The sequence below is a fragment of the Arachis hypogaea genome, chromosome 17 (assembly GCF_003086295.3).
Source record: "Arachis hypogaea cultivar Tifrunner chromosome 17, arahy.Tifrunner.gnm2.J5K5, whole genome shotgun sequence".
In the NCBI taxonomy this organism is placed as follows: Eukaryota; Viridiplantae; Streptophyta; class Magnoliopsida; order Fabales; family Fabaceae; genus Arachis; species Arachis hypogaea.
The window spans coordinates 18,763,966-18,836,054 of record NC_092052.1 but is presented as its reverse complement, the minus strand read 5'-3'; the positions used below and the strand labels follow the sequence as shown (position 1 = coordinate 18,836,054).

At 35.7% G+C, this 72,089-nt stretch overlaps 3 protein-coding genes across 3 annotated transcripts; all 3 read right to left on the bottom strand.

Moving 5' to 3' along the window:
• Positions 1 to 26,032: 26,032 nt before the first annotated feature.
• Positions 26,033 to 27,888, bottom strand: LOC140180517 (uncharacterized). Its single transcript, XM_072221736.1, has 3 exons — positions 27,397 to 27,888; positions 26,582 to 27,104; positions 26,033 to 26,343 (listed from the first exon to the last, which is right to left on the bottom strand). Exons 1-3 carry the CDS (start codon positions 27,886 to 27,888, stop codon positions 26,033 to 26,035), a joined length of 1,326 nt encoding a protein of 441 aa, XP_072077837.1.
• Positions 27,889 to 37,382: 9,494 nt separating this feature from the next.
• Positions 37,383 to 43,447, bottom strand: LOC112762944 (anthranilate N-methyltransferase-like). Its single transcript, XM_072221735.1, has 5 exons — positions 42,953 to 43,447; positions 40,172 to 40,489; positions 39,382 to 39,695; positions 39,211 to 39,275; positions 37,383 to 37,686 (listed from the first exon to the last, which is right to left on the bottom strand). The coding sequence occupies exons 1-5, from the start codon at positions 43,396 to 43,398 to the stop codon at positions 37,390 to 37,392; spliced, it is 1,440 nt and encodes a 479-aa protein (XP_072077836.1). The 5' UTR covers positions 43,399 to 43,447; the 3' UTR covers positions 37,383 to 37,389.
• A 5,580-nt stretch (positions 43,448 to 49,027) lies between these two features.
• LOC140180516 (serine/threonine-protein phosphatase 7 long form homolog) lies at positions 49,028 to 50,490 on the bottom strand. The gene is made up of 3 exons (XM_072221734.1): positions 50,425 to 50,490; positions 49,254 to 49,996; positions 49,028 to 49,172 (listed from the first exon to the last, which is right to left on the bottom strand). Exons 1-3 carry the CDS (start codon positions 50,488 to 50,490, stop codon positions 49,028 to 49,030), a joined length of 954 nt encoding a protein of 317 aa, XP_072077835.1.
• Between the last annotated feature and the right edge of the window lie 21,599 nt (positions 50,491 to 72,089).

The following is a 72,089-nucleotide window of genomic DNA, read 5'->3' as shown; positions in this document are numbered from 1 at the left end:
CAACTGAAACTCGAAGAGAACTATAATCTGGGGAGGTATGATAAAGACGCTCAAAGGGAGTAACATTACCAAGAACAGAAGAAGGGAGTCTATTGATAACATGAACAGCAGTAAGAACAGCTTCACCCCAAGTACGCTCAGGACACGAAGAAGAAAGGAGCATTGCACGTACGGAGTCAAGAATGTGACGATGTTTGCGTTCAGCTCTACCATTTTGTTGAGATGTACCAGGACAAGAAAACTCAGATAAAGTACCCTGTTCTGCAAGAAAGGCTAAGATTTTGGAATCACGGTATTCCATAGCATTATCACGACGGAAAACCTTAATGACCTTGGAAAACTGAGTTTTAATCATAGTAGCAAAGTTGATATAGATCCGAGGTAACTCATGGCGATTAGTCATCAAATAAATCCAAGTAAAACGGGAATAATCATCAATGAAAACGACAAAGTATCGAGCTCCCCCCATAGAGGGAGTGGGAGCGGGGCCCCAAACATCAGAGTGAATGAGATCAAAAGGAGAGCAAGCAAGAGATGAATTATTATGAAAAGATAAAGCAGGTTGTTTGGCAGTTTGACAAGAAATACAATCAAAAGATTCATTTAGAACCTGACCTAAAACACCCATAGAGACAAGAGGATGCAGTTTTCCTAGGGAGGTGTGGGCAAGACGCTGATGCCATAAGTGGAGGGTAGAGGGAGAAGAAGCAGCACAGAGATTTGGTACAGGAGGAATATGAAGATTCTCGAGTTCAAACAACCTTCCGACCTTACGTCCAATCCCGATGATTTGTCCCGTCCGAGGATCCTGTACACGACAACCAGAAACAGAAAAAGTGACTTCAAAATCCAGATCAACAAGTTGACCAACAGAAATAAGATTGAAGTTTAATTTGGGAATATAATAAGTATCAGGAAGATTAAGAGTTGACTGGGATATAGAACCCTTGTGTGTTGCGTGCAAGAGGGAGCCATTTGCAGTATTGACAGAAGGTCCATTTGCAGTGGTAGACATGGACGAGAAAATATTACGCAACGGAGACATGTGATTAAAATAACCTGAGTCAAAGTACCATTTAGAATTACCTAGAGAGGTAAAAAAAGCAGCAGGGGTATTACCAAAAATAGAGAGAAGACGCTGAAGAAGAGATGCAATATCAGAAAGAGAGACAGGAGACGAGTTGAGTGGACTAGGACGTGGCGGGCGAGTAGGACAGGCAGTAATTAAATGTCCCGAGAGCTTGCAGTAACGGCAGAACAGCTGTGAACAATGGTAGCTAAGATGACCCTTCTGGTGGCATGTGCGACATTCAATAGAAGGACAGTCGGGAAAGAGGTGCCCAGAATGGTTATAGTTTCGACAGAATTTATCCTTTCTGTCGGTGGCAGCAAAAACATCTGGCCTTTCCATGATAGCAGTCACAAAGATCAAAGAGAGGAGAGAAAATAGCAATTTCGAAGCAAAAAATGAGAAATCGGAGTGCAGAATCGGAAAGAGCTCACCAAAAAATCTTAGGGAGGGTCCCACTTGTCTGCCATGTCAGTGCCACGTCAGCAGCCACGTCAGCGAGACAAGGACACGTGGCGCCACCAGAGAGGAGCAAGAGAGACACGCTGGCAGCGAGGGGACGCGGGTCAACGTCGGGTCGGACCGGGTCGCGCGCGGGTCAACCAAGGAGCTTCGTGCGACACGTGGCAGAGGGAGGAGCGTCCGATCAGCGCCGAGATCTAACGGCTGCTGAAGCTTCTGGAAGGAGAACGATGGAGGTGGACAGTGAACTTCCGGCGGCGCGTGACGGCGCGTCCGGTGGTGGATGGCGGCGATCTTGGCAGCGTTGGAAAGCTGACGAAGAGGAGAACATGATGATGCCGGAGGTGACGAACCAAAGTGTCAAAAACAGATCGAAAAACGAGAGAGAAGAGGCACGGTCAGAGGAAAAAAACAAAAAGGGCTATGAACAAAAATTCATGAAAAAAAAAATTTAGGCTCTTGATACCATGTTAGAAACGAGAGACTGAGAGAGTAATCTGAAAAGTGTATTATTGAGTTGTGTTGAAGGTACAATATACAAGAGGTATTTATAGGTGCTAAATGAATCAAAGTAATAAAGACATAAAATCCTACAATTAATGTACAGATATACTATATAAATATAGACGATACTAATTGATCTAAATGGATTCTAATGATTCTCTAACAAAATTTTTGAAAATTTAAAAATATATTTAAGATCTTTTCATCTCTTTAAAATTTGGACATACCAATTATTAAGTCTAATTTGTCTAATTTTAAAAATTCTTTCACGTGTGTATCCATATTAATCAAGTCAGTATAACGAGAGTCACGTTTAATTTTTCTGTTAAGTCTGACAGACTTAAGTGAACATAAAAGATCAATATATCTAAATTTTAAAAGGTCAAAAACTTAAGAGAAAATCTCTACATACAAATGTTTTGTGTTTACAAGCTTTACAAGTCTGAAGAGAATTATGAAACCCACTAAACGCGCTGCTTATGTTACGTGCCTCTTTAACAGACTTCTAAATCAATTCAAATCAATTAACGCACAAATATATAACTTCCATTTTTCAAAAGATTTCGTTTCTTTTTCGAGTTTGTTGCCAAATTTGTTGGATCTCCTTCGTGTGTTCTCTCTTTGCTTAGTTTTTTTTTTTTTTCGATTTTCATGGTTTCTGAAATCAAGCTTTGAAATCGTTTTGAAGATAATGGAACTTCAGAAATACACCCAAACGATTACATAAATACACTCAACCGATTACAGTAATACACCAAACGGTTATAGAAATATACCCAAACGGTTACAGAAAGGATTACAGAAATACATCCAAACAATTACAGAAATATACCCAAAGGATTACAGAAATACACCCAAAGGATTTAAGAAATACACCCAAAACAGGAGGAGACAGTATATTTCTTCTTGAAATCTTTTAATATTTTGCTGGTTAAGGATGAGGCACATGGCAAAGACAATCTAAAAGAAAAACCTAGAAAAACAGTAAAACAGTACCTTGAATAATGTTTCTTCGTTTTTTCTGGTGATTTTTGACAGAGATTTGTATCTTTTCTTCTTGATTTCTTCGACTCTTCGCGAAGAGTTGGAACGTTTCTACAGAATTGTAGTTTGTTTCAAATGTCCCTTGAATCTTGACGGTTTGCGTTTTGATTGAGGAAGAAGAGGAAGATCGAGTAAACGTGTTGTGGACGCTTGACTCAAGAATCCACTGTCTCTACCTGTGCTCTAGCTTCGGGTTCACCTAGGTGGGAAACTAGCTCTCTTTATGTGTAGATATGGCTGGTGAAACTGTTGGACGAACAGGACTCGTCTTTAATGCGGGCTTTCTACATACCACAGGGATTCTAGAAGTGTACTCTGATTTAAACGACCTGGTATCTTGATTGCTGCTATTTTGATTTACCCCGAGCCGGTTCCGGGGCCAACGTCTATTAAGAAGGGGATAGCCGGCTTATTTCGCTCCTAAATACATTTAATTTAGCCTTTCCGGAACTACTTTGAATACCGATCCTTCCCAAATCAAATGCAACTGATTAAAGAGCAGCAGCTCACTCGGTCGTAGGGAAAAGACTAATATATTAGTCATTCATCGCCTTGAGTGGAGCCTGGTCTGGGATCGAACCCTTCTACCCTTCTGTTGGATCATATTAAGAATAGTGCGCGTATTTTTTTTTTTTTAGACTTGGAGCAACTTGTATAACTTATAAGCTAAAAAAACTAATATGTATAGCAGACCTGAAAATTTAAATATATTATTAAATTTTTAAAAATTTAAATATCTATAAATTAAAAGATAAATAACTTATTTATCCTTTTCGATAAACCATCCCTTAATGTATGGTTATATATATACTCCTCATTCTCAGACCTTCCGTTGTCCACAAAAGATGGTCTAATATTATCCAAGAAAGGATAACTAAAAACAAAGAAACATGACTCCTCTTCTAAGTCTGTTTCTCGCACAACACTTGTGAATGGTGAATCTGTGATTGACTATCTGTCAATGAAAGTTACGCATGTGCATCGTACTTCAATCAAATAGGAGGGTTTATGTCATTTTGTTGATGCACGGAAAAAATGTGTGCATGTATCTCGCTTTCCGGATTTTTTTTTATTTAAATTAAATAAATATAAAATTTGCCAAAATATATAAAATACAGAATAATTACGTAAACATTTAATCTGTTACATCTTATAAATTCTTCATTTTTTTTTACTTTTTTCAGTGAAACTAATTTCATACATTCTCTCACTTACAACATTAACACATGATTCCGTCTTTATCTATATCTATTAGCGTATTAATACACTTTAATATTTATATTAATCTATGATTTTATTTATTAAATATATAATTATAATATATATTAGAAAATTTTTAAAATAATATTTTTTTAATTTTTATTTCTATAAAAAATGTTAAATTTTTTATTAGATTTTAGGTCAAACCAAACTTAATAACAAATCAAATTTTAAGTAAGTTAAGTTCAGAATAGTTAACTATATGACACATTTAATCTATTTCTACTCCTAATGTAAATCTTCATTCCTTCAATCAAATAGGAGGGTTTATGGCATACACGCCGATGTTGGTATGTGCAATACTTTTTATTTTATTTTATTTTTGTTTTAATTGTCACTTTTATATATTATCTCTTTTATTAAGATCTTGATATACGGATTTTTTTTAAAGAAAAGATAGAAATAAATAAAAGCAATGGAAAGTATAATTGTACAATTTATATATGTTTGTGCTTATTTTACTTTGTCCAAAACAAAAATATATAATACACATGTTTCCCTCTTCTTTCTTTTTGTTTATTCAAAATATTTTACTAAACTATCAAAAGTATTCATTAAAAATGGATTCATTGACAAAAGTAAAAACAAAATATGAAAATTAACGTGATAATATGTTTATGCTTGCTTTACTTTGACCAAAAAAAAAAAAAAAACACATGCTTTTTTGTTAGATATAACTATTTATTTAATTCTTTTTATTAATTTAAGTTTTTTAAAAAATAAAATATTTTGGTATAGTATTAAAATTTTTATGACGAAAAAGTTTAGAATTGGATTCTTTTTATTCTAAAAAAAATGAACATATGACAAATAAAAAACATGTATACAAAAATTTTAATAAAACTCTTTTACAAAAAATGTATTAGATTTAACCATTTATGTGCCTCTGACAACTTAAATTTTTTTAAAAAATAATATCTCTCTTAACATTTCTCTTCTTGTTACGTTGATATTTAAAACTACTTTTGAAGTTTTGATTCAAGTCACTAGTCACTATTAAATGTTACCGTTTTAACCCTTTTTTTTTCAATGAAAAGTTGCCCAACTTTTTCAATCTAATATAAAACCCTACCCCAACCAAACCAAACCAATCCCCAATATTGCTCCCACAAAAAATTTGAACCACGCCAAATCATTCGCTGACAAGTGTGTTTGGAATGTCTAGGCAGTGTCTAGGAGATGAGTAACTCGTTCAAAGTTCAAACGAACGGAATTGCAGCTTTAATTTTTTGGAGGCTCAAATAATTCAAAGAAGAAGAAGGACAAACTTCTTGATGGAGGACGCAATTGTGGCCTTGACGATGCTATATAGTTGGAGTCTCGCACAATTGCAAATTCTGGCCTAACGTTTACTATTTTTTAAAAAAATATTCCTAAGGTTTAATTTTATTTTTAATATTTTTGATTTATTTAATTTTATTTTTAAAATTTTGTCTCAAACATTTAATTTTATTTTTAATATTTTATATAAAATTAACATTCAAAAATAATTTTAGCACGAAATTAAAAACGTTAGGGCAATATTAAATAAAACTAAATATTAAGAATATTTTAATTTAATTCTTTATTAGTTAGTCAATTTTTCTTTTTAATTTCCTAACCACATAATCATCATCAACGTCATGTCATTTTCTCTCATCAACCCTCGTTTCTGATCTCCAGCAAACAGAAACCTATATGAAAGAAAGGAATTATCAAGTCCAGTATATTTCACTCACTAAAATCTTATCTATTTTGTCGGTGAGAATTAAATATAACTTAAATTTTAATTTTTATATGTGATTGTCCGAAAAAGATCCTCTAAAGTGATAATGTTAGTAAAATAGTAAGTAGTAAAGTGTTACTTTAATCACCTTTAAATTTGTAACATTTATTATTTGTGAGCCCTATTATCTTAATCCAAGAATAATAAATGGTGTATTTTTTTCTCTAATGTGATAATATAAGTTTAGAGGAGTCAAATCCGTAATTGTTTTAGATACACCTTAGTTAGTCTTAGATTTGTTACAAAATTAACTTTTAAATTATTATAACTTATATATTTTTTAACTTTATATTTGTTAGTCTTAGATACACCTTTCTCACACTAATATCGTTGAATTATTCTCTCGATAAATTCAATGGTAGGTGATGTCAATTTTTTTAAAAAAAATATATTGTGATGCAATTTTTTTAAATTTTTTTCTTTTTAATATTAATTTTTTATTTAAACTTATTTTCACGCAACTAGTGGACAAATTATAAATAATAGAAACTAATTATTAAATATTAAATATCAAATATTCAAATAAATTAAAAGTTAAATAAATCAAATATAATGAAACAGTACAATAAAGCCTTAATCACCAAAAATTCTAGTAGTTGTCGTCGTCGTTATTCCCGTGGACCTGCTGAGGCGCCGGAAAAGGCTGTGATGTTCATTTGTGTCCCACCAGCAGCACTGCTGCCACCAACAGCGTCGCTTGTCACTGGCGTGTATTTGAGCCTGGTACACCGCCATCAGCTACTCCATCCGCTGAAGTCACTCCAGCTGCTCCCTCCACTCTAACATGAACTCATCTGTGTCCGTCACTCCTGTAAGGATCTCCTAATACCTCTCCCAAGTCTCGTTCAGCTGCTGAGTTTGTTCGTGAAGGCTCCGGATGAGTTCCTAGGGCCGTCAAAATGGGCCAAACCCATCGGGCCAGCCTGTTTACCCATTTAAATGGACGGGCTTTGCTTCTAAAATTAAGCCCGTTTAAATTTCGGGCTAAACGGGCTGAGCTCAATTAACCTGAAAAAAGATGGGTTAAACGGGCTAGCCCGCGGGCTAAACGGGTGGCCCGTTTATTTTTTTTTATATTTTTTCAAAAAAAAAGTACTTTAGCCGATATTTCTTTCGATCCAACCAGAAAATCTGACCCATTAAATAAAAAATATTATTTTTTAAAGATTTTTTATCTAAAAGTGATATTTTTTGTCAAAATATTTTTCAAAAAATAAAATAAAGGATAAACGGGCCAGCCCGTTTAACCCATCGGGCTGACCATAAATGGTACGGGCTGAAAAATTATGGCCCGCGAATAAAGCGGGCTTAAACGGTCTAGCCCATTTAACCCACGGGATTAACGGGCCGGGCCTAAATGGGTCGGAATAGCCCGTTTGATAGCCCTATGAGTTCCTGCACCTGCAGCCTCAAATCAATGCCTTCTTCGGGATTGATAGCTCGATTGGTGGCAGAGGCGGATGATGGTCTCAATGTGGAGGTACGGAGGCTGCTGGCAAAGAACGACTCCAGTCCGTATACGTGGTTCTTGTACGACTCTGAGGCGATCTCGAGATCGACAACTGAAACAGCAGAACCACTAGCGTCCTTCCTATTTTGCTGAGATTACTGAGTTGCGACCTCCAATCTCTGCGTGTAGGCCTCCTGTGTAACACATGTTATTATGATTAGGACGACAGCTGTACAGTTAATTGAAAATTTTATATTACAAGATCAAATGTTTTCTCACATAATGATCCGCAGACCGCTGATCAGCAAATCTCTCTTTGTTCTCCTTCAAAGTGTGGGTATAATTGAAGGTCTCCGCTAATATCGCATCGCAATCCAATGACTTCGACTACACATGTTGTATTAAAACAATATGTTAAGATCCCTACTAATGATATGTCAAAGAATATAACTATGTTAATAACAAAATTAGTGAAGCTACATACCAGTCTGGCCTTTGTCTTCATGAAGATCTCTGAGCCACCAGTATACTTGGACGATCTGGCCAATACCCTGTTAGCTCTGTTTGTGAGACGCCGATGCCTGAATCCCTCATCGGTCTCCCAGTGAACATACAGAGCCTTCTTGATTTCTAGGTGGAGCCAGGAAGTGAGGTAGTCGTGCCTCTCACGTACATCCTCCAACATCTGTTGCAACTGCCTACCCATTTGATGGTCGTAGATCTTCCCGATGAGGGCGTCGTGCTCCTTGTCCCATATAAAGTTCACCTGCACAAAGAAACTTTAAAATTAGTTAATCAAAATATATCGTATTAAACAAAATAGAAGATATAAACTAGCTAATAAGGTTTGATTATATTAAGTTTTTACTGCCCACTTCTGAAACCATCGCTCTCTAGTCTCAGAGAAGATCTTCTTATAGCTCGGCCATGGATGGTCGTACATTCGCTTGATGATATTGGTCATCTCCTAAGAATGTGCGTTGTTGTTCGGCACAAACCTATCGACAATTCACAAACAACCCAAGATGGCAATATAAATAAAACTTTAGAAGCAAATAATCAAAATTTATAGAGATTTTTTTAGAAGTTTTGGCAGAGTTTCATCTATAACTGGAATTCGCCATACTCTATCCATCAACAATAATCTTAAACAGCACCAACCGTCAACAATCAATGAACAACAATCAATAATCAAGAAGCAACATCTATAAATCTACTAAATTCACTAAACTATAATCAGTAATCAAGAATTAATAATCAGGAGATATATCAAACACTTTCAGCAGTTCAAACTTACAACCCTAAAACTAGAATCAATAATCAAGAATTACTAATCACGATGTATCAAACACTCTCAATAGTTCAAACCTACATCCCTAAATCCACTAAAACTAGAATCAATAATCAAGAATCACTAATCACGATATATCAAACACTTTCAGCATATAAAAGACTTAAAATAGTACTTACGATGTTCCGCCATCAGACCAAATCGTCATCCATACGATGGGAGGTGGTGGAGGGGCGTTAGCTGGCTGGCTTTCGTGAGAGGATTCCAGTGTCGCGGTGTCCATCGCTGGAGGTTGCATCGACAAGACAGTGGGAGCGGACGGAGGCCGCATCGTCGCTGTAGACGCATGGACGTAGTTGGGGTTAGGTTCCATGATGAACGGCTATTCCGATGCACCCGCAATCTGTAACGTCACCGGGGTACCTGGATTAGAGAGAGAGGATGCAGAATTCCCAGGGGTACCGGAGAAACCTTCCCTCTACCACGACCACGACCACTAGGCTGATCCAAAATACCTCTACCTATCATCATGTCTGTAAAGAGCATACTAATTAAAAATGTACTAAACATATTCAAAACATCATTCAAAATGATTAATCAAAATAAACTATGTTAAACTTAGTTAAAAAAATACATTATCCATTGAAATCAAATAAAACAAAAGAGGTAAGTGCATATTTCAACTTCACAAATATTTTTTGCAATATATATTAATACATGTATAATTTTGTCCAATGCAAATAAAAAGTCATCCATAAGTAATTTAAAATGATCTCATATTTGATTTTTTTTAATTTACTGTTATTTTCACTCTTAAAACATATTAAAAATTAATGTGACTTATTATTGGAGTCTTTAATCAACTTGTTGACTATTGCACTGACTATTTATAAAATAAAGAACTACTAGAATGATAGAGAATTAATTATTTAATTACACATAAAATTAGTTTAACCAAAAATTGACCCGTATAAAAATAAGCTTAACTAACCTTACAAACGTTTAGCAATACGTTCATTTGAACAAAATAACTTGAATATATGAAATATATGCATTAATTCACACAAATCAGCATCAATAGCACAATAATGAATAGCGTATTACAGAAATTCAACAGAAAATCAATCAATTTAATTCAAACTCAAAAAACGTAATAGCATGTTGAGCTAATTTTTATAAATTCTCTAACTGATTCTAAATTAAGAACAAATTAAATCAACAATAATAAAAAATATATAATAAAAACTTCACTAAACAACCTAAATAATCAACACAAATCAACAATAATCAACATAAATCCTATTTCACAATGACAAGTAAGCTCAGACCTTAATCCTATTTTAGAAGTTTAGAAGCATTACCTGAAATGAGCTTTAACAGGGGAAGGGTACGATTGAGCAGGAGTTTATGGCCTTCTTCCTCATGCAGCCGCCAAGAAGAATAGTAGCAGGAGAAGAAGAAGAGAAGACGCGGTGGCAGATGTAACACCCTATCATCCTAAACCTTACCTCTAGCCATAAAGCAAAGGACGACAAAACGCCACAACAATTCTAAAACTCATACGATCATATATAATCAAGGAATATAATACACTAGAAGTCCGATGAAAGAATAAAAGCTTAAAGACGCAGAAAACAGAGATACAAAAGCGCGAGATATTCACACACGATAACTAAAGCGCAAAGGTAAGAAGAAGAGATTATGGAAACAAGATAAAAAAGGTATATATATATATATATATATATATATATATATATATATATATATATATCCAAAGGAAAACCAATCACAGTCTACGGAGTTTAGGCTAACTAGTTAAAATAGATACAACAGAATTTTTGAAAGTTAAAACGGATACATCCTGACTCTCAAAATTTAAGCCTCTAAGGCAACAAGTACAATAATCAAAAGTGAGAGAATAACTATAGCAAAATAAACAAAAGACAAAAGCGAGCCATTCTCCGATCTATCACTATCTGCAAATTCACTGAGGTGGGTTGCGACCTGCATCTGAAAAATAATAACAACATATGGTATGAGAACCGGAGATTCTTAGTATAGTAACAGTGCCCAATAGATAAGATATAAGGTTCCGGAAAGCCAAAGGCAATCCTAGAACTTCAAACCAATATAAAGATTCAACTTATAATAAAAATTTAACCCATAAAAAGGTTATCTAACTTAGGGGATTCCTAAACTAACAGATCACCGCTGTCCCACAGCCTTCGCCAACCTATTCTCCATGCGATCCCATCACCATCGCCTACTAATCTTCTTCAATTCTAACAGAAAACACAAGTAGTACAAGCAGGTAAAACACAAGTAATATACATATATAGCAGGTAGTTCAATTAGCAATTAAACATGTTATATAAGTTGGCACAATGCAAGTAAAAAAAGCAAACAATCACATAAGAATGCATATGATGAATGCTTATCCTATTGGTCATGATATCACTTGTTGGTTCAACAGCCAACCCGACACATCCCCTTGGGATGTTGCCTTTCGGTCACAAATAATGAGGGTTCTAGGGATATAGTGCCTGACACACTATCCAGGGATATAGTGCCCGACACACTCTTATGACTCGAAAGGATGCGAGTGGGATACTCTGCCTCAGACCTCACATCTGAATATAAGTGGGATTAACCACCGTCATTACGCCGGCGTCGCAACCTCGACAAGTGAGATTAACCATCGTCCTAGCCAGGCGCATAGCGACTTACCAATCATGGCACATAAGAAATATATATCCAATTCAGTGAAGACTTCTCATTCTCATCAGTTTCATCAATCTCAATCTTTCATTTTCTCAGTTCATCATCAACGCAACACTCCGCCAACTCGCTCTAGTTATTCCATCCACAGAACTTCCCAAGCATAAGTCACCGTCTCTAACTCACAACAGAAAATACCCATTTAAATTCACTTATTGTGCTCTCCCTTGTTTCAAAGCCTAAATACTAGCTAGTGGATCTTAAACAAGTGTTACAAAAGTTTATAATCTTGTCGGGGTCTTTAAATAGTTAAAAATAGGATTTTTGGGAAAAACAGGGCTTGTGAGTACGCATCAAAGCTGTGCGTACGCACGCACTAGACAGCTTTTCCTAGCCTATGCTATGCAAAACTTGCAAAATTTTCAAGGTGTGCGTATGCACACCCCCTCGTGCATCACAACACACGCTCTAGTCTATGCGAGCGCACGATAGTGTGTGTGGGCACACAAACCAGAATTTTTAGTTTTTTGCGACATTATAGAGTTCAGTTTTTTATATTGAATTTTCGACGTTTATAATTTTCTCTACAAAAATCCAATTTCACTTATCTTTATACCGTTTTACAGCTCTCACAACTGTCTTTAATTTGAATAAAGTTCAATCAATTCCAAACTCCGAGGGTAAATTTATAGCCCGTCGAAGTTGGTTAAAAATAAGATTTTACCAAATTTGTCAAATCCTCAAAGTACCAAATCTCCCCAACCAAATCAATTTAATCACATCCCAACAATATCAAAACAACCCAAAAATCTATACCAAATATTCCTCAACCATTTCTCAATCATTCAACTATCTAAACCATTCAATTCTCACCTCATCAACTCATTCAAAGTTCTCAATTCAGCATAACTCATATCAATACTCATTAATTTCCCTAAATCCTCATCAACACTATTATCATCACAATCATCAACAAACATCATCCACCATTAGCCATATCCATCAAAATTATTATTCATCAATTCATCATCATCAAAACTCATAATCATCATCAATTGTTATCAACATCAATAATCATCATAACTCCTTATCAACATCAACAATTATAATAAATTATTATCAACATTAACTTCATGTCACCACAACAAATTCAACAAAAATTAACCAAACTCATGCAATTCATTCAATTCAATCATATCCTAAGGTCTACTAGCCTAAGTTGCTCACAACATTACATATTATTTAAAGAAAATCGAAACCATACCTTGGCCAATTTCTATACAAGCATAAAAATCACTGAAAATAGTCTCCTCCTCACAAGCCTTCAAGCTTAGCCACCAAAATCAACAAGAATTCCAAGCTAATTGATACAAATCACCAAGAATCAATCCTAGGATTTAACAGATTGACAAACCACAAGGATTAAGAGATTTCTTACCTTATCCACTGTGGATTGAGATAAAACCCAATAATTACTCATTGCTAGATAGCACCTAAATAACCAAAATCACAAAATTTTTTCAATAACCAAACCCAAAAATACAAAAATCTATAGTGCAGAGAACTAGAGCATGGATTTCAAGATTCTTATTACTTTGTTTAGATAGAATCGAAGAGCTCGGTAAGAGCTTCGCATAGCCACAAATGGCACGTAAATCGAAACTCTGTAGCTCAAGATATGAGCGATTGAAGATTGGGGTGAAAAGTAGTGTTAGGGTTCTCCTTTCCCTTCTAACTCAGCTGCCCCCCCTCTCTTTGTTTGATGAATATGGCTGAAATAGCCTCATTAAAAGGTATATATACATTAAGCTTGAGCCCAACTTAGGTCTGGTCCAACTGTTTATCATTTTAGGTTTGTTTGACCTAACTTCGGGCCAAAACCTTTAGAATAAGTGACCGATTTTCAATTCTAAATATTTTTCTAAGTTTTTTTGTAGTTTTGATTTCTCTTATACAGTACCAGAAAGACTTAAGCTAGTACTTCCGGCTAAGTTATTGGTACGCATTTTTACGTATTTTCACAGAAAATACATTTTTCCACTCAGAAAAATATGTTGAATTCAAATATCATCTTTAAATTTTATAATTAATATTTCTAAATTTTTGAACTTATTCTGGACAATTAAATTATTATTTTATTTTAATTAATTAGTTAATTAAACTTTCGGTACTTACAACAGAAGCAGCGACAGAAGCATTTGTAGCAGCAGTGGCAGCAGAATAGTGAGGTTGCTAACGGTGAGGTGTTGCCGGAGAGGAGAGGAGGTGGCTAACAGTGAGGTGTTAACGGAGAGGAAAGATGAGAGAGTTAAAGAGAGACTAGGAGGCAAGAGGTTAGAGAGAGAGAGAGAGAGAAATTCGAAATGATAGGAAAGAAGATTCACGGTTTGAATTTAGGACAAGATTACCGTCGAATTTTTCGGCGGTTAAATCCGACGGTAACACATTGTGGATCACCAAAACGCAGCGTTCCACTAAAGGTGTTTATTGTCGAAAAGATCCGACGGTAAATTCGATGCTAAATTTTTCTCCTATCTTTCTTGTCTTTCTGTCATTTATTACCGGCGAATTTACCATCGGAATTGAAACTCCACCAGTTATGCTTTCAGCTGATGAATTCAACACTGAAACCCCCCGGTAAATCTACCAGTGAAGCCGCCTCAAATGTCCGTCACTAAATCCGACAGTATTCAGCACCTTTCTTGTAATGTTGGTAGATGTTAATTGAATTGAGCTGGCGACTAATGTAAATATAAGTTTGGAGTGTTGCATTTCAGATGTCACCAAGAGTTTATTGATATATTTGGTTTGGCTCAGGTTAACATGAGTTGGTAAATAGTGTGTGGATTCAATGCCTCAGAAAAAATTTACATATCTCAAATCTTTAAGTAAGAAAGTAGAATGAAGCTGAGTAATTGTATTTTATACCCCATTTTTATTGCTACTCATGACCAACATATCATCCACATATATTAGAATATATGTGACATTAGAACCTAAAATCCTAGTAAAATAAAGAGGGACCTGAATGAGTGCATGAAAAAATAAATTTTGATAAAGTAGAAGTTAGAGTGAGATACCATGCATGCAGGGTTTGCTTCAAGTTATAAAGTGTTTTATTTAATTTACATACTAGATTAGGATTAGAGTATTGAAAGCCTGACGGTTGACTCATATATATTTTTTTATGTAGAGTGTCATTTGAGAAAGCATTATGAAAGTCATATTACTTGATGCGCCAACCCTTAGACAAAGTTAAAGTTAAGACAAGTCTAATTATTAAAGGTTTAATAATTGGTGAATATACTTAATCAAAATTAATACTAGCTACTTGCTTAATCCCTCTAGCAACCCAGCATGCCTTGTTTCTAATTATCCAACCCCTCAAGTTCTTTTCTACCTCAAACACCTTACTACAACTAATGGTATTGACATTGGGTGAAAGTTCAATAAGAGTTCATGTTTTGTGGTAAACCAAAGCTCTATATTCAAAAAACATAGCATATTTCTAATGTTTGGATTATAGAGCAGTCTTAATAGTTTTAGAAATTATAGAAGAAGACTTAAAATTGGAAGAGGAAGTGACAACATGGAATGCCTTGGGTTTCAAGTTATCCATTTTAGATCTAGTAAGCATAGGATGACTATTAGGAGCATTCAAATTAGGTGAGGATAAAGGTAATGAAATTTTAACAGTAAAAATAAGGATGGTTGGATCATTAATGGATGAAGGTGGGGCAAAATTTGATTGTATATGATGAGTTTGGAAAACTCTAAATTAAATTGATGATGATCAAACATTATTAACAGCAAAATTATTAATCTAATCTATATATGTTAATTAAATTAATTTTGCTGTGCAGGGTTTACTTGGGCCGAAAAAATAATTCTGGTGCAAGTCCAATCACATTCAGCCTTTAGTTTTGATAATATATGATGAATATGACTGAATTGATTTTGTTATGTTACTTGGGCCAACTTAATCAAACTGAAAATGCTTTCCTATGTGTTTTATGCATGATCCAAAAATTCATCAGGAAAGCAAATGTTACCAATTGGGCCAGATTAAATTTTGTTGCTACCAAGCCCAATATTATTTTTGATGAATGTTTCCAAGCTTGATCTGAAACCAAGTTAAAAAGAAAACAAGTTGGCTCCATGCTTTCAACGGATTCCATTTCCTTATTAGAGATGGATTTCAAAACTTAATTACTAGCATTGGAAACATGAGAGAGAATTTGACATTGATTTGATTGAAGGCATCATTGCTACACGCCACTCTAAGGGAAGTAAAAGCAAGTTATTTTCAATTAATTTGTTTAATCACTTTGAATTGCTTTTCTTCAGATTCTCTCTTCTCTCTCATTCTTTCTTCTTTTTCGGTCATTGTCCAGGAAATAATGGAAGCTATGTTCAGCTACCAAAAGAAAGAAGGAGCTGCATGCAACAAGACCATCAAGCTAATGATGGCAAGAAAATATACTAAAATAAAAATGAGCTGTGGCTGAGATTGTCATCAAATATGGATAGATTTGGTGAGGTAATCTTGGGTTCTTCATGCTCAAAAAGGAAGAAGAAGATCTCGGCCAGCAAGGTGAGATTCTTGGAGGCATGGCTTGTCTTTGATTCTACTCAACCACCACAGGAAGTAGCTAGAGTGGCGAAGTGATGGTAGAGGCAGAGATTGAAGCAGATGAAGTCATCATCATCATGAAGCATCAAGGGCCAAAAATCCATCTTGGAGAGCAAGCCAAGGATGGAGAGCTCGGATTGATGAAGAGTGATGACCAAGGAAGGACTAGAGGTAATTGCATGTTGGTTATTGCATGGTTATCTCTTCTCTCTCTGTGTGGCCGAACCGGTTTCTTGAAGGAAGAAGAAGTTGGCTTGGGTTTTTGGCTTCAAGTGTGGAGGCTTCTCTCTTCTATAAAAAGGGAGAACATCCATTGTTTGGAGTAAGGAGTTAGAAGTAAGCAGTGAGAGTGCAAGGCACAGGATTCTCAGAGCTACCTAAGCTTACAGTTTTTCTTCTCCTTCAATGTATTCTGTTTAGTATTTTTCTATTTAATTTTGTCATGTCTTGAGTCTCATGGAAAAAGGCAAACAGTGAGGTTTGTATAAAAAAGTCATAGAGCGGAAAAAGGCAGAGAGTGCAAAATTAAAAGAAAAAGCCATAGATGTCTTAGAGTTCCTTTGTTCATCTATGTTGTGTTTCATGATTCTGTGAGAATCCCCTTGTAAGTTGGGTTAGCACTTTACAGTTTGTAATCAGGTTGATTATAGTGAAATTCCATCATTGTTGTGATGGAGACTGGATGTAGGCAGCACTGCACTTAGCAGCTGAACCAGGATATATCTGGGTGTAATCTTCCTTCTCTCCTACTCCATTTCTGTTATCTACTGCACAGGAGCAAAAACCAAAAATGTCTCGTGCCAAGTGCCGAGACAAAATGAAAAAGTCTCGTGGCTAGGGACGAGCTAAAACAGAAAAGTCTCCTCTAAGTCCAGCAAGTATTAGCAAGCAAAAAGGGGGCTAAGATTCAACCCCCCTTCTTTTAGCCACTGAAACCATCAGTATAGTATGATCAGTGTGATGAGAAGGTTTAGAAGTAATGGAGGGAGGAGATTCATGTTCATCATTTACAATGTGATCTAAACAAGGTTAAGTAGAACAAGTAGGATTAGTTGGTTCAGTGTAGAAATGGAAATAGGGTGGGTAGGGCTGACAACACTTTTAGCCTATTCTGGACAAAATACAAGCCAAGTTGTCTAGCCATAGCAATAAGACATTTTCTCTAGTGAGTAGATGAACCCTTGTTCAGTTAGTTCTTTCCTCTATCCCAAGTTACACAATGCAAACCATGAAGATTCTAAAAGAATTTTACAATCAAATTGATAAAGTTTGTAGAAAATTTTTTTGGAGGGCTAATTTTGAAAAAAGATCCATCACATCAACTAGGATACTATTTGTAGCCTAAAGAACTTGGTGGACTAGGATTATGCAAGGTCATGAGGCCAAATACGACTGCGAGGATAACCCTATTCCTAAAGTGATAAAGAGAATGAACAGTTCAGATGCGTAGAGAGGAATTGCTAAAGTTTAGAATCAATTTCAGCAGAAAAAGAAAATGAACAGTTCAGATGCGTGGAGAGGAATTGTTAAAGTTTAAAATCAATTTCAACAGAATCTTATCTGGAAGATTTGGGGGAAAGAATCAAGATTTAGAAGGATCATTGGATCCCAGAAATAACTAACTTGAGTGAGCTTTTGTTAATTCAGATCAGTGAGGACAAAGAAAACAAGAGCTTAGGGAGTTATGCTACACCCAAGGGAGATTGGGACTGGGGTAAGTTATCTCAGTTTGTCCCAAAGAAGATAACGGACTTGATTCACACTCTAAAAGTCCCATACCCAGCTCTAGGACAAGATTTTATAACCTGACTGCCAGACTCTCAAAGTAAATTTTCAATCAAATCAGCATATGAAACATACTATGTGAAAGATAATGATCAAGAGCACAACTTTAAAATATGTTGACAAGTAAGAATTCCTCAAAGATTAAAATCCTTCTCTTGGCTTCTTAGTCATAATGCACTTTTAACAAATGCTAAAAGGAAGAGCAGAGGATTTACCAAAATGGTTGCTTCCCTAGATATCCGAATATTGAAGAGAGCTTGCTCCATGTGTTGAGGGATTACCCTTACATCTGAAGCTTTCGGAGTTGTGATGCATGAGAATCTTTAGTTGTTTTTAGTTATTATTTCTTTGAATAAAGTTGGTGATTTCCTTAACTATATTAAGATTCTTATGCTTTTAGTCAATATTTTTTGGAGTTTCTTTGAGCTTTGATTTATGTAGAAAAGTATTAAAAACTTAAAAAAAAAAAAAAGGATAAGGAGGAACCAAGAATTGAAGACAAGTACAAAGAGAATTTGTGGATACTATCAACCCTGACCTCCTTACACTCCAACGTGCATAATTTAAGCTATAGAGGTTCAAATGATGCGGTTCTAGCAGCATTAGAAAGTCAACTTCTAGAGCTTTCTAATGATATACAATAGTCTATAACTTCTCTCTGGCTTCACGGCGTTAAACGCCGTGACATCGGTGCTAAACACCAAACCGCGTCCCACTACTCATTCTTCTTGGGAGGAGCGGCACTGAACGCCAAGAAAATGGCGCTAAATGCCATACTCGCAGCCCAGAACCCAAAAAATCATTATTAATGATAAGATTTGATTGTCAAAAAAGGGAGATACGTTTGGATGCTGGGAATAAAAGATTTTGCTTTAAAAAGGGGAAGGAAGCAACACATAAGGGAGCTCCTCTCTTCTCTTCTTTGTTTTTTGTTTTAGGTTTTACATTAGAATTAGGATTTGAATTTGCTACACTATAAGCAACTAAACCTCCATTGTTAAGGTTAGGAGCTCTGTTCATCTTTTTATAGATTATTAATCTAAGTATTTTATTTTATATAAGGTTTATGCTTTGATTTATTTCATGATTGAGTTTTTATTTTTCATCCCTAAAGATTTAGAATTGTTGGGAAATATTCTAACTCCATCTTCAATTCTAAATATTGTTTTGAAAACAATTAATATTTGAATTAGCTTGAAAACTCTTTCTCACTACTTTTTTATTTAACTAGGAATAGTTTTAAAGAGTGCGCGACACTTTGTAAGTTTCAGTTATTTAGGACTAACTTGGATAAGTGACATATAATTCAACATAAGGACTATTCTTGAATCTTACTTGAAACTGAATCATAATTGTGCTTCACCTCTTTTTCTTAAGTAATTGACTAAGAAATTAGCGGTTAATTAGGTTAAAGAGAAATTGAATTGCCAAGGAATTGGAATTTGATTATTTTTTATTCGTCATGATTAATCTTTGCATACCTCATCTAAATAGACACAATGATTATTTTTCTTAAGAGTGAACATCTCTAATACCTTAACTATCTTTATCATATTACTTTCTTAACCAATTTTAGTGTGTTCTTGTTTAATTCTCTGTTTTCATGTTATTTACTATTGAAACCCTTATTTTTTATTGTCTGACTATAATAATCAATTGACCATTGCTTGCTGAATCTATTAATTCTCGTGGGAACGATAACCCACTCCCGCTACTTGATACGATTTGGTGCACTTGCCGGTAATTTGTGATTTGAAAATTCCGCATCAAATAGCAACTCGACTAGGGACCCTCAGGACCCCTTTTTTAGTCAAAACTTCCAGAATTGGCTCAAAGAGAACCTGAGCAAAGCCTCTTGCATAAACTATGGGACTCCATGGCCCACCTTCTTCCTCACTATATGCAACATCATTTGGAGAAAGTGGAATAAGTTAATCTTCAGACAAGAGAATAACCCATTTCAGCAAGTTACTGCGGAAGTAAAAGGATAGCAAAAAATTACAATGAAGTTCTTGACCTCGCCAAACAAAGCAGCTGGAAACTTAGACCAACAACGTCCATTCTGATAGAGTGGAAACTGCCGAAGAAAGGTTGTAACAATATTAATGTGGATGGGTCAATGCTCCAAGCCTCCAATTTGTGTTCCTATGGAGGAATCATCAAAAACTCAAATATCATGATACTGGCCGGGTTTATGATGAATATTGGGAAAGTAACGATTAAAGAAGCTGAGTTATGATCAATTTACCTGTGTTTAAAGATTGCTAGCGACATGGGTCTAAACTGGATCAAGCTCGAAACTAACTCCACTTACACTGTTAGGTTACTAGAGAATAATCCACCCCCCATTCATGGCAACATCTCTCTCATTTGAACAGTAAAGGATCTTCAAGCTAAACCAAGAGAGTTCAACATCAGCCATACTTTGTGAGAAGCAAACTTCAATGCTGATGCCTTGGCGAAGCCTGCACATGATCTCCAGGCAGGTCTTCACCTTTTTGCGGACCCTCCCCTTTCTTGTCTCCATTTCTAAAAGCAGATAGAAGAAATGTTACGTTTGGTAGAGTTATAAGAAAGTAGTATATTTTTTGTTTTTGGGCCATTTAGCCCCCTTCACCATAAAAAAAAAGTATATTGCCGAATGTATTTATTTATTTTAAATTCATTCATTATGATCATAAATCATTTTAAGATGTAATTTTTCATTTGTATTTTTATTTTATTTTTAAATTTAAATTTTTATTATAAATTATATATTTAGTTAGTTGTGACCAATTCAACTAGTGACTTTGTGATTGAACTATAGGTAACTATCCAATTATCTACGTTGACGATGTCTTAGTCATAAGAAATAATCAACAAGCCATTTCTTTTTTAATGTTTAAATTAAATGAAATTTTTGTTCTTAAAACTCTTGGAAATTTTAACTATTTTTTTGGTATTGAAGTAACAAAATTAGAATCTAGTTCTTATAATCTCTCTTAAGAAAAATATATTTGAGAATTATTTCATAGGATTGATATGGCAGATGTTAGACCTATTCCAATCCCAATGACCACTTCTGAGAAATTGTCCCAGCATGGCTCAGAGTCTCATTCTGATCCCTCACAATATCGATCCATTGTGGAAGTATTGTAGTATTGTATTTTAACTCGTCTTGAGATTGCTTTTTCAGTGAACAAAATGAGTCAATACATGCATAATTCCTTGGTAACTCATTGAAAATCAGTCAAGCGAATCCTTCGCTACTTATCAGGTAGTATTGACTAAGAAATTCTCTTTAATCCTTCTACTCATTCCGCATATTTGGTTTGCAAATGTAAACTATGGCTCGGATGTAGATGATCGACGTTTCACCTCTAGTTATTGTGTTGTTTTATCGATTTTTAGCAAATCAAAAGTGGTTCGATTCTAATGGTCTGGGAGCGAAACCTACTCCTCTTTTACAGGTACCAGTTTTTCTATAAGTGCATCAAAGACCTTCGAATTAGACAAGAATTAAAGGAAAAGACTAGAAAAGTGTAAAATAAAGGCTTTGAAAGTAAAATTGACTGGAACTGAAATGGTTTGCATTGAATTTAAACAAAGCGATAAAAATGCCTCTGATTAAATCAAAGGACTTTTGACTTGAAAATTAAAGGTACTGAAATGTAAATATGACAATAAAATTGAAAGATGCTTTAGAGATAAATTGAACAGAAAAAGTAGAGTTTGCTAAAATTGTAAATCGAAAAAAAAAAAGATGGAAGGAACCCTACAGAAATCGAACTCGAACGCAGACTTAGAAATTCGCTGGGATATGAGTGTGCTTGAGTGTATTTCTGAAGAAAAGTTCCAACCTTGGTTCCTTAGTACTTTCTAATATTTATAGCCTTTTTCCATAACCGACTATTAATGACATGATGCCCCCTTGTGTGCGAAAATTTGGGTAACTGTTCCCGCTCTTCTGCCCAAACGTGTGACAGTTACTGAAAATTCCTTTAACTCGAAAAAAACCTTCGATCTTCCTCATTCGAGTAGCTATTCGATTTACTATGTCCATCGAATCTTTGCCAAGTAGTTTTCCACTCGATGCCTTCACGTGGATCCCTTTTGATCTCAACTTCCATTTCGAAACTTTATTAACATCTGGAATCATCTCAACCTTCGAATATAATTATTTCTTAATAACAAATTTCCCCCTAGGATTAACGTATTTATTTTCGAAGTAACTCCTCGGAAGATGAAACACTTAATCCTAATTCAATCTTTAATCATGGTTTATTGGGAATTACCTTAATTGGCCATAATTACCGTTTACTTTCTCCATCAAATTTGACCCGTTTGACACGTCTCCCACGATTCATAGTCTCTCTCTTTACCACTTCGCCTTCTTCGCGAAGTTACCTCTTTTCTCTGAATATTCTCTATGACAATGGTTAGGAAGCAAACCCTATTTAAATTAAACTCCCCCTATTGTCTTTTTCTTTTCTTGAATCTTTGTTCCCTGAAACCTTGCATTCTATTCCATTCCACAACTGCCATTTTTATCTTTCACTTTTCTCCTTGTTCATTAATGGCTTTCTCATCTTCTCAAGCTACTGCTCAAGATAAGGGCAAGGGTCCAACAACCCAACAACTGGCTCCTTCGTCTTTTCACATCTTGAACCAAATCAATGATGAAATCATTGGAGACCCTCAACTTCAAATTGAAGACCCCAGAATCCTTATCCCCTTCATCATAAGTGACAAAACTCACCGTTTCGTTGGTCCTATTGACAACTTAGAAAGGGAAAACAGGTGGCTTCATCTCTTCTCAAATGCCCAAGGGGAAGATTTACTGATTAGTCAAGACCTCGACATCTCTTTCTTCACCAATCCTAAAACACTCTTTAGAAACAACTCTTTAGAAACAACCCTAAAGTCACCCAACGAGGAACTGATTTTATGGCTTGGCACAGACGTCTCACACTGGAGAAAAATGCTGCATGGGGTGCTCTTGGAATTCAAGATCTCCTTCGACTCTCTCATTTTGCACCCTCGACGCATCCTTGGATGATTGGGGCTGTGACTCATTTCTGGAACAGAACCACCAACAACTTTCACCTTCCCTGTTGGATGATTGGTATGTCACTCCTTGATGTAGCTGCTATCACAGGGCTTCCAATAAGCTCCCCTGAATTTACCTCTGATATGATTCCTGAGCGACAATACAAAATAGGTTCTATGACTTCTTACGGTGAATTTATTGCCCACCATATGGGTGCAGACAATGAACCTGTAACGGATGATGAACACGTGGCATTTTTATTTTATTGGCTAAACACCATAGTCTTCTCCTCTCGAAGTATCCAAATGCAGAAGCTTTTTTATCCCCTTTCCGCTCTTTTGCATGAGGGAAAAAACTTCAATTTAGCGAAGCTGCTTCTAGGATATATTTTCGAAGAACTTGGCTAGTTTGTCAATTGCTTTCGAAAAAACTTCCTGATTAGCACAGGTGGTCCTCTCTGACTTCTCCAACTCTGGTTGAATGCCGTTTTCAAAAAATTCATGATAAAACCTAGAGATGGTGCATCTGATAAGCAACACATTGAGGGTTTTCGATTGGCTACTTTCAAGCCACACTTCCCAACGGCTCAGTCGGATGAAGATCGATTCTGGGTTGTTTTCTCTCTTTTCCATTCCTGTAAAAACTTCAATAATGATGACCTCAATTTCACTCCCTTTTTATGTCGCAATTGTGGTCCTGCCTGGCTTGAACGTCTCCTCTTCCCCAATGATAATCAAGAGGACAAAATTGCCAAAAGGATTTAGGCAAACTTATTGGCTGTCCAAGAGATCCCAACAGGGCTGCCACAACACAAAAAGGAACATTTCAAGGCCACTATTTATGCTCCTCATTATGCAGCCAGACAACTAGATTTTTCTCAGGCTATTCCAACTCCACTCCCCAAAAATAGCAAGCGTCTTTGCCATGTCACCCTAGTTTTGAAGGAAGCACTCGACACTTGTCTCTCTTCGAACCAACAACAAAAATGGGCTACCAATATCTCATTTATGAACGTAGTTCATTTATTACCAAATCTTGCTTTGATTGGTGGACTACATACTACTCTAAGTATAGTCGCACCCTTGAGGAGATTAAGAATTCTGCCACTCGAATTGCATCTACTGCTGAAGGCTCTCCAAAAACTCTTTGAAAAGAAAAACTAAAACCACTACATCTTCGAGACAACCTCAGAGAAAGAGTCAACAGACTTCCGCAAGAACTTCTAGAAGGGTATATAGTCCAATTTGATTTCTTAGAAATTACATTTGTTTGAACTTGTCTTGATCTCAATTCTTTTCATTAGCTCTTCTGAAGCTAATGAATCTTCAATTAAAAATCTTACTGCTACCTTCATAGACTCGGATGATGATGATGAAGCTGATCCAGCTTCTCAATTGATTCAAAGAAAAAGACAACCCATTCTGGTAAACCTATTTTGTCTTTTCGAATATATTAAATCTATCAAACTATGCCCAACGATTTTATGTGCTTATTTCAGCTTGAGACCACTGCCCAATCAACTTCTTCTTCTATTGTCCCTGATCAATCCACACAATAAAATCAGCCAAGGCCAGAACAACAAGGATCTCATTCATCAGCCCAAACCATTGCATCTGCTGAACCCATTTAGGTGGTTCCCCCAATTTTGACTGAAACATAAGTGGTTGATTTATTAGAGGAACAACATTCACCATCTCAGACTGCAAACATCGAACACTTTCTTTCATCGGTTTAGGATGGGGCTTCTACTAGATCCCAAGTGGCTCCTGACTCTAACTCTCCTTCTTGAATTCTGGAATCCAATTCCGATTCACCTTCTCGAGTGCCAAAACCCATTGCTCCTGAATCCGATTCACCTACCTGAATTCCAAAAACTGTCCCTTCACCACAAAAATCATTCAGTCTGCCCAAGGATGCCGGACTTTCAACTCCTCATGACTTGGGACCACCTTATGGAACTCTTAGAATGATCCCCAACCAAATGACAATAATCTAATTAGGTTGGTTAATGCCTTAAACCAACTTGTTCAAGAAGACAAGGTGCCCATTTCCACTCCAACACCTACAGGACCTTCAGCATCCAGTCTCCCTCTCGAACTAGATGAAAGTGCTCGCAACCAATTGATCACTCTTCTTTGATTCCTATCACATTCTCTCCTTGAATGGACCAATCCATCAGGCTTGCAACCAATTCTTTCTGAGATTCTAGGTTCTTCCCTTGAGTTTCAAGTTCCAGCTCAGCATTCTGCCATAGTCAAGAAATTCATAAAGACTACCAATGATTATGTTGCTGCCCAAAATAAGTTACAAGAGATTAAGGAGAAAGCGACCACAATCATCTATAAAACAGAGGAATATAATGCAGCTCTTCAACCAATGAAAGATTCTTGCGAAGAATTTAGTCTAAGAATCTTTCAAGCCTTTACTGCTCGAGCCTATCATGTCAAAGAAGAAGAAAAACTTGAAGTAGAATTAACTCGGATCAACTAAAGGCTTGCCATGGTTGGAGAGAGTAAAGCTATTATAAATCTACCTCTGGCCACTGCTCAACGCAAGCAACAGCAACTTTTCAAGGAGATATATACCATTGAAGCCGAACAAGAGGAGTGCGCAAAGCAATTCAAAAAAATTCAACATGAAGAGTATGAGCAGACTGAAAAACTCTCAGCCCTAGACAGTGAGAGAATTCAACTGTATTCTGACTTGGCCAAGCTCCTAGCAGCTTTTATTTCTCCACCTTATGATATCAATATTTGTAATGACATCCTTTTTATCTCCAAACTTATGCATTTTAGTTTTGATTTATCAAACAATGGTATTGCTTCAAGTACTTTTCATTTATCGATTTGACTACATTTCCAGATTCGATATCTTTGATTCGATAATTTCCGGAGTATAATTCAATTATTTGAAAAGGCCCCTCCCAAGTATGGGACCATTTGCCAAGAACCCTCGATTTCTTTTCCATTGGCAAAATAACTTTCAAAACCAACTCTCCTATACTGAAGCATTTTTCTTTTACTCAACGGTTATAACTTCGAGCAATACTTTCTTTTTGCCGAATCATATTTTCAAGCGCCGATATACGCCCTGAGTCTAAATCATTTAACTCATCGAACATTGCATTCCAACAATCGTCAATAGAAAAATCATCTTGCTTTAATACTCTCAAAGTATTAAGATTGATCTCTAATGGTAACACAGCATCATGTCCATATACTAAATTATAAGGGGAGGTACCTATCTTGATCAAAATTTTATTTGCCGCCTCAACTTGTCCATTGGCCTGTGCATAATAAGGGGTTGAAGTAACCATATTAATATTTTTTGAAGCTGCAAAATTTTTAATTCGCTAACCAGTAAATATAGTTCCTTGGTCAGTACTCAATGTTTGAGGAATTCCAAATCGATGGATTATATGTTTCTCAATAAAATCTATTATTTCATTTTGCTGAGCCTCTATTAAAGGAACTGCTTCGACCTACTTCGTAAAATAATCTATTGCTACCAGAATAAATTTATGATGTTTCGATAAAGGGGTGTATCAATCCAATTAAGTCCAGAGCCAAACCTTTAAACGGCCATGGCTTAATGATCGAACGCAACTCAGACACTGGGATCTGTTGTATTGCCCCATGTCGTTGACATTCTTGACATGCTTTTGCATAATCAATATAGTCTTTGATCATGGAGGGCCAATAGACATGATTTCGACATAGTACCCATTTCATTTTAATCTCAACTTGATGAACACCACATATTTCTTCATGAACTTCTCCTAAAGCAGTATTTTTATCTACTTGACTTAAGCATCTCGAAAAGCTCCCGTCGATTCCTTTCTTATACAGCTCATCAGCCATCAAGACAAAATTCATTGCTCGTAATTTTGTCTTTCTATCAACTTGTATACTAGGATTTCTCAAATACTCAGTAATATGTTTCCTCCAATCATCATCTTCCCATTCATCCACACACAAAGCCTCTCTTTCATCCACAAGCACTAATATTTGACGAATATTTGCCAATTTTCTCAGTGTTTCTGGGCCTATTCTATATCTTGAAGCTATTTGGGTCAACTCGTTAGTAATTTCATTCTGGATCCTCAGGATATGGACCAATGAAACTTTTCGAAAGGACGTTAACAACTCCTAAGCCGTTGCCAAATATTTGCAACTTCTCACTGTTATACTTGAACTCTTTCGATAGCTGTTTCAAGACTAATTAAGAATCCCCTAAGATCTGGACTTCTAGAGCCCCTTTTCCAATCAAAATTTCAAGGCCTAAAATTAAAGCTTCATATTCTACCATATTATTTGAGCAAGGATATTTTAGCTTAAACATAAATTCCGATGGAATTCCTTCTGGTGAAATAATAAGAATTCCTACCCCTGCACCATCTTTGTGCTTCGATCCATCGAAATATAACTTGCAGTAATTGACTTTAATATCGAGCACCTTTTCCCCCTGGATATTCAAATTATTCGAATTATCAACTAAAAAATTTGCAATGACTTGACCTTTTACAGCCTTTGCTAGAACGTATTGTAAATCGAACTCTGTCAGAGCTAACATCCACTTCCCCAAACGACCTCGCAACATTGGAGAACTCAACATATATTTGACAAGGTCAGTTTGTGCAATAATTTTCACAGGCTTGGCCACCATATAACACTTTAATTTCGTGCACGCATAGTATAAAGACAAATACAATCTTTCTATTGATGAATACCTTGTCTCGATATTGGTCAATACTCGACTAAGGTAATAAATGGCCCATTCATATCCATTCTCATCATCTTGGACTAACATACACCCAATTGTGTTTGTAGAGGCAACAATGTACAATTTCAAAGGCTCATGTGGGCGAATATTCGCCATTATTGGAGCTTTGGACAAATAAGTCTATATTGACTCGAAAGTCTATTGATGCCCATTTGTCGATTCGAACTGCGAATCATTCTTTAATTTTACTAAAGGTGCAAACACTCGAGTTCGGCTAGAAAGATTCGATATGAACCTTCGAAGGTAATTCACTTTCCCCAGGAACGACTGTACTTCTTTTTTCGACTTAGGAGAAGTCAATGCTAAAATTGCATCAGCCTTATTCTTATTGATTGCAATCCCCGTTTTATGTACAACAAAACCTAGGAAGTTTCCTGCCGACACTCTAAAGGCGCATTTCAAAGGATTCATTTTTAACCCTTTCCTTCGCATAGTAATGAATGCCTTTCTCAAATGATCAATGTGCTGGTTCACCGAATTCGACTTGACCATGACATTGATGAGCGGATATTTTATACGCTTTTTGGGGTTAATTTCATATAGCTTTTAGTATGTTTTGGTTAGTTTTTAGTTTATTTTCATTAGTTTTTAGGAAAAATTCATATTTCTGGACTTTACTATGAGTTGTGTGTTTTTCTGTAATTTCAGGTATTTTTCTGGCTGAAATTGAGGGAGCTGAGCAAAAATTTGATTCAGGCTGAAAAAGGACTGCTGATGCTGTTGGATTCTGACCTCCCTGCACTCAAAGTGGATTTTCTGGAGCTACAGAACTCGAAATGGCGTGCTTCCAATTGCGTTGAAAAGTAGACATCCATGGCTTTCCAGAAATATATAATAGTCTACTTTGCTCAAGAATAGACGACGTAAACTGGCATTTAACGCCAGTTCTCTGCCCAATTCTGGCGTCCAGCGCCAGAAAAGGATTAAAAGTTGGAGTTCAACGCCAGAAATGGATCCAAACCTGGCGTTGAACGCCCAAAATGGCCTTATGCACGTGAATTGCTTAAGTCTCATCCCCAGCACACACCAAGTGGGCCCCAGAAGTGGATCTCTATACCATCTGCTATAGTTTACTCATTTTCTGTAAACCTAGGCTACTAGTTTAGTATTTAAACAACTTTTAGAGACTTATTTTGGATCTCATGACATTTTAGATCAAAACTTTGTACTCTTTGATGGCATGAGTCTCTAAACTCCATTGTTGGGTGTGAGGAGCTCTGCTGTGTCTCGATGAATTAATGCAAGTATTTCTGTTTTCCATTCAAACACGTTTGTTCCTACCTAAGATGTTCATTCGCGCTTAACTGTGATGAAGGTGATGATCCGTGACACTCATCACCTTCCTCAACCCATGAACGTGTGCCTGACAACCACCTCCGTTCTATATCCGATTGAATGAGTATCTCTTAGATCTCTTAATTAGAATCTTCATGGTATAAGCTAGAACTGATGGCGGCATTCATGAAAATCCGGAAAGTCTAAACCTTGTCTGTGGTATTCCGAGTAGGATTCAATGATCGAATGACTGTGACGAGCTTCAAACTCGCGAGTGCTGGGCGTTAGTGACAGGCGCAAAAGGATAAAGAATCCTATTCCAGTATGATCGAGAACCGACAGATGATTAGCCGTGCTGTGACAGACCATGTGAGCATATTCTTCACTGAGAGGATGGGATGTAGCCATTGACGACGGTGACCCCCTACATACAGCTTGCCATGGGAGGACGTGCATGCGTGAATCAGAAGACAGAGGAAAGCAGAGATTCAGAAGACAAAGCATCTCCAAAACTCCAACATATTCTCCATTACTGCATAACAAGTAACCTTTAATTTATGCTCTCTTGGTTATTCGCAATTCAACTGATAAATATAACTGACTTCCTGACTAAGATTTACAAGATAACCATAGATTGCTTCAAACCAACAATCTCCGTGGGATTCGACCCTTACTCACGTAAGGTATTACTTGGACGACCCAGTGCACTTGTTGGTAAGTGGTACGAGTTGTGAAAAGTGTGATTCACAATTTGTGCACCAAGTTTTTGGCGCCGTTGCCGGGGATTGTTCGTGTTTGGAGAACTAACGGTTTATTTTGTTGCTTAGATTAGGAAAAATTTCTCTTTTTGTTTAGAGTCTCATATTAGTGTCGTGTTAAAATTTTAGAATCCTTATTTTCTTTTTTTAAAAACTTTTTCAAAAATAATTTTTCTATTAAATCATGTGCCAAACTTTAAGTTTGGTGTTTTCTTGTTGATTTCTCTGTGTTTTTCGAAAATTTTAGTTTGGTTTTCTAAAAATTTTAAGTTTGGTGTTCTTCCTGCGTGTTCTTGTGTTCTTGTGAATCTTCAAAGTGTTCTTGAGTTTCCCTTGTGTCTTGATCTTAAAATTTTTAAGTTTGGTGTTCCTTAGTGTTTTTCCCTTAAAATTTTTCGAAAACAAGGAGCATCAGATCTAAAAATTTTAAATCTTGTGCTATCTTATTGTTTTCTCTCTCCTCTTTAAATTCAAAAATATCTTTTCTCTCTGTTTTAAAAGCAAATTTTCGAAATCTATTTCTAAAATTCAGATTTTTATTTCAAAATTTAAAAGCTTTTTCAAAAAAAAAATCATCATATCCTTTTCAAAACTTCCTAACCATTTTCTCTCTCCTCAGTTTTTCGAAATTCTTCACTCAAATTTTTTTATTTTATTTTAATTTATTTTATTTTTGAAATAAATAAATAAAAATATTTTCTCTATTTTACATCATCTCCCTTTCTCCATCATGGACATAAGCGGAAATGAACAGTCCAGGAGGACTCTGGGGTCATATTCTAACCCCTCTACTGCTTCATATGGGAGTAGTATCTGCATACCCTCCATTGGAGTCAGTAGCTTTGAGTTGAATCCTCAGCTCATTATCATGGTGCAGCAAAATTGCCAGTATTCCGGTCTTCCACAGGAAGAACCTACAGAGTTTCTGGCACAGTTTTTACAAATTGCTGACACAGTACATGATAAGGAAATAGATCAGGATGTCTACAGACTATTACTGTTTCCATTTGCTGTGAAAGATCAAGCTAAGAGGTGGTTAAATAACCAACCTAAGGCCAGCATAAGGACATGGAAACAGCTGACAGAAAAATTCCTGAATCAATACTTTCCCCAAAACGGATGACACAGCTAAGGCTAGACATCCAAGGCTTTAAACAAGGAGATAATGAATCTCTTTATGATGCCTGGGAGAGATACAGAGAGATGCTAAGAAAATGCCCCTCTGAAATGTTTTCAGAGTGGGTTCAGTTAGACATCTTCTATTATGGGCTTGCTGAAGGAGCTCAGATGTCTCTAGATTATTCAGCTGGTGGATCTATCCACATGAGAAAGACAATTGAAGAGGCTCAAGAGCTCATTGATACAGTTGCCAGGAATCAGCATCTGTACCTAAGCAGTGACCCTTCCATGAAAGAAGAGGTTAAAACAGCAACTGCTGAACTCAGTCCTGTAAAACAAGCTGCTGAATTCAATCAGCAATTGGACTTTCTAACAAAGCAGTTAGCCGAATTCAAAGATAGACTACAAGAGACAAGGATGGCTAATATACATATGGACGAACAGTTTAAGCAAACAAAGCAGCAGCTGTCAAGGCAAATAACAGAAGAATGCCAAGCAGTTCAACTAAGAAGTGGGAAAATATTAAATACCCCACCTCAAGGCAGCAAAAAGCCAAGAAATGAGCAAACCACCCAAGATTCACCTGAGGACAGTAAGAGCCCAGGGAAAAATAATTCTGGCGCTAAAATGCCAGAAAATTGGTGGAAGGCTGGCGCTGAACGCCCAGACCATGGCCAAAACTGGCGTTCAACGCCAGAAACAAAGCAGGATTGGCGTTCAACGCCAGAAATGGGCAAGGATCTGGCGTTGAATGCCCAAAATGGGCAGGATCTGGCGCTGAACGCCCAAAATGGGCACAATTCTGGCGTTCAGACGCCAGGAACAGAGAAGGAGTTGGCATCTAACGTTACTCCAGTCTCTAACTCTGGCATTCAATTGCCAGTGAGGGATCAGACACACACAAATGCTGAAAGCAACCCCTCTAAAAAGGCTTCTTCAACCACTTCTGTAGGCAATAAACCTACAACAACTAAGGTTGAAGAATATAAAGCCAAGATACCTTATCCTCAAAAACTCCGGAAAGAGGAGCAGGATAAGCAATTTGCTCGCTTTGCAGATTATCTCAAGACTCTTGAAATAAAGATTCCTTTTGCAGAAGCACTTGAGCAAATACCTTCTTATGCCAAGTTCATGAAAGAGATCTTGAGTCATAAAAAGGATTGGAGAGAAACAGAAAGAGTTCTCCTCACTGAAGAATGCAGTGCAGTCATTCTGAAGAGCTTTCCTGAAAAGCTTAAAGACCCTGGGAGTTTTCTGATACCATGCATATTAGAAGGTAATTGCACCAAGACAACTTTATGCGATCTTGGGGCAAGCATCAACCTAATACCTGCATCCACTATCAGAAAGCTTGGCTTAACTGAAGAAGTTAAACCAACCCGGATATGTCTCCAACTTGCTGATGGTTCCACTAAATACCCATCAGGCGTGATTGAAGACATGATTGTCAGAGTTGGGCCATTCGCCTTTCCCACTGACTTTGTTGTACTGGAAATGGAGGAGCGCAAGAGTGCTACTCTCATGGTTTGCCGAATGAGAGTAGCACTGGATTAAGAAGAAAACGTGAGTAATAATCTAGTTCCCGGGAGGACGTTAGAAACTAGCCACCAACAATGAAGGATCTTGTCATAGCCTAACTCCTTGTAATAATTCCTTATGAAGAAAACGTCCAAGGTATCCTCATCCAGATCACCTAGGCATGTTAAGTTATCAGGGGTATATCTCAAATTTCCTTAATCATCTTTCTCAAAGTTTCCTCCATGATGAAACATTATATCCAACAACACATCCATCTGCACCAACAAATCAAAACGATTAAATCTCACACAATCGTCCCAGAGGACTTCAACATCATATTAAAATCCTATACATTAATATCACAGTCACCAACATGCATTAACCCACTATTGAAAAAATCTCTGTTTCATTGCCAAAAAATAGAGCATATATACACCAAACCCTTTGCCCTAACAAAAATCCTTAAATATAATCCATTAAGGTAATGCAGCCATGAAACTCTAGGACAACCCAACACAGTAACAAGACAATTATACACCTTCATCATATATTGATTCATGAAATAAATTCGAAAATTATTTCAACCAACACATACCTTCAACGACGCAGAAGACAGAGAAACCACTTGCCTCCAAAGGAGCAGCAAACTATTCAAACGAAGTGTGACAGTGGAGGAGACGGGGAAGACGAGGCTAAGTCGCTGCCATTGATGAAAGAATGGGAAGACGAGGACTGAGCGGAGGAGAGGAGACGAAGTGTGAGACTGTTCAAACAAATATGCTGAAGGAAAACCGTTTTCAAGGGCTCCAACTTAGGAATGACGTCGTTTACTTTTTCATTGGGCGCCAAATTGATACTGCGTCGTTTCACTTGGCTCCAGCGTGGCATTGGAGGTGCCAGATCATCCCTCCGTTTGCTGACTTGGCACCAAAAAGGGTTGCAGGGCAACTATGGGTCCCAGAGCAAAATGTCAGGGATGCTTTTAGGGAATTTTGAAAGTCAAGGACAAGTATGGGTAACTCGCCCAATCTCAGGGACCACTTTGGGGTTTTAGTCCTTTATTTACTTTAATTCCACTCATAGTTGCAGTAATATGAAGTGGGCGGAGATGTGACTTTTGTGTTTTCAGAAGGCCTCATAAAATATCCCGGTTCATCCTCATATTGAATGAACGAAAAAGCCTCTTCATCATCCATATCATAATCATCTTCAGGATCACCTTCATACTCACCCAAATACTCAGTCGAGATAATTGAAATAGTCCCAATCATCTCATCATCTCCTTCTTCAAAATACTCCTCATTTAAGTCAGCATTCTTTTCTTTGTCAACACTTGAAGTGCTAACTACTGCTTTGCCTTTATCCGACTTTGCAGGGGAAGGAATACCCTTTGGATATATTTCTCCATCGGATGGAAAGACTATTCGAGAGTGCACCGAAGGCGTTGCCCCCTTGCCTTTATCAGTTTGAGGCTTCTTTGTTTGCTGTTGATTCCTTCTTCCTCTACCCCTTGGGTATCCCCTAGCTCGACCACGATAATAGGGATATTGGCCTTGAGGGAGTCCTCGATGTCCCCACTGTGGGTTCTGCTTATATTGAGCATCTCGATTCTGGAATTCTTAATAATTTCGAATCCATTGAACTTCCATAGCCTTAGAATGGCTTATTGGTGCACTAGCATTTTGATGAAGAGCCTTGGAGCTTTGTCCTTCAACTCGTCGAATTGGTTGCTTCTGACGAGCCTGCTCCTCTCTATGAGCCAGTTCTTTCTTCATTCTTTCTCTCAAATATCGCTGCGGCTTCAGCGTCAAACACCGCATTGCATCGAGACACAGAGATACGTCCCGATCATTAAGCTTTTACTGCATCAAAAAATCCAACAAACCGTCTCCCACACGAGGGTATACAGATCGGACTTGTGATTCAAAATCACCCAAAGCTGCATCGGAATCATACGACATTCCAACCATATTCACACCAAAATATGGCTCCGCAAAACTGGCTTCAGCATCAAAAGGATCAGAATCAATCTTCATTTCCTTTTTCCCATCATCAAACTTCAAACACCCTTCCATAATAGCCTCCTGTATAAGATCCCTGAAACGAACACAGTTGTTAGTCGAATGACTAGTTTCTTGGTGAAATTTACAATAAGGTTTCCCTTTTAAATCTTTCACCAAAAGTAAAGTTCTGCCTTCAGGCAAAATTAACTATTTATCTTTCAGCAACACATCAAAAATCTTGTCAGATTTCAAGATATCAAAACTATATCTCTTTCCACTCTTCAGTTTTGAATTATTCGTTTCATTACTAGGGAGCTTTTTAAGCAAATAACAAACATATGGAGGACCCTTATTAAGTTCGGCTATATCAACCTCTGCTTCTAAATCAGACTCCTCCTCCTAGGATTCCATGGCCACATAAGCAACCTTTTCCTTTTGAGTAAAAGGTCTATTCTTTAGCCTTTTTTCATTCTCATATTTCTCCTTTTCCTTCTTCAGAAGTTTGACTTGACGAACCCTTTCTGCCAAATTGGCTAAGTTAGGAATATGCACATTAAACAAATTTCGATGCATATAAAATCCTAACCCCATAACTGCTATTTTCACTACTTCACTCTCAGGCAATGACATATAACATCTACTTCTAGCATTTTTGAAACGTATCATATAATCATCTATGGTTTCACTATCTTCTCGTTTCAAAGCTACTAGATCAGTAACTGCTACGTTCAATTCCCCTCGATAAAATTGGGCATAAAAAGCAGTTTCCAACTGAGCCCAAGTCATTATCGAATTTGGTCTAAGATTCAAAAACCAAGTAAACGCATTCTTCGTTAACGAAGAAGGAAAAAACTTCATTTTAAAATTCTCATCATTAGCTGGATTCCCAATCTCGACTAAATATCGAGCGACATGTTCAGTAGTCGATTCTCCAACTTTTCCTACAAATTTTGTAATTATTTTCGGGATTTTCACACCTCTTGGCACTTCGGCCATTTGAATAACTTGAGGAAAAACAGATACAAAATGGGGTCGATTCATGAACCCGACATTCAAACCGACTCTATTGAGCACATCTTCCACAATTCTCGTAACTTGATAATGTTCACCACCCTGATTAGCGCGTAATCGGGCCAGAACGTTATCTGTATTTTGACCACGGGGATTTAACTGAGGATTCTCTCTGTTTCTTAAAATATTATTTTAATTTTGAAATATATTTTCGAAACCCTCATTATTCCCCCTGGCATCATGCCTTTCTCCTTCATCATAATCAACGATTCGAGCAACCCGTTCGACTTGCCTTGCAAGACAGTCGAATTTCAATTTGTAATCAGCCATCATAGGATTTAGAATTGTGGTCATTTGCTGAGTCAATAAGATAACCAAATCATGATGACTTTCCTCTACCTGTTGTCGAAACGCTGCCATCGAATTGGAGGCGTTCGACGTAGAGTCCACATTATAATCACGAGAATACTCAGAATGTTGTTGTGGGTTTTGAGAATTATTTACTCCAATTACACTCCCAACAAGGATAGGAGGAACAAAACCGCTCACTGGCGGAGTATAACCAGGAGGAAGGCCATAAGGAGGCCAACCAGTAGTTACCGGAGGCTGTATTGGTGGTAAGTTACTACGTGGACGAATATTACGTCCATTTTTTCCAGTCTGAACATTAGTAACCACTATACTTTCACTCACAATTATGCCTTCTGAACATGAAGTAACGTCCGAAGGTTGTACAGTTACTAGTATGCTGTCATTGGTGGACAAACCACCATTCACATTCGACATTTCATCCGCCATGTGAATAATTCTTCCACTTCTTAATTGCATACACCAAATGAAACCAAAATCATTTGACAGACTTCAGTTTAAAACTGTCCCACCGGGTGTGCCAATTTGTTTTGTCGATTTTTAGCAAATTGAAGGTGGTTCAATTCTAATGGTTTGGGAGCGAAACCTACTCCTCTCTTGCAGGTACCAGTTTTTCTATAAGTGCATCAAAGACCTTCGAATTAGACGAGAATTAAAGGAAAAGACTGGAAAAGTGTAAAATAAAGGCTTTGAAAGTAAAAATGACTGGAACTGAAATGGTTTGCGTTGAATTTAAACAAAGAGATAAAAATGCCTCCGATTGAATCAAAGGACTTTTGACTTGAAAATTAAAGGTACTGAAATGTAATTATGACAATGAAATTAAAAGATGCTTTAAAGATAAATTGAACAGGAAAAGTAGAATTTGCTAAAATTGTAAATTGAAAAGAAAAAGAGATGGAAGGAACCCTACAGAAATCGAACTCGAATACAGAATCAGAAATTTGCTGGGATATGAGTGTGCTCGAGTGTATTTCTGAAGAAAAGTTCCAACCTCGGTTCCTTATTACTTTCTAATATTTATAGCCCTTTTTCCATAACCGACCATTAATGACATGATGCCCCCTTGTGTGCGAAAATTTGGGTAACTGTTCCCGCTCTTCTGCCCAAACGTGTGACAGTTACTGAAAATCCCTTTAACTCGAAAAAACCTTCGATCTTCCTCATTCAAGTAGCTATTCAATTTACTATGTCCATCGAATCCGTGCCAAATAGCTTTCCATTCGATGCCTTCACGTGCATCTCTTTTGATCTCAACTTCCATTTCGAAACTTTATTAACATCTCAAACCATCTCAACCTTCGAATATAATTATTTTTTACTAACATGTGTCTATTTTGAATTCATATTTCTCTATTAAAATGTATTTTTGAAACGTGCTTTAAATATATAAAATTATATTTTAAAAAAATTATTTCTTAAAAAAGATATGCTATCCAAACAATCACAAACACTTGTTCAATTGAAACAACTAGAAAGAAACATCGTAAACATTTCAAAATACAAATATAGTCTAAAATGCAGTAACATACGCGTGTGTAGAATTACTTGTAGAACTCCATGACCCAGACGCTAGAAACACAACACACAAATCTTATGCCACTAAATCCAGATCCATGTGCTAACTCCATGAAATCTTGTTTTGTTCTCTCAATCCCTCCGGGCATTTGAGTCATCATGATAACATCATTTCCAAAAGCATTCTTGGCAAAAGATGTTGGCTCAGGAACAATGAAAACCATTGTTTCCACCACAATAACCTTCCCATCATTCGGAATAGCCTTGAGGCAATTTTTCAATATCTTCAAGCATTTTTCATCTCCCCAATCATAAAGTATTCTCTACAAAATTTTCGGTTCGACAATTCTATGACATCAAATATGTGATATGATAATTATATAATTAATGTTTATGGGAATTGCAATTTTTTTTTATAAAAATATTATATGCACTATCTTTGTATACGGTTCTATTTTTTGTATAGTGGAATTTTTTATTTTTTGATATTAAAACTATTGATAACAAGTGAAAAAAGATAAAATGTTCGTCTTTTATATAAAAAAAAACGATAAAGTATTGCTTTGTCCCTAATATTTAGGTTGGATCTTAATTTGGTCTTTAATGTTTCAAATGTTTTATTTCAATTCCAAAAACTTTTAAATAGTTTTAATGTGGTCCTACTACTAAAATTGGCGCTAATAGTTAACAGAATATATAAGGGACGTAGACATTATAACGTTATTAGTTAAGTCATATATTTTTTTACGTGTATAACCAAAATCTTCTTGTAATACTTTTTTTGCCTTCAATTTTCTCTATATACAAAACCTCAAATCCTAAAAATTAATTATTAATATTTTAAAATTAAAAAAAAAATTTATATTAATGATCGTTGGTAGATTGATTTTACTAACATACTGAAATCGAATGCTATTTATTTTTCAAAATGCGAATTATTTGTATCAAATCTAATGGTTGGACAATATTAAATCTGTTTAAAACTTTTTTAGAATTAAAATAAGACGTTTGAAAAATTTTAAGGCTAAAATAAAATATTTAAAACGTTAGAGACTAAATTAAAATTGACCCAAATATTAAGGGCTAAAATAATATTTTATCCAAAAAAAAAGTATATAAGAAAAATATACAAATAACAATAGTGCAGATATTTTTTTTATTTTATTAGCGAATGTTATGTTTTATATATCCTATGATAATGAAATAATGAGATTTAAAATTTAAAGTATATGTACCCCCGAAAAGAAAAATCATTTTATCATTTCTCTTATAATGAACCTCAAATGCATGATTGATCGATAGTCTTTTTCTTATCCTTGATTAAAGAAACATTTAGAAGAATTATGTCACATCATTTTTGTTAGTTATTCATTTAAAAAAAAATAGAGCCTAATAAAAAATGATATATGGTTAACAAATCAGACTCTCTTTCTACAATAGATTTTTAAGTTCTTAAGGCTAATTATCTCAGCTAAGTAAATTAAAATAACACTATTTAGTAGAAGGTTGAAATTTGACAATATATTTTCTGTATGTGTCATGATTGATAATATGTTATCTGTGAATTATGTTTTTATGAATATTTTTTTTTTCATAATACGCATTTGGCAGATTAACACAATGCGTCTTTCACAAATTGTATTTTTTTTTAATAAAAAAATATTCTTTTTTATAATACATCTCTGACAAATTATTTTTATCACAGACGCCCTTAAAAAATTGTTAAATATTAAATCATCCAATATTTAAATTTAAGGTGATTCACTAATATTTAAGTGATTCACCATCACTAAAACAATATATAAAAAAAATTTAGTCCGAAAAAGCATAATATATATTCCTCCCACCTTCATGAAAATGGCGTCTCCATTAGGAACACTCTCAAACATATCTCCTCCCACATGCTCCACGCCTGCAACATTATTAGAAAATACAATTGTCATTTGTCATATTTCCTTTAAAAGGAAAAATCTATATATAATAATAAAATCAAACAAATAATAAAGTATCACACATACCATCATCATAGGCTGAGGCACATTCTATGACATGAGGCAAATCAAAATTGATACCAAGAATATGAGGGTGTTTGGAAGTGATTAATTTGATAGTTGCCCCAACACCACCACCAACATCCACTAGTTTATTGATGTGGTCGAAACCTTTGTAGACATCAAGAATCCTCTTCATTAATAAAGTGGAGGAGTTGTGCATTGCTTTGTTGAAGACCTCGTTGAACCTACCATCAATTTTTGCATACTCGAAAACATGCATGCCATGAGCCCTATTGAATGGTATACCTCCTTCAAGGATCGCTCCTTTCAATTCATTCCTAATGATACAAAACACATATAAACAATTAGAAAAGTTTAGCATTATCATGAAGAAAAGTTTAACCATTAATATTTAAAAATATATGATAAAGTATATTATTAGATTATTAATCTAAAAGAATTAAAGTATATATATATATATACACACGAGGAATGCTAGGGGCAGCAACTTTTGTGATTTGTAGCCATCAAATAGTCATCAATGATGATTTTAATGGTGTAAGATTGGTGTGAAGTTTCATCCAATGGTTCACTTTTCTTTACTGATTATATACTGGCCAGAATTTAACAAAGTTGCTGACCCCTAGACTTTTCCTATATTATATATATACTTCGTTCTGTTTTGCTTTATCTCTATTGTTTATCTTAAAAACAATATATCTAAAGGATTATTGAACCTTTAACGAAAGAATAAATGGTGAAAAAAAAAAGTGAAAACGCGGGCTAAAATCAAACAAATAATAAATTATCACACATACCATCATCATAGGCTGAGGCACATTCTATGACATGAGGCAAATCAAAATTGATACCAAGAATATGAGGGTGTTTGGAAGTGATTAATTTGATAGTTGCCCCAACACCACCACCAACATCCACTAGTTTATTGATGTGGTCGAAGCCTTTGTAGACATCAAGAATCCTCTTCATTAATAAAGTGGAGGAGTTGTGCATTGCTTTGTTGAAGACCTCGTTGAACCTACCATCAATTTTTGCATACTCGAAAACATGCATGCCATGAGCCCTATTGAATGGTATACCTCCTTCAAGGATTGCTCCTTTCAATTCATTCCTAATGATACAAAACACATAAACAATACAATAAGCATTAGTGTCGAAAAGTTTAGCATTACGATTATTATTAGTGTATAAAAAATAACTATTTTAAAATATTATTTTTTATTTTTACTAAATTATCCAGAAAAAAAAGTGTCTACTGTCTAGTATTTCAAACGGCCGTTCGAAATAAAAAAAAAAAAAAAAAAAAAAAAAAAAAAAAAAAACTGGCAACAAGTTGTAATGCAGAGATATGCAACAACATTATTTTTTGTTGCAAAATATGTTCTATTGCAGCAAAAATTATGTTTTACAGTAATTTTTTTCTAAAGAATATTATATATAGTGAGAGATATATATACATACATAGAGCTCAAAAATATACATAAAAAAATGTTTAAATTTTTTGACATTCACTTAATTGTAAAAACATCTATGTTAAAATACTTAATATTCGGTTATTATTAATAGTAAAAGATAACATTCAATAAAAATATTATCAATATTTTTTTTATAATTAAATCCTTGTTAAATGTTTTTAAAAATAATTATTTTTAATAATCATTGACAATTAAAAATACTAAATTATTTTTATGACAATTAAGTGATGAACGTCAGAAATACATTTGAAAATCTTTTAATATAATTATTAAATTTTACATTGTTTAAAATTAAAAGTCTGATAATTCTTGTAAGTGTGAGAAAACTCTTATTTTTTGAGTTAATTTTTAGAATAAGTTAAGTCTACTTAATTTTTTATAATAATTATTAATTATTCCTATTAATACATTTTTTAAAAGAATTAACATTTATCAAAATAATTATTTTAATTAGAAATAGATTCAATGATCAATATAAACTGGTAGAAAAAGATAATATAAATAGTTATATTTTTAACATTTTCTTTTAAGTAAGAATTTTTTTTAGGTTTATTTGAATTATTTTGCATGGACCTTTTTTTTTATTTGTCTTGTGTTCTTTTATACTTTTGGAATTTATTAAAAATCGAATTCCCCATCTTTCGAACCTAAAACTCTAATACTATATTATAATATCATTCTTTCTAAAAATTTATGCTAATAAAAAGAAGCAACATATTATAACAGAATTTAATAAATATAAAAAGTTTACAAAAACATGTAATTAATTATTAATTAGCAAAAATGTATGACTAATCAGGTGTTTACTATCTTAACAATAATCATTGAAAACAAACAAGTGATGCTAAAAGCTTGTATACTAGTATTTTAACATATATAAACGTTTTTTTATTATTTAGCAACACTTTTTAAAAAGGATTGCTAAAAAAGTGTAACTAAAATAGAAAAAAATGTGACTTTAATTTTTAAAACACTTGTATAATTACCATAGCCACCATAAACATAGATATAATAGAATTTCTCTCTCTCTCTCTCTGAAGATCAAGGTTGAGATTGTTGATATTTCTCTTGAGTTTATCGTACTTACTAATATGACCTAATTTTTTGTAATTAAAATAGAAAATCTGATTTTTATGAGGTTCTTTTTCTTTGTCTTTTCTTTATTTAGGAGAGAGCTTGTAATGTTTCTTGAGTTTCTATATATATATATATATATATATATATATATATATATACACGGTTAAATTAAAGTAACAGTTTTATTATTTAACAATGCTTTTAAATAGAATTTAATTTTAATGCACTATCAATGTAAATACGTAACACCATATCATAAAAACAACTATTATTTAATTTTTATTGACCGCATGAATGATCATCTTAACAGATGGATGTGATTGTACGACTATATAAAATATTTTACACTGTTAGTGCATCAAAATTAAACTCAATATGTGTGTATGTATATGTGTGTTATGATGTCTATTATAATAATGAGGTTTAATTATTTTATTGGTTCCTATAATTTTATCAAATTTGTAATTAGTTTCTATACTTTTTTTCCTTTTAATAATTAGATTCCAATACTATTTTTAATTTTGTAATCAGATTTTTTCTATATCAAAAATGTTAAAGTTAACGAAATATTCTTCCAAAAAAAATATATAGTCAAAGATCTAATTATATTTTTAATTGCAGATACCTTCAATTTTTAGAGAAATATTCTGTTAATTCTAATATTTTTTACACTAGCAAAAACCTAATTACAACGTTAAAAGCAATGTAGTGATCCAATAAAAAAATATAAAAACTTAATTACAAATTTTGTAAAACTATAAACAACAACAAAGTAATTAAACCTTTTAATGACTATGATGACCCTAATAAAAGTATTGCAAAAACTAAAGTAATATTTTTTTTTTTCTATTTCACAACATTTTTAATTTAAAAAATAAAACTAAAAAATATTGTTTAAATATAAAAAAAAAATATGATTTTAATTTTAATGTTTTTAAATATTGTTAATTTGATCGGTCATGGTAGCTATTATCAGGCTCCACATTATATCTATGCATCTATCTATAATTCTATATACTAACCAACTTTGGGTGAAGACTTTATCTAGATGCAGCCACAACGAGGGTCCCAAAGATACACCATCAGCATCACCCAAAAAATATTTGGAAACAGGGGAGAGACTATACAGCCTCTGATGCAAGTTATTAGAGCTTTGTGGATCTTCAACAACAGAACAAGACAGTAATGAGTGACTTGCAAGAAGCCTAAGAACACGATCCAACATTGATGCTGCTTCAGGGTTTTTGGTTCCAATGTCATCCACAATGTCTTTTGCTGAGAGCTTTGCACCTTCGCCTTCTTTTGCTATGATGTCAAATACACCAAGCTCTATTGTGGTTCTCAAAGCCATTGGAACCACAATTGACCATGCCATTTGAGAAAACAAGAAGCCATCTACTTCTTCTTCATCTTGTGGTAGCTTGAGGAGCTCAAGTAGTTTTGCATCGGATTCTGATGCGGGAGCCATTTGTGAATTGGGACGAAATTAAAGCAGGATGGGGTGCAAGTAATGTAATGTATATGTAGTTGTATTTTGAAGTGAACTTATAATACATTCCTCTCATGAGACTAAATATATATACTGTTTCTCGGAATTGTAGGCACAACTAAAAACGACATAATATCTTTTGAAATAAAGTTGTATAACAAAATAAAATACTTAATCAAGTTGTTATAACTGTTACCATACATTATGCATTTTTTTTTCTCCTTCTCTTTGCATTTCTTTTCATTTTTTTTTTCGCAGTCGCTTCTCTTTCTTCTACTCATGTCACTATTTCTTCCTCTTTTTCTCTTTCTTTTTTTTTTCTCATATTTCTTTTTTGTTGTCGTCGTCACCACTACTACACCACCACCTCCATCTCCATCTCCTCATCCTCTTCTTCTTCCTCCTCCTCTTTCTTTTTTTAATTTGAATTTCTTTGATCTTTTCCTTCATTTTTCTCCTACTCTTATTCTATCATCATTATTATCATCATCGTTATCGTTATTGTCATCATCATCATCATCTTCTTCTTATATGTATAACAATTTAAATTCAAAATGCATCAAAATTTTTTAACGATAAGTTTAGACCAGAATGAACAAAATTAAATCCAAAATGCACCGAAATTAAATCTAGAATGCACTGAAATTACTTAATGATAACTCAAAACTCCTCCTCATCCTTTTTCTTCTTCATTATCATCATCATCATCTTCTCCTCCTCCTCCTCCTCCTCCTCCTCTTTTTTTTTTCTCATCTTTCTATTTTGTTATTGTCATCACCACCACCACCTCCATCTCCTCTTTTTCCTACTCATCTTCCTTCCTTTTTTATTTGAATTTTCTCGATCTGCTCCTTCCTTTTCCTCATCATCATCCTCTATCGTCATTATTATCATCATCATTATCATTATTTTCATCATCGTTATCCTCTTTTTATATGTATAACCGTTCAAATTCAGAATGCAGTAAATTTTTTTAATGATGACGACACACAAACAAACTCAGTTTAAAACAAGTTTAAACTAAAAGTGTACCTTATTTAAATCCAGAATGCACCGAACTCAAAATTTCTCCTCCTTCTTCTTCTTTTTCTTCATCATTATCATCATCTTCTTCTTTTTTTTCTTGTTCTTCTTCTTCTTGTTATTTTACCTTCTCATTATTCGTCTGGTTTACTCTCTTAACAAGAATAAAAAGAAGAAAAAATCAAACAAAGAAAAAGAAGAAACGCATAATGTTGCAAAATCACTAAAAAGATGAGGAAGAAAAGAAAAAATACAACAACAGCAATAAAAGACCGATGATAAGAAGAAAACATGCGAAAAAGAAGAAAAAACGCAAAGAAGGAAGATGAGGAGAGAAACGCGAGAACGTTCATGTAGTTGGAGCGTATATTTCAGTAATGAAATTTGATTTTTGTTGGGTTTGGACCAACTTAATTGGACTTGGTTATCAGAAAGATTTGAATGTGTAGCATGACTCTATTTTTTGTATATTCTTTTTAGGGTTTTGCTAACATGTGTCTTAAGGGCACATGATAAACTTATCATTAGGGCTGTCAAACGGGCTAGCCCGGCCCATTTAGACCCGGTCCGTTAAGCTCGCGGGTTCGCGGGCCAGAATTTTCTAACCCGGATCGTTTATGGCCAGCCCAATGGATTAAACGGGCTAGCCCGTTTATCATTTTATTTTTTTTTTGAAAAATATTTTGACAAAAAAATGAAAAATACTACTTTTAGGTCAAAAACCATTAAAAATAATTTTTTTTCGTTGATGGGTCGGATATTGGGGTCGGATCGGGAGAAATATTAGCTAAAAGTGATACTTTTTTTAAAAAATATAAAAAAAAAATAAACGGGCCACCCGTTTAGCCCGCGGGCTAGCCCGTTTAACCCGTCATTTTTTTCGGGTTAGTGAGGCTTAGCCCGTTTAGCCCGAAATTTAAACGGGTTTAATTTTAGAGGCAAAGCCCGCCCATTTAAATGGGTAAACGGGCTGTCCCGATGGGTTTAGCCCATTTTGACGGCCCTACTTATCATTAGTAAAAAGTTTTAAATATTTTCAATTAATAAATGTAAAATAAATGCATTAAAATTTAAATTTTTTATATTTTTAATAAAAATTTTCTTAATTTATAAATTTAATATGTGTCCTTAGAAAATAAGATAGATAAATCCCTTTTTTTATAGTATCAAATATATTTTTTTCATTTTTTATCAATGAATTTTTAAAATATATATATATATATATATATATATATATATATATATATATGACAAAAAAGGAGAATTTATTTAAATCGATACATTGCAATCTTATTATTAGGATAAAACAAATAAATAATTTTTTAATAATAAAGGAACGAATTTAAAAATTTTAATATGCAGTGATTGAATTTATACGACTTTTTTAATTATTTTTTTGTGTTTTTTTTATTACATAAAAATAAGGGCAATTTACGCATCTAAATTGTTTGACCCCCAATATTACGCAAATACATTGTTTTCAAATTCAATACGCAAATGCATTGTTTCACTATTTTATGTAAACCGCTACTGGCAGTAGCGGTTTACGTGTGTGAGTGTGTGAGTGTAAACCGCTGCTGCCAGCAGCGGTTTACGTGCATGTGTGTGTGTGTGTGTAAACCGCTACTGGCAGTAGCAGTTTACGTGTGTGTGTGTGTGTGTAAACCGCTACTGCCAGTAGCGGTTTACGTGTGATGGGCTGAATGGGGCTGCCTATATAAACCATAGAGGGGCCAAATGTGGAGAGGTAGAGTGTTATTCACAAATGGAGGGGGAGGATAGTTTTGTAGCTCTGGTTCACTGCTCTGGAAAAATTCAAAAGAGCAAAAGGCACGGTGTAAAATTCACAGATAGAGAACCGCTTAGTATTTTTATCCGATCGTCGAATACGTTGGCCGAGATTAAGCAAAGCATATTACGAAAGCTCGGTACGTGTGGGATGAAGTGGGTAAAAAAATTATTTTACAAGATTCCCATTGATGTTGTCTCAACTGCTGTGCGATATGAGACCTTCGTGATCGGATCGGATGAAGACTTGCAGGTCTTGTTTCACTGCAGGCGCAGTTTTCCGGAGGTGAGGATAACTGAGCTGTTTGCGAAGTTAGAAGATGGTGTGGATAGCTCGGGAGTATCAGCACCTAATCCTCAGTCGACCCCAGCTGGTGGTGCATCAACATCGATGCCTGTGGTAGCAGTGGCCGTTCCGAATGCGGAGCCCGAACGTGCTGGGGCTGTTCATGCATATATTGGTCATGTTGTTCCTGATTTTGAATGCGATGCCGGACCGGATCGAGTTGAGAATACACTGTTTGACGATGATTTAGATGCGGAGCCTGTCGATATTGGTGGGGATAGTGATGATGATATTCCAAGAGGTGGACCTTCAGCTCATGGAGGTTCCGGTTCTGCAACACAAGAGTACCCTCCCCACCTCTCTTCTTTGAACTTGAAAGTCGTCGGCCAACAGCAGAATGTAGATGCAACATTCGATGGGCAGGGCATGCATGATGGGACACCTATGACTGAATTTCAGATTGGCCAATCTTTCCAGAGTAAAGAGGAAGCCGTGTTGAGTGTAAAAGATTACAATATTCGGCGTGGAGTTGAGTACAAGGTTATGGAGTCCGACAATCTGAAATACCAAGGGAGATGCAAAGAGTTTGGTAACGGGTGCACGTGGTTGATTCGGATAGTCATGCGGAAAAGGAAGAGCACATGGAAAGTTAGGAGGTACAACGGTCCGCACACGTGTATGGCCACATCGATATCAAGCGACCACAAGCAGCTTGATTATCATGTGATTTGTGCGAGAATCTATCCGTTGGTTCGAGCTGATGCGTCGGTGTCGATCAAGGTGTTGCAAGAGGCAACGGAGGCGACTTATGGATTCCGGCCTAGTTATCAGAAGGTGTGGTTGGCGAAACAGAAGGCAGTAGCGCAAATATATGGCGATTGGGAGGAGTCATATGCTGATCTGCCTCGGTGGATCCTTGGGGTCTCATGCACGATGGAAGGTTCCGTTGCTCTACTCAAGACGTCCCCGATTAGGGTGGGTGGCCAAGTTGATGAAGATAGAGTCTACTTTCATCGGATGTTTTGGACATTCCCTCCGTGTATTGAGGCATTCCGCCACTGTAAGTCGCTCGTTAGCATCGATGGAACACACCTCTATGGCAAGTATGGCGGGACATTGTTGTTGGCGATCGCTCAGGATGGTAACTCGAATATTTTGCCTGTTGCGTTTGCACTCGTGGAGGGGGAGAATGCAGAGTCTTGGTCGTACTTTCTTTCGAACCTTAGAAGGCATGTCACTCCACAGGAAGGTATTCTCGTGATATCTGATAGACACAACGGCATCAAGGCTGCACTAGAGTCTCCCGATAGTGGTTGGCAACCTCCACATGCTTATCGGGCATTTTGTATTCGGCATGTTGCTGCAAATTTTGCCCTCACTTTCAAGGGACAGGATGCGAGGAGGTGGCTGGTGAATGCCGCGTATGCGAAGATAGAAGCAGAATTCGACTATTGGTTTGATATAATGAGGACGGAGAACCCGGCCATGTGCGACTGGGCAAACAGAACGGAGTATGAGAGGTGGACACAACACAAGGATGGGGGGAGAAGATATGGTCACATGACCACCAACATTTCTGAGTGTGTGAACTCTGTCTTGAAGGGCACAAGAAACCTACCAGTGACGTCTCTGGTTAAGTCGACATATCTCCAATTGGCGGAGTTGTTTGTTGTCAGGGGTCAGACGGCAGAGGCACAGTTAGGGTCCGGGCACCGGTTTTCACAGGCAGTAGTTAAGGCCATTGAGCGTAACCTGAAGGATTCGAGGTGCTTCACCGTGACTGTGTTTGATAGACATCACCTTGACTATACAGTGGCTGAGACGACGCCCACCGGCAAATTCTCTTTGGGTAGCTATCAGGTTTCTCTTAGGGATCGCACCTGCGATTGTGGATACTTCCAGGCGCTGCATTATCCCTGTTGCCATGCCCTCGTATGCTGTGCGCAGTCACGGCGAGATTGGGCCACTTATGTCGATGAGGTTTACACCATATCTGAGGTCTTTAAGGTGTATCAAATGTCCTTTTCACCTTGTATTCCAGAGGGGCTTTGGCCACCATATGACGGGCCGACAGTGATCCCCGACCCAGGCATGAGAAGGGCAAGAGAAGGACGACCACGTTCCACCCGCATCCGCAACAACATGGATGAAGCTGACACCAGCCGACCTAAGAGGGAACCACCTATCCCCTCCCCAGTGCAAATGCCAGACCTGATAGTAATGGGGGAACCACCTATCCCCTCCCTTCCTGTCCTTAGCATGCAGCCAGTCTACGTTCAAAGCGTCCTCAGGGATATGCTGTACTCCACCCAGCTGTGGAACAACCCTGTCAACCTGATGCCACTCAATGACCGCAAAGTATATCAAACTGGTCACCGCTCGCCATAGGCGACTATGCTCCTCTGTAAGTATCTCTGGATGGACAACGGCAAGTACATCAAGTGCGGAGTAGGGCTCCCATACAATCTGAAATTTCAAAACTCATCATACATTACAAGAACAAGTATATATCTAGTCACATTTAGATAGCGAAGCAAAAATAAAAACTCTAACTGCTATAAAACTTACATCACAAGCGGTCAATCGATCCAATGCAAGCCGATACCTTATGACTCTCTGCTCCTTTCCATCGTTAGGAGGTAAGTAGGCAGACCACCTAAATTTAAGTCATATGAGACACAAACTACCATAAAAACGCCAAAGAAATTTGTTAACAGTAATAAAATATAACACATACCTGGATGCCAGTGGGAAAGAGAAAGCCTCAAACCCTTCCGGCCTCAAAGACGGAAACCGCCAGAATATCCAACTCTGTAGCAACTGGAGCGGGCCCGTAAGATTAGTCACATTTCTGTTCGCTACCCGACACATGCATCGGTACAGCCATGCCAGAGCGGCCGACCCCCAGCTATACCTCCCCATGTCATCAAGGTTTGCCACAAATGGCAACCACCGTATATGTACCCGGTTCGCACTCTTGTCCCCAAATAACTGAGTCGATAACATCATCATGATGTAGGCCCGTGTGTAGATGCGGACAGTCTCCTCGCTCGCATCTACTGGTAGCACCCTAAACCTATCGCGAAACCATGTAAAGTGTACTGTCATCTGCTTGACCTTATTCGGTGGAGGGCGCTCACCAAATAGGTCCTCAAACCACTCCCAAGCTGGTCGGCCACCCTCCATGTATGTCTCAAACTCACCAAGGCAACCACTCACAGCCTCACCATCCACAGGCAGCCCTAGCTGGAATGCCACGTCCTGCAATGTCACTGTGCATTCTCCGAAAGGCAGGTGGAACGTATGCGTCTCAGGACGCCACCTCTCAACGAACGCACTAACCAGTGGCTCATCCAACCAGAACCATTCGCTATTTAGCCTGGCCAAATGGTACAATCCAACCCTCTCTAAATACGGGATGATCCTATCATGCAAGGGCATATTCTGTTGCCGTCTCACACTGTATATACACCTAGTGGGCTGCACAGAACAAGAAAGATATACAGAGTCCAATTAAATTCTCCTATCCTTAAAAAATTTGCCATAACTAACTGGATACAAATATATTAAACCATCAACAGATTCTCCTAGGTAAAAAATAAAAAAAATTCCCTAGTCACGATAGGAAAAATAACAACATCCATACTTTAATAAATAACAGCCAGAAATGTTAAAATACTATAAAGCTTTAAAATTTAAAACTTCATATCATACAAATGCCCTAACCAAACTAAAATAATTCACTAACGTCAGCTATCCCTTTCCTTAACCAGTGAAGTAACATCCTAGCATGCGAAGCCTAATTTCAAACTAGAGGGAATAATCTATAAATTCTAGTTCGTCTACCTAACCTACCATTTTTCTGACTAACATATGCAAAGCCTAGAAAAAAATAAATGTTAACTAACCTCGTCACCAATAGAACCGGCAATATGCGCAACACCGTTCAGTCGGTACAGAGTCCTGCCTGCCATGATAACTGGCCAGATGTCACCGCTGAGATACCTCGGACCCGCTCACAACTTGCTCTGACCTCTCTCTAGAATTTTCTCTCTCTAAAAAACTCCACAAACCATCTAAATGCATAATCCGCGGCTACAACCACGGTTTATATAGGCAACGCAACACACGTAAACCGCTACTGGCAGTAGCGGTTTACACACACACACACACACGTAAACCGCTACTGGCAGTAGCGGTTTACACACACACACACACGTAAACCGCTACTGCCAGTAGCGGTTTACACTTACACACACGCACGTAAACCGCTGCTGGCACACTCACACACTCACACACATAAATCGCGGCTGGTTGTAGCGGTTTATGCACTCCTGTAAACCGCTACTGCCAGTAGCGGTTTACATAAATTAGTGAAACAACGCATTTGCGTATTGAATTTGGAAACAATGCATTTGCGTAATATTGGGGATCAAACAATTTACTAACGTAAATTGCCCTAAAAATAATTTACGCATGATATATAATTAATGAATTTTTTTAAGATTTATCAATATATAAAAAAATATATAATTTTTATAATAATTTTATTTTTGACATAAAAATTACATAAAAGAAACATAACAATATCAACAATAATTTTTAATAAAACCACATAATATTAATATTTTTATAATATATTTAGTTAAAAAGTTATACATCTTTTTAATTAAAATTAATTTTTTAAAAGTTTTAAAATTTAAAGATAAATCATAAATTATTAATTATCTGAAAGATACCAATACTTTTATAAAATACAAGGTACAACACTAAAAATAAAATGATAGTTAAAATAAATTATCTTAAAAAAGTAAGTTGAAAGTTTTTCCTTCTACCAATATAAATTTAGAAGAAAAATTTGTATTTTTTATAAAAAAATATCTAAAATAAATAATATAATTATCAAAACATAATAATATAAACTCTATAAAAATAAATATATAAAAATTAATCTTAAAAAAAATTTGTATATATAATATTAAATTAATTAAATAATAATATTAATAAAACAAATAATTAAAACTTAAATTTATTATATTATTAAAAGTAATTATATATAAAATTACTAAGTTATATATATACTTTTTCAAAATTTTGAGGGACCAAAACCAGTACTTAATTGCCCTCTCTTTAGATCCGCCCCTACGGCCCTACCTTAATGTGTATGGTTATATGTACTCCTCATTCCCCGTTGTCTACAAAAGATGGTTTAATATTATCCCCAAAAAAATTTCCAGAAACAAGGAAATCACTCTTCTTCTAATTAAAGTGGAGCATAACTTCTTTTTCAATATGCGCCAACCATCCAATAAGTCTGTTTCGGCAAACACTCATGATTGACTATCTGTCAAGGAAAGTCACGCATGTGCATCATCGCACTTCAATCAAATAGGAGGGTCTATGTCATGCTGATGCACGGAAAGTCCCGTCATAATATCACTAACTTTTTTGAAAATTTAAACTAATTAATTAGCAAAGTTGGCTAGGTGATATCATATAGGAAGCATTTTAAGTGTGGCATTGTATTTTACTGGAATTTTAAACTTTCGCTCTTTTTCACCAACTAAATTTAATGTAAAATATACCAAGGGTTCAGAATGAGAAAAACATGTTTGTTGTAGATATGAACCTAAAAAAATGCACGGAGAAAATGCAATCGGTTCTTTCGTTGCGAGAGTGTTTAAATATTGAAGATGTCGATTTTGTCTAAGGGGATGAGTTGTCTCTCTGTTGCAATGCAAAGCAGCAGTTCGATTAAGAATGTCATCAAATTAACACTCGTACAGCAGTACAAGCGAAATGATGTGCAAACCAATACAACGGGAGAGTCAGAGCAAATCATAGTATATTAGATGAAGGTGATGAATCCGCTAAGGGTTTTCGGATCTCTACAATGACAACGCCAACCCAACTAAATATTACTTGAACTATGAGGCACACTGGCACGACGGATTATGTGCATCAACTTAGCTCGAGGAGCTGAGTTGAAACTGTTGAAGCAACAGGGTCACAACGAATAGTCCACAAAACAGGGTTCTAATAAAGAGGGGTGGCACAGATTTGTCTTAGTGTTGAGCTTTTCAAAAAAATATCTTTTAAATCTTTATATTGTTAGGTATTCTGACCATTTTTCTTCTTTTTTTTTTCTTTTCTTTTTAATTGTAAATTTAGAATTATCAGAAAACTTAGTCCTCAAATACAATCAAGAGATGAGGCAAAATTGATCACGCAACAAGTTGGGATCAATTTACAGTTGTGATTGTATTCCTTTGTTAAAAGAATATTTACTGTTTCTCCTGAAGTGATTTATAGCTCAAATATAGTAAAAACTTCTTTCTAAGAAATTTTGATAAAAATTACTTTTATCACCTCAGGAATTATACCAAGAGTTACATGCTTTATATATATTTGAACATGATTATCAACGTAAGCGTGAAGAGAAGGATAACTCAGTGCGACTCATGCATTTGATTATCTCATCTCTTGTCTCCTAATTTAAAAGGAGAATGTGTGGAAATTGTGGTAAAATTCACATTCTAGCTAGTTACAGTGAGAAACTTATAGATATTATAAATTTTTTGCATCCGGAGATAAATAACATCTTTGGCAGTTCAGGTGTTTATCCATTTAAAGGCATTAAGACCATAATAATACTCTGACAAAAAATTTAAAATTTGACAAAAAATTTATCATAAATCTTACAAATTACACAACAAAGATCCACCACAAACATATCTATCATAATAATTTATTCTGACTTTTTAATCCATCAGTTATTAGATGCTTTGTGACTTTTCTTTACACAAATATTCACATTATATCTAATAATAATACTTAGAATTAACTACTAAATAATCTACTTCAACAATGTCAAATCATCAAATAAAACTAAAAACCATCATAAACAATTTTTACCAACCTACTAACAGCTACATAAATTGTTAGTTATGACACTGTAAACTTGTAATTGGCCCAGCAATAATTTAAAATAAAAAATTACATCAATTGTGAAACTGACTAGCTCAAACATAATGGCAAATATTAAAAAAATAAACTATAAAATTGTAGCAGCTCGATGCAGATCTGTATAAGCACCAAGTAGAAGCAGGGGGTCACAAGTCACCACAACTCAAAGGCACAATGCAGCAGGGTCAGAAGCACAAAGAAGCTAGGGTTAAAGCAGGAATCAGAAGAGGTGCATCGACGACAGGAACCAACAATAGCAAATGTAGAGCAGAACTAGAATTGCAAGATGTTGAAAGTTGAAACAGATGGAAAGGAGAAGGCCAAGAACCCCGAAGCAGCTAGAGTAGGGGATCACAATAAAGCTTCAAAGTTGCAACGCGGCAGTGGCAGGCAGCAGAGGAGAAGAGGGGAGATTAAATTCTAATGAATATGGATTAGCAACTCCTTAATTTAGTTGACCAATCAAGTAATTTGGAAGCTATTTCGAAGGCTAATATGGTCATTCAACACCTCACTAAAGGACAAATATAATACTGAAAACTTATTCGTACGTAGTATACTGCTCTTCCAGTGTTGTACACTAGCTCACCGGAAACGCTTCCTATCATATATATTCAAAACAAGCATCGCAGCCGTCCAAAGAAGCAACCACTCCGATCCGGCTAGTTTCACACTTTGACCGATCACAATCGTAGACTCAGAGTGAGTCGATAATATAAAAAGGTTATTAAATATTTTTTAAAATATTAGTATTTGATAATTTTAATTATTTATTTTTATTATAAAATATATCATTAAAATTAACAGATAAAATTACTCTTTTAAAGAAGGTCCGAATGTTTGTCATGGAATCATTGTAGAAAACAAAATCAAATTGAGCAACCATGTTAAAAAACTACCACCAATTATCAAAAGTAAATTGGAGAAAGTGAAGAAGGAAATCCAAGAACTGATACCCTATATGAACAGGAGATGATGCACTACAACATTTTGGGTCCATGATCACAGTTTTTTTTGTCACGATTTTTTACCGTGACAAAAAAAAGCTATAATCACGGTTTTTAGAAAAATGGTGACCATAGAATACTTATGGTCACGATTTTTTAAAAAAGGGTGGCCTAAAGGGATTTATGGTCACGGTTTTGGGGGTGACCTAAAGGGGTCTATGATCACAGTTTTTACATTTTTTTATAATTTTAAATATTTTATATATTTAAAATTAAAAATTTTAATAATTAAAAACTAATAAAAAATTTATATGATTTAGTTTAAATATTAAAATTTTAAATCTAATTTTATAAATAAAAAATTAAGTTGAATATTATTAATTTTAAATTAAAAATTATTTAAAACTTAAATCTAATTAGTAAATTGACAAATAAATATTATATTTTAAAATAATTTAAATAAATTATGGTTGATTTTTAATTACTATTCTACTTTCTAATTTTATTAAAATTTCTAAAATACTCTGGTCCTAACCCTAACCCTAACTCTAATTACTATTCAAAAATATTTTTGTAACTAAATCAGATTTTGATCATCTAAATATAAATTAATTAAGACTCTTATATATTTTTATAATTTTAGTTATTTCATATATTTAAAATTTAAAAATTTTAATAACTAAAAATTAATGATAATTTATATGATTTATTTTAAATATTAAAATTTTAAATTTAATTTTATAAATAAAAAATTAAGTAAAATACTATTAACTTTAAATTAAAAAATTATTTAAAACTTAAAACTATTTAATGAGTTAATAATTAAAAATGAATAAAAAATTATATAATTTAATTTAAATATTACAATTTTAAATTAAAATACTTAATTAAAAATCAAGAAGAAATTAATAATTCAATAATATTTTTAAAATAATTTTTAAAGGATTAAATTAAATCTTAAATTATTCTATATCCTAATTTAATAAAAATTATCAAATCTTAAAATAAGTTTTAAAGAATTAAATTAAATCTTAAATTATTCTATATTCTAATTTAATTAAAATTATCAAATATTGACCCTAAAATTCAAATTACACACTAACCCTCACAACCCTATCCACTCACCCTTACCCCTCACCCCCCACCCACGGTTAGAAAGAAAGAAAGGAAGGAAGGAAGAAAGGAAGGAAAGAGAAAGAGAGGGAGCAGGGAGAAGAAGAGAGGGAGGTGACAGTGTCGGCAAGGCTGGATATCGCCGTCGCCGTCGTCATTGTCAGAATCGAGAAGGAGAGGGAGGAGACGTTGAGAGAGAGGAACGTCGTTTAGCCAAACGCGAGAGAGAGAGGGGGCCATCGCAATCCACGCCGCCGTTGAAGGGATTGTCGCACATCGCTCTGTCGTCAAGATTGCCGCTGTCGTCGTCCAGTGTCGCCATCGCGTCGCCGTTGACGAAGAGAGGGAGAAGAAAATGCAGGCCAGTGGCCCAGGGGGAGGAGTTGCCGCCGTTCATGCCTCCCGTCGCCGTTGCCGCTTTTTGTGTAGTTACCGGAGGTAGCTGTGGCTGTCTACGCCACCGTCAGAGCTGCTGCTCCATTCCGTCGCTGTCTACGTGCTCAGGTATATTTGTACCCTCTTCCTCTGACCCCTTCACCCAACAATGTACCAAATTCCTAAGCTAAAAAGTAAATTGAGCTATAGGGTTTTATTAGGTTGTAATGTGATAATTTTAAATCTGATAGCTTTAAAGCTCTCAAAGCCCTGCTCTGCCACTCTTCGTCCGTGGTCATCGCCAAGTATTATTTTTCCAGATTGAATCGTATGCAATGCATAACAAAGATTGAATCGTTACTTGAAGTATCATTGTAAAGCTTTATTAATTTGCTTTTATATATATATATATATATATACCTTAATTTTGGCTAATTGAGTTGGTTTCTGAAATATGCTTAGCTTACTAGCATTAGAATTTATTTAACTCTCAGTTATAGCAATTTATTTTCTAGATCCTAGGCTGAAAAAATTGCGCGTATCATTCAAGTTAAATTAAATTCAACTCAAAGTTTGCTGCAATTTACATATCATAATTAGATGTAATAATATATGTTTGTATACTTATTATACAGATTGACAGAAGGAAGAGGAGAATAACGGAGCCATGAGGGAAGTGGAAGACAAAGAAGAACAAAAACCCAATGGTTCCACTAGAGAAGAAGAAGATGATAAGAAGAATTTCAGCAAAGAAAGAAGAACAATTTTCAGTTTGAGTTGGAATTCCCTTTTTGACCCTGACCCAAACAACGTGGTTGCGCTTAGGTTGACTGGATTCTGATATGGGCGAGTGTTCAAGTTCTCTGGCAGCTGTTGTTCATCTCCTTCGCCATTCTTGTCGCTGCAATCAAGTACTCTTTCATTGCTGCTCTTCTTCTCTTCATTCTCATCACTCTTCTCTAAATTTACCTGCTTTAATTTGTTCTTTGATCCTATCATGTTCATATGCTACAGAGAATTGATTAATTAATTAATTAATTGTGTATAGTTAATATTAATCTTGTTGTTAATGAAGAGTAGATTAATTGATCATTTCTATTATTGATATTGTACCAGGTAGGGGTAGAGTAAGGTGAAATTTTTGTCTTTTAATTCTGTAATTATTATTATTATTATTATTATTATTATTATTATTATTATTATTGTTCCTTTCTTAACGAAACGATCATGTTAACATTTGTTGTAATGCTAAGGACGATTTTTTTTTCAAATATGAATGTCAGGGCATTGTGTGCATTATTATTATTATTATGTGGGCATTGTGTGCATTTTCAAAGATTTGTTGTTGCTGTTGTAGGAGTCAGTGGTACACTTTATGCTACTGGTGGATATAATAGAGTTGATTTTAATTTTGTTGTTGCTGCTGTAGAACTCAATGCACTTTATTATTCATTTTTCCTCATAATAATACTAATATACTTCAACTTAACTTATTTATTATATAGAACTAATGTTTTACTCACATAAAAAATATTTGTACCTTAGGACTATGATCATCATAATTGATAACAAGTCTTGTTACAGCATAGTACCAAAAGACAATTTGAGTCCAGCTGGATCTATTGGAATTTGGTTTCTTTCTCTACTAACATACCGCTTTGCTGCTCCTTCCCAACAAAACCTTCATCATGTTCTGATTTTGGTGATTCTCTCTATTACTATTTTTATGTTCTTGCTTGATTTTGATGCATGTATGATTGATTTGATTTTTGTTAATTTGATGTGGCAGAATGGGAATTCCAGCCATATTTTAAGGATCTTTGATGAGGAGGTACAAGCTATGCAATCGATTCGAAACTCAAGGCTTGAGCTGCAGAATTTTACTTTAGTTGGGAAAACCATCCTTTCATCAATACATGGGCAAAGGGAACTCTTGAAGGTATTTTCATTCTTACCTTGCCTTCCTTTCATACATTTAATACGATGATGATATACCTGATCCATGGCCAGAAAGATATGAAAGATAGGATCAACAAACACTTAGATTAAAATTATTGTTTATGTATAGCTATAATCCCCTTTTTTATTATCTCTTATGAATGATAGATTATATGTAATAGTATATTTTTTGAACTTTCACGTAAACAACTAGTTTTTGAATGATGTTTAATGAAACGGCATAACAAGTTTGAAACAGACATCTCATTTACTTTTTGTATATTTATATATAGTTGTCAAAATTGTTGTTTAAATAGAACTTCTTGAAAAAATGGTTCATTTTCTTGCATATTTCATTTGTGACTAATAAGTTGGTTTTGAACAAGTGTAGCTTGTGTCTCTTCTTTGGTGAAAAGCTAAATTTAAAATGTTTCTTTAGATTTCGTTTCTAGCAATGTTAACATTAAATGATTACTGTAGAGTGCTCATAGGAAAGCATTGGATATGCTGAACACATTGGGGATGCCAAATTTTGTTTTGAGGCTAATTGAGAGATGTGTTGAACACAGTGCTAAACACAGTGGAGATGATATGAAGAAAATATTTTCCATAGCAATATGAGATGAGATGGGTCTCATATATATATATATATATATATATATAGTTATCTAAATGTAATATTTTGATGTGTTATGTATTTTTTGTAAACAGACTTTACTCGGTATTACATGAAATGAATAAAAACATATCCAACTTATAATATAAATTTTATGATCTAGATTTTTTGAATTTCTCATTTTTAGACTTATTTTGTGATTATCATAAATTTGGGATGCGATTATGCTTTAAAAAGATAAATCTCATAAAATAGAGTAGGCTATGGTCACGGTTTTTTAAATAGGGTGATCATAGATAAGTTATGGTCACGGTTTTAAGGAGGGGTGACCATAGATAAGGCTATGGTCACGGTTTAAGGAGGGGTGACTATAGATCTATGGTCACGGCAAAAACCGTGACCATAGATAAGGATATGGTCACGGTTTTAAAGAGGGGTGACTATAGAATCTATGGTCACGATGAAAACTGTGACCATAGATAAGGCTATGGTCACAAATTTAAGGAGGGTTGACCATAGAGGCTATGGTCACGGTGAAAAAACGTGGCCTAAAGTGTCAGAATTTGAAAATTGAAACCGTGACCATAGATAAAAAACCGTGACCATAGACCTATGGCCATGACAGAATAGGCCACGGTAAAAAATTGTGACCATAGGTCCAAAATCGTGACCATAGATCTATGGTCACCCTTTTTACTAGCTTTTACCGTGACTATAAGCTTTTTTTTTTGTAGTGATGGATATAAAAAATTTGAGGTTCATGGATATCTAACAAACTATGTTGTTAATTTGGAAAAAAAGATTATGTACATGCCAATTCTGATAATATTTATAGTGTTTGGACTACTTTTTCTTTTAGTATTATTATCTCAATATTTTCGTATTTGCTGAATTGTTGTAGGAATCTCATGTGTACATACATGTACTGCCTTGTTTAGCATGAACAAGCCACCAAAAAATTTTTGTCATTCATTGGTGATCATAGAATTATACAAGACAACATATAACCACCACATAAATCCAATACCTGGACAATCTTTGTGGGAGGTTTCAGAGTTCACTAAGCCACTTGCACCAAAGGTTAAGAGGCCACCAGAAAAATTGAAGATAATAAGAAGAATGAATTCTGATGAAAAATATGGAGGTGAAAAAAGATCGAGGCTTGACATTAAGAAAAATGATAACACTCATTTGAAAAGGCAGCTTGGGAAATTTACTACTGTGGTGATAAAGGTCACACCAAGAGAAGCTGTAAAAAGAAAAAATTGGTTGATGCAGCTGCTGCTACCATTGAGGCTGCTAAAAAAAATAAAAGCGGCGAAGGAAGGAGTGATCCACCAGCCGATCAAACATGTGCTACTGTCTCTGATGGAACCAACCAAGAAGCTAAAGGAGGAAATGTGTCACCTACTGATGCAACACCTATTGCTGGCAGCTAGTGATGTCCAACCAGTCGAAATTGAGTTGTCTCAACCCACCTATTTTGAATAAGAGGACTCTCAGCAGGTAAAGATATAAATAACATTATTATATCATAACCTATTACTGTAAGCTGACTTCGAAACCTGAATATTTTTATATCATATAGGTTGCTGGAAATATAAGGCTTGCAAAGTTGCCAGCAAGAAGAAGAAGTTCTCCACCAGCAAATTATGCCACAGTCGATCCATTACAGGGTGCTAGCTCAGGAACAACATCAAGAATACCAAGTATCATGAAGTTCGTGCCTACTCTCAGTTTCAAGGCACCAAGGAAGAAGATTTGAAGAAATTAATTAAATGTATTTAGTGAAGTTATAAACATTAGTATGTGATCCTATTTAAGTCAGAATTATTAGTTTAAGTTGCTTTATGTAATCCTATTTAAATATAAGTTAGCTTTGTTAGTTTATGCATTTTTTTGCAATGTTGTTTAATTATGTATGAGTCACAGAAATTGTACAAATTAAACTATTCATTTCAATTTAAATATTCATCACACAATACACCTTCTATTACATTACGTTACAGATGAATCTTTCCATAACTTTTACTTCAAAAGCTGTAACAAATCAATAATAAAAACACCACCATCATAAACACAGGTACCAGCAACAAATGAATCATAAATTTTTGACTCCTTACATCAGCTTCCAAACTCCACACCCTCCATGCTAGGTTCATATTCATTTCAGCATTGACTCTATCAGAATCTGCTATCCGAGCACCTTCATCTTGTCCAATATCAGCCCAAACAAACATACTACACCAAATCTTTTTCCTTGTCTGAAATGATCCAACCAAAGATGAAATGAAGCAGACAAGAACAAACAAACAAAATGATCATATGTTTAACTTACATTATAATTGGAACATCCAAAAAATGACTTGTTTTGATTTGATTCTGTTTCAGACCATTGCAGAACTGGACGGCTGTTGTACCCACACTATTCCGGCACCTTTGCACTTTTGTTTTGGCTTTGCGACTTGACTCAGTTATTGCTCAAAGGAGAGCAAACCAAGCTTCCAGATGTTATGCTTCGACCACCCATTACGGTGCTTCAACTAATAGCGACGAATGACAAAGCTTTAACAAGGAGAGGAGCAACAACAATAAGAACATAAAGAGGAATAAAAAGACAAGAGGAAGGAGGAGAAGGTTGAAGAAGAACCTAACTCAGATAAATAATAAGATAATTAGGGTTTCAGGGACTTAATTGGGTACAAATACAACCCTCGCCATGTCAGCTAACCGTTGCAGCGTCCAACATGACAGAGAGGGTGTCATCTCAACACTCCGTTTGTCTAGTCATCGCCGGAAAGAGTCGAGGGACTCCATTGGTACCCAAACTTAAATCTAGAGGACCAATACAAATAATTTTAAATTTCGGAGACTAAAATAGATAATCGCGTGAATCTCAGAGACCAAAATAAAAATTTAGTCGTGAATTTACGTATCTTTTTCATAAAGCTTTCTGCATCCCGTGATTTTTTTTGTTCCTTGTGAGTTTAAAACGAATTTAAGTCTATTACTTAAAAATTATTATTCATCATGAAGCTAGTAGTTGAATTAAATGTAAATAGACATAAAATAAAATAATGTATACATAACAAATTAGCTATTAAATTTGATATTTTATATTTTCATATAAATATATTTTTTATTTATTTTATTTTAATATATATTTTATATATATGTAATATAGTTGGAATTTAAAAAGATAACATGCTAATCTCAGGTTAATTTACTATTTTTTGTAAGATTATAAAAAAATTTAAAACCCGATAATTTATTTATCTTTAATAGTTGATTATTTGTTATTTTCCAAAAAAGCGTTACACTCTTTTCTTTTACTCCACACATTAGCATGTATTAGTTAACTGTATATTGTGATTGAGTTGAACCCATAATTTTCTTAGATTATATTATTTTGTTTCTAGAGCTTACTTCATGTTTGGAATGACGAAGAGTGTTTAAAGATGTAACACTTTATCACTCAAAGTTTTATGCTTAAGTCGTAAATTAAAAGTGATGAGATATTACGATACCTAAAAAAAAGAAACATGCATAATACTTGAAGAATAACAATATAACTAGGAGTCTGTGGAGATAAATAAAGAGCACGGACATCTACACTCGAACCACGTTAACGCAAGAGAACGTCGTATACAGAAATAAAACATATTTATATATATATAGGTACATAAGTTCCGGAATAATATACATAATATTTACTAGTTTCAACCTGCAAAGAAGAGACCGGCTAGAACATTACAAACCAGAAATTGTGCAAAATAAGATCCTGTTTCTCCAAAATAAAAGTCTCTAAGAGAAATATATAATAATACTTTTAAAAGTGGAGAAATGCTATATACAAAAGAAGTATCAACAAAAGTCTTCTTCATTTCGCCAAAAGAGTCCTACACACTCAACAGGGTGCATTACGCCTTACCTCTGAAAAATAGAAAATCCACGACATGTGAGAATCTAAAGGTTCCCAGTAAGGTAACAGTTCCAAATAAAGACTATATAAAGAGACATGAACCCACTAGGCAATCCTAAATCTCCAACTTCACAAAAGTTCAAGCGTAGGGTCTTAACTAATCTCAACAAGGTCAATTTCTAAAATCTCAGCTCTATCAATTACCTCTAGCCTCAATCATTCTCAATACATCACCATCTTTCCTCCCAATATTCAATTGCTCAGTTCAAAATTCAGTTCAGTAATATCAATCACAAATAATAATCAATATGGGATTAATTTGCTAAGTTTAACATACTCTGAACTACCACCGATCTCATTCATTCCCATAGTCATAATCACCATTTATCCCAAGTCTCAATAGTAAAATCATACACAAACAATAAGCAGTACAAAATAAACACAATTAGAGAGAAAATATAACAAATAGTACATTTAACAGTTAACAAAAAATTAATTAGGCAAACCAAAACAGTTATGTAGACCCAAGAAATTTCAAAAAATTGTAGTATAATGCACGCCTGTCCTACTGGCCATGAGCTCACGTGTCGATTAAACTGCCAGAACCCGATACATCCAATAGCTAACCCGGATATCGTCTCTCTTCTGCGCATCCCAGGAGGCATACAATTGAGGGATGAGTACCCTACCACCTTCTCCTGGAGGCATACACCAAGTGGAATAAATTGCGAAAGAGTGCCCTACCACCTTCTCCTGTGAAGCCGTGCCATATTGATCAAGGGATTAGTCACTACAACAGGAACAGAGGATAGCGGCGGTTTAGTTACTAATTTGCGGCGGTTTTAAACCGCCGCTAAACATAACACCAACAAAACTACAAACGCAGCGCATAAGGGGGCGGGGATGACATTTTGTGGCGGTTTCCAGCAACCGCAGCAAATCATTTATTTTGCGGCGGTTGGTTTCGTGGCGGTTTATAACCGCCGCAAATCGGCAAGAGAGATTTCGCCATATTATTTGCGACGTATTTAAACCGCCTTATTTGCTTCCTGTGTTTTATATGGTTTTTATTTGCGACGGTTTTAAACCGCCGCTAATTGTTCAACGCGTGCTTTTTTTTTCTAAAATTTTATTTTGATTTATTTTATTAACCTGGGAGTATTTCTTAATCGTATGGAGTATTTCTTTTATTTTAAAAATCTTATCGTTCCCCTCAAATTCTATATTGCAGGCAAAAGACTCAAGAATATTTAACTGCAAAAAAAAAAAACTAACATATTTATTGTAATATTAATAAAGTATTTCAATAGTCACCCAAAAAAGTAAAGTATTTGGCTAATAATTAATGCTGCATAGTAACATAAACAAAACATATACTGAAAAATAAACTATCACATATATCCTAATTTCTATTTCCCACCATGTCCATCTAAAGAATTAATCTGTGCAGCGATGTCTGGTGGGAGCTCCCCACCTTGCTGTTGGACTACATAACTCAGCACACTCTCTAATGCCTGTCTCTTTGTTTCCTCTGCTACTATTTCATCTTCCATTGCCTTCCTTTTCAATTTTTCTGCTGCTACTTCATCCTCCACTGTCTTCCTTCTTAATTTCTCGACCGTCACCTCCACCTGTAGTTTAAACAGCATCCTTTGGGCCTCTTCTGTTTGAGCTTTATCCACTGGCGGCTGCGAACTCGGACGAAAGAGTTGACTTGGTGTCGGCTCGAAACCCATGCCACGCACTCTACCCAAGCGCTCTTTACTGAGAGCCTGGGCAAGGGAATCATTTTCAGACAATATTCTCGTAGTTTCATCCAGTTGCTCAATCTCATTATTTTTTCTGCAGACGTAAATAACCATACACAATCACACTAGGAATATAGCGTACTCAAGACATTTTAATAATTAAACCTAACATGTTACAAGATAAATGATTAAGTATACTTACAGCAATCCTCTACACTTCTTCGTGTATCTAGGTGCCATCACGTCGTTTGTGCTTTAGGATCCATACTTCTCCCCTACCAACTCTCCTCCCTTGTTTTTGTGTCTGTGACAATACAGTTTATACCATAAGTTTCACTTATTTAATTTTCTCCAATAATTTTTTCTTGTTCTACTCTATAAATAAATCCAAACTACATACCAACCAATTTATTTTACCTCATTCGGTTAAGTATCTAATGATTGCTCCATTTATTTTTCAAGGATTGAGTAATTGATTATACTTAAATAGTAAATTTATTTTAATAGCTCCAGCATTTGTTTTTTGGAAATCAGCATCACTTGTCAATTCCTTATAAATCAAAACTGAATAATGATTTGCTTAAAAAAAAGAGAATTATTCGAGACAATGATAGGCACCTATACTTGATTTCAAATCTATATTACCTCTTCTTCCCTTGCCCTAGCCAAGCTTTTAGAACCACCAGTGTGCGTGTAAAGCTGCTTCTTTCGATTCAACGCATTTTGCTTGCACTTTGCCTATTATGTTATCAACAGTAACATTGGTTAGACACAGACTGAATACATACGAGTGTACCATAAATAGTTAAATGTTCTTATATCTTCCTTTTACTTGGGTGTATTACTTATATATACGTTCTTTTTCTCTTTCTTTGAAAAGTAATGTATATAACTCCAAAAAAACTTGAATACAATAAAATAATCTCTAAGACTGAAAATTAGTTGGTATTATATGCGTTTATCTAGAACCTAGGTGGATTAAAGACAAAGGCTACGTAAAAAATGGGGTACCTTTGTTGCAGGATCATTACGATAATCAATGAACCACCACCAATGCTCTCTAGGAATTCCCGCCGGGCAGTTGTCAAGATTCTTCTCAAGTGTCCTTGTTGGTTTGTAATGCGAGTCATACAGCCTCCCCCTTGTATCCTTCCAGGACCTCCCCATTTGTTGCAAAAATGTTTGCTTGATTCTACCACCGCTATCTTCCTGAAAGTGGAACATCTCCTACGATGACAATATCCAACTGTAAGTAATTGTAAGTTGAAAGGTTTGATATGATTAAACAATGCCGAAAGTTGTTACCTCTATGCAATCATCATAAACCCTGTCTTTGCCCCGCACCTTTCCCCAATTTTTCTCACAGATAGGAAATTTGCTGTAATCAGAACTTAGCGCTCCTAGAATGCCACTCAACAGGCCAGCTCCGTCTCTGACTACTTGCAGTTCCTCGTTGAACCTCAGTATGATCTTGCTACCATTAAGAGACCGCTTCATAGCCTCCCTCACACTCATTTTAGCTTGCTTGACTATTCCATCAGAATCTATAAAAAAATTTTACTTATGTGTCCAATGTGCCCAACATGTGAGAAACATAACAATATCATTAGCTAATCAATTAAAAAGTCGTATGGTTCAACACTTGTTACCAATGAGATCGACACCCCAAAACTCAGTAGTCTTTCGCCCTTTGCGCTTTTTAGCATCAGAAGCAGCAAACATCCTGTTAATGTGTTCGTCAAACAAATCTACCTCATTTGCCTCCGGGTCCAAGTCTTCATTGCATGGTTCCGTCACTTGTACACCGTTAGCGGTCTATGGCTCAGGTCTTGGTTCACTCCGAGGCGAACGAAAGGGTCAGAGAGGAGCCGCTGCGGAGACACCACCATTACTGGGGGGCGGGGGGATGAGCCGGTCATCGTCAGCGAATGGTGAAGACGCAGGAGGTGCAGCTGGAGGCTGCTGACGTGATGGCTCCACTCTTGTGCCTTTCGTGTAGCGAGCTTTCCTGGGCATCTTAAAATCCTAGTATAAACACATGTAGCATGACAAAAAATATTAGTTAATCTTAGACGAATAGAATGATTAACAAATAAATAACTGTTGATTCTCTTTTACCTTTTGTGTTGTATTAAATTCCCATACTTAAACAGTGGATATTAATTAAAATTATATACATTTACAGCCTGTTAATAGAACTACTGCATCTTAGGCTAATAAAATTACTCACATTATAACTATGTCACAGGATAGTAAATAACATTATATATATGTACATATATTAATTATATAAATGGAACCTTTTTTCCCAAATGATCCAACTACATATAGTGCCTATCAGAGAGAATGTGTTATCAGGGATATAGTGCCAGCTGTCACACTCTTGGGATACGGTGCCCAAAATAATCTTAGGATATAGTTTCTAGCATAATTTTTCAACACCTCAAACTCCAAACTCAAAAATAGATGAAAATGGAGAAATGAGATAAGGTTCTTGGGATTACTCACTGCAAAAGTTAGATAGAATGGAAGAGGATAACGACGTGATCACGTGGCCATAAATAAGTCTTTGATTGAAGCTCTAGATTGAGAGAAAATTGGATTTGAATGGAGGAATGAATAGTGACTCTCTCTCTCTCTCTCTCTCTCTCTCTCTCTCTCTCTCTCTCTCTCTCTCTCTCTCTCTCTCTCTCTCTCAAGGGACTAAATATTAAGGGACTAAAATAGAAACCATAAACACGGGTTGATATCTAAGGTTCTTAAGGTTCTAACTCAATCCTAACTTAATCTCTCAAATTACAATCCGCTCACTGTCTCATTCAACTCTAACCCTTACCACTGACCAACCAGTCACGGCCTATGGCCCAAATCAAACTAGCTCGGCCTCCGGCACAAAGAAACTCAACCCGGCCTCTGGTCCATTTCAAAATAGATCATCATTATCACCCGTCCACCACCAAGGTACTCAAAATAGAAGGACAATCACAAACACAAGCAAATACAAGGCAAACAAATTTAAAGAACAGTTACAGTAAGTATCACAATTATCAGTTAAACAGAATTTATCAGATAGGCAAACCAAAACAATTATGCACACCCAAACAAAGTAAACAAATGCAACATGATGCATGCCTATCCTACTAGCCGTGAGCTCACGCGTCGGTTACTTTGCCAGAACTCGACACATCTGGTAGCTAACCCAGACATTGGTCTCTAGGTTGCACATCTCCAGGAGGGTCATAAATGAAGGAGAGTGCCTTTCCACATCGAAGGAGTGTGTCTTTGCACCTTCTCTTGGAGGAGATACGAAGGAGAGTGCCTTTCCACATCGAAGGAGTGCGTCTTTCCACCTTGCAACCAGAGAAGAATGTGGGAAAAGCAATACGAAGGAGAGTGCCTTTCCACCTTCCCCACATCTCCATCACAAGAGAGGGGACTTCCATCCTCAACTTGCCATCCGAACATATTTTCAAATTAATATACTGAGGTGACAAGGTATTACAACCTTTAGAAGTAAGAGTATATATATAATAACAATAGTAGTTGAAAGGAATTTATACCGAGGAGCCTGTGAAGAAAAGTTTAAAGCAAAAGTCGTAACACTCACGTAAACGGAAAACATGCGTGCAAAGAAACCTATGATTCATAAGTATAATAAATATAAAGTAGGAATAGATGGTCAAAAGTACAAAATAACAAGCTCCTAACTCAGCCTGTGAAGCTAAGGCTGGGCAGAGAATATTTACATACTTATATACATAATCTGAAACCCAAAATACATACATAAAACCCTAGCTCTCCATAAACCTCTAGGAGGAGCAAATAGACAAGTATACAAGAGGAGACTTTATATATACATATATTAAAAGATTAAAAGAAACCCCAAAAGAAACCACTTCGCTTCGGAAGCTCCAGACGCCTAACGAGGTGCCTCTCGACCTGCATCTGAAAAACACAACATAGTATGGGATGAGAACCGGAGGTTCTCATCATGGTAAAGGTGCTACGCACATAAGATATAAGGTCCTAGGAATGCCAGAGGCAATCCTAGAACACCAACACTCAGATTATAAATCTTAAGGGACTAAAATAGAAACCAAAAACACGGGTAGATATCTAAAGTTCTTAAGGTTCTAACTCAGTCCTAATTTAATCTCTCAAATTACAATCCGCTCACTGTCTCATTTAACTCTAACCCTTACCACTGACCCAACCAGTCACGGCCTATGGCCCAAATCAAACCAGCTCGGCCTCCGGCCCAAATAAACTCAACCTGGCCTCTGGCCCATTTCAATTAAAATCAACATTATCACCCATCCACCACCAAGGTACTCAAAACAGAAAAACAATCACAAACACAAGCAAATACAAGGCAAACACATTTAAAGAACAGTTACACCAAGTATCACAGTTATCAATTAAACAGAATTTATCAGATAGGCAAACCAAAATAATTATGCACACCCAAACAAAGCAAACAAATGAAACATGATGCATGCCTGTCCTATGGGCCGTGAGCTCACACGTCGGTTACCTTGCCAGAACCAGACACATCTGGTAGCTAACCCAGACATTGGTCTCTAGGTTGCGCATCTCCAGGAGGATCATAAACGAAGGAGAGTGCCTTTCCACATTGAAGGAGTGTGTCTTTCTACCTTCTCCTATAGGAGATACAAAGGAGAGTGCCTTTCCACATCGAAGAAGTGTGCCTTTCCACCTTACAACCAGAGAAAAATGTGGAAAAAATAATACGAAGGAGAGTGCCTTTCCACCTTTCCCACATCCCCATCACAACAAGAGAGGGAACTTTCGTCCTCAACTTGCCATCTAAACACATTTTCAAATTAATACGCAAGTGGGATCACACTCAGACCTTGCCATCTCGACCATTTCAGTGACATATATATATCTCGACAATTCCGGCCACACACACATCTTGATCGTTCTGGCCACACACACATCTCGACCATTCCGGCTACACATAGTCATCCGCAATCTCATCATTAACATCTCAGTTCAATTACTCTAGATCTTCCTTTACTTCCAAGTAACCTTGCTTTCCATAGCCTAATCGCATGACTTTCAACCTTTACTTCATCTCCAAGTTACCTCTATTTCCTAGCTTCAACTTACTATTAGAGTTACTACTACGATATGGGGCTAAAAGAGTGAAAATAGAGGTTTGGAGGGTCAAAATTGGCTTTAAAACACAAAATATGCATTGCTGAAAAACAGGGGTATGCGTACGCATACGTACAATTTTGCCCAGGTCACGCGTACGCGTGGGCCACGCGTACGCGTGAGCGTGCATGTTGGCCCATTTTGCGTACGCATAGGCTCATTCACGTACGCATGTACGCGAGGCAGTAGCTACCACATGTGTATGAGAGGGTATGCGTACGCATGCGTGGGTTTTTGGTTAAAATTTTGGCTAAGTTAAAAAGCTGCAGAAGTTCAATTTAAAACCTCAAACTTCTGACACGCATAAATTTTTTGTTTTAAACCATTTTTCATCCATTCTTCAAATGACATAAACTTCACAAACTCAATTTTCATACAAAACAAGTTTGAAACCATTTGGGGGTCTAGAAGCCAAGTTATGGCTTGTCAAAATTCGGCCAAAACCAGTTTTTCACAAAACTTCAAAACCTTAATTTTCCATACAAACCAAACTCAATTTCAACTTTCTTTACACATGCTCAACACCACAATATACCAATTTCATTACCACAACCTCCCTTTCCTTCAAAACTCACTTTACCATTCCTACAACCATCAACACCACATACCTTTATCAATACCACATCCTACCATTTCTCAATTCAATACTATCATACCACAACAAGGTTCTCATTCACCTAACCTAGATCTCCCAACAAGTGCTCTTTTATTGTCATTAGCTTGACATCCTTCATCCTCTGATCATGGAAGCTGAGGCTTCTGTTGCCTTTGGTTTCCTCCTCTTGCTGTGGGCTTTTCCTTGATGATTGTTTCTTTTTCCGTAGCCCTCTTCTCACTTGCCTCTATGATCGCTTTCCATTTCTCACACCTGGCAACTTTCTCATTGTCTTTCAGGTTGTCTTCAGTGGCTCTGGAGGGCGTAATTGCCTTCTCCTTAGCCATTTCTGCAAAGTGCTTAGCCAGTTATGCCATTTGCCTCTCAAGTCCTCTGATTAAGGCTTCTTGCTCTTTACTTACTTCCTCTTGGTGTTTCATCATTCTCTCTATTAAGATCTCTAAGTTGGTGATCCTCTGAGAGTCTTGTGAGATTGGGTGGTCGTGGGGTGTCTGAGGTTGAAAGGGTGAGTGTTGTGGTGGTGATGTGTAGTGGTTAATATTGGTATGGTGGTGTCTTTGCTGGTTTGGGAAATTGGGGTTGTTGTGGTTGAAGTCCCTTGGTCCTTGATTTTGGTGTTCACTTCTCCTCCAGTTGGAATGAGTTCTCCAGGGCGGGTTGTACACATCACCTTGAGACTTGTGTTGGAACATACTTGCGGTATTGTTTGGATAGTGTAATCGCTCATAACTTTGTTGCTCATGGTCAATTGTTCCAAAACCTTTTTCAGGTTGATTCCAACCATGTGAGTTTTGAGTTAGGTTGTATGTATTTACTATAGCAGTTCGCAGCTCATTGATTTTTCTGACCATTATCTCTAGTTGTTGCAGAGTCTGCTGATGCATCTGCTTGCTTTGGTTCATGACTGCACGGACACCTTCAATTTTCTTCTCTTGTGTGAATGGTTGTACTTCTGCCTTTGGTTTAACAATTCCCTGAGGTGGTTTCAACTTGACTAGGAGTTCACTCATTAGTTCTTCCCATCCGATGATGCTTCCTTGTGGGAAAGCTTCAAACCATTGAGCAACATCGTTCATGGTGATGAGTGGGTGCTCTCAATTGTGGGTTGCATTATCATCTAAGGTGGGGATATTACTCCCCTGCTTACTGGAATTTGTTGAGTTCCCCTCCATGATCTGCACAATCACAAACTGTCCAAATGAAGATTGAATATATTCATGCCTAAGATGTGATCAGAAAATTAGCTGACACAATGTATCAAACAGTTGATAGGCTTGAAAGATTAATAAAAGAAAATTGCTTCTCTCGTATATTCAACAAGCAAAAGCATAAGAATCACACAATGCCAGAGAAACCAGGAAAACTTCAATCTATTGCTAGAATTAAGTTTTAGTTAGCTTAAGCAAAAATTCAAACAGTTAGCGTGTTAGTCAAAAGTTAAAGAAACAGAAAAGAAAAAGTGCTTGATCTAGATCTCCACTTCACTTAATCATTGTCAATCTATTTCAATCCCCGGCAACGGTACCAAAAACTTGATGTGTGGAAAACGATCCAACACAAAACTCACCGGCAAGTGTACCAGGTCGCATCAAGTAATAATAACTCACATGAGTGAGGTCGATCCCACAGGGATTGAAGGATTGAGCAATTTTAGTTTAGTGATTGATTTAGTCAAGCGAATCAAGTATTGGTTATTTGATTTGTAATTGGCAGTATCCAAATTTGCAAGGAATGTAAAAGGGGAAGGGTGAATTGCTGTAAATTAAAGAGAAAAGCAAATAAAAGTGCTGAATCTTAAAGAACAAGAAATTAAATGGCAGAAACTTAGAACGCAAGAAATGTAAATTGCAGAATCTTAGAGTGCAAGAACTGTAAATGGCTTGAATTGTAAATGGGTCAGGGATGTGGGATTGCAAGAATTAAACAAAAGAACAATAAATCTCAACACATAGAAGAGTAGAAGGTGACTTGAATTGAACCGGATCTAAAATAGAAATGTAAATAAACTTGAAAAGCATTCAACAGAGAAAATAAAATGATAACTCCAGATCTCAGGACCCAAGAGACTAGATAACCAAGTCTAGATCTCAATGCCTTCCTAGATCCAAATTTAGAATTCAATTGCAAGAAAAGTAAATATCAAGCAGTAGA

Bases quoted from the DNA above. Each gene is read 5' to 3' on its own strand.
- LOC112762944 (XM_072221735.1), bottom strand. From the start codon at position 43,398: ATGGCTCCCGCATCAGAATCCGATGCAAAACTACTTGAGCTCCTCAAG. The intron at 39,696-40,171 runs GTGTGATAATTT...TTGTATCATTAG, and splicing joins TCAGCCTATGATGATGGTAT to GAATGAATTGAAAGGAGCGA. The intron at 39,276-39,381 runs GTATGTGTGATA...ATAATGTTGCAG, and splicing joins TGCCTCAGCCTATGATGATG to GCGTGGAGCATGTGGGAGGA.
- LOC140180516 (XM_072221734.1), bottom strand. From the start codon at position 50,490: ATGGCAGGCAGGACTCTGTACCGACTGAACGGTGTTGCGCATATTGCC. The intron at 49,997-50,424 runs GTTAGTTAACAT...TGTTCTGTGCAG, and splicing joins CCGGTTCTATTGGTGACGAG to CCCACTAGGTGTATATACAG. The intron at 49,173-49,253 runs GTATGTGTTATA...ACTTAAATTTAG, and splicing joins TCTTTCCCACTGGCATCCAG to GTGGTCTGCCTACTTACCTC.
- LOC140180517 (XM_072221736.1), bottom strand. From the start codon at position 27,888: ATGGCGAATATTCGCCCACATGAGCCTTTGAAATTGTACATTGTTGCC. The intron at 27,105-27,396 runs GTAGGAATTCTT...CTGAGGATCCAG, and splicing joins AGCACAAAGATGGTGCAGGG to AATGAAATTACTAACGAGTT. The intron at 26,344-26,581 runs GTTTGGCTCTGG...AAAATTTTGCAG, and splicing joins TAAGCCATGGCCGTTTAAAG to CTTCAAAAAATATTAATATG.